This window comes from Aplidium turbinatum, chromosome 1, assembly GCF_918807975.1.
Source record: "Aplidium turbinatum chromosome 1, kaAplTurb1.1, whole genome shotgun sequence".
Classification (NCBI taxonomy): Eukaryota; Metazoa; Chordata; class Ascidiacea; order Aplousobranchia; family Polyclinidae; genus Aplidium; species Aplidium turbinatum.
The window spans coordinates 60749212-60821300 of record NC_137472.1 but is presented as its reverse complement, the minus strand read 5'-3'; the positions used below and the strand labels follow the sequence as shown (position 1 = coordinate 60821300).

Genomic DNA, 72089 nt, shown 5'->3' with positions numbered 1-72089 from the left:
GAGAAACATATAGTTGATTGAATGGTCTAAATGACTAGCATGGAAGCCACACCGCTATGGCCAGCAAACTGCAACAGCCCGCCGCACCAGTGAGCGCGCCGACAGCCGGGAAGAACACTCACCCCCACAATAGGGTGTACCTTAAAAAAAAAAAGTTTGATAATTTATGCTCTCACCCCCTACATTTGTGCCATTTGACCTAAAAACAATGTCTGTTAAATTTGAGACAGATCCATTGATATTTAGAGGTCAACCTGGGACTTTGAATTTTTATACTGGGTCATTCCATGCCAAGCGTCCTAGACCTATCAGTTTGACCCTCTTCGATTTTGCTTAAACTTGGTTAAAATGTTATTTGGCATGATTTAGCCATGCATTACAAATTTTAGCTCAGTATCTATTATAGTTTTGAAAATGTGATGCTTTAAAGTTTTAGGTACCCCCTAAACTTTTCCACATTCGGTTTTTTGGATCATTTTCAATTAACCATATCTTTTTCTCCGAAGGTTATATAAAGTTTAATTTTTGTAAAATGATTCACTTTTAGCAATATTACATGATGACATTGTCAAAATACAATTAATTTGCAGCATAATGGAGTAATCAAGCCTCAAAGTAGCTCTTTTCTTCACCAAAAACAAATTTTGTGCCATATTTGGAAGTCTGTAACTTTTTATGAAAAGTAGGATGGTTATTATATTTATCATGTATGCTCTTTCCCTACCAGGCAACAACTTCACCAAGTTTGATAAGTAACATTATATTTGTTAGAAGGTTACAATGCATCAAATTGTGCACCCCAAGCAATACATCAACTTTAAAAAATCTATATAATATCTTTGCTTCTGCGGAAAATCCGCAGCAAGCGCCTTTTTTACATGTTTAGTATCGGCCACAGTATCGGCCAAATTTTGCCGATACCAATACTCAAAAAATGGCCGATATCACTGATACCGATATATCGGTACATCTCTACGATAGATGCTGGTATCTTTAGAAGTATTCTTCAGATAAATAGTTAAACTTGGTCAAGTTTTTCGGGTCTGTGTTACATTGCTTTGCATAGGTGAGATCTTCTGCTTTGCAGGGCTGGTTCAATTGTAAAAATTGAAGCAGAAACAAGCAAATCACAACTAATTTACTAATATTCTTCGGATAAATAGTTAAACTTGGTCAAGTTTAACTCTTTTCTACGGAGATATGTGGTGTTTTTCAGGCCTGTGTTACATTGCTTTGCATAGGTGAGATCTTCTGCTTTGCAGGGCTGGTTCAATTGTAAAAATTGAAGCAGAAACAAGCAAATCACAACTAATTTACTAAAGGCGGACACTTGCATGCTTTTATCGTCATAGTTGACTGATTTCACCCCACTTTTCTACTATTTTTTTGGTGGATACCTCCTCCGTGACGTCATCACCTTTTTAACCAAAGGGGGAGCCTGTAAACCAGCTCCAATTTTTTTTGGTGGAAGTCTAGTGGGGTAAAAAAGATTTTTTTTCAGAAAGGTTGTCCTAGATTTTTTAGTTTATCAAGTATGACCACTAAAGTTGGTCACAATATACAGACCACGTATGTTTATCATCCCCCAATGAAAATTTTTTAAATCCATTAACTGGTTTGAAAATCATGCACAAAATACCTGATTTATTTTTTACCCCAGCTTTGGGGTGAAAAAATTTTTTAATGGGGTAAAAAAAACACCTGTTAGTACAGCAGCTTTTTCTTCTTTATTATTATAATATTAATTTCATATGTAGTGTAAATGATTCTCCACCAGAGGAAAGAAGCTTTGTGTAACTCATATATCAAGGACAGTGAGAGATGCTGAACCCATAGTTGAAACCGACCGGATGGGTCATGATGATGATGTAAACGATTTTGCCCACAAATTTTATATGCAATTTTTATTAAAATACACATTGTGAAATCGCAAAGTCTCATTTCTGTAATAAAAACAGGGCAGTGGCTATTTGACCGACGACGGTCTTTGAATCTGAAACACTATTTGACCGGTCATGATGTCACTATATAGGCACTTCCTTCTTTTTCTGTTTCAAAGCAAAAGACGAGAAGAGTGCCTATATAACTTCTAAATTCGACAATTATGTTCAACTGATTGGGTGGTGCGTAGGATACGTCTCGGACTGGTGTTCCAGAGGGAATGAGTTCGATACTTCGCGGAAGCGTTTTTTTTAATTTTTAACTAAATTTTGACCCGAAGTGACTCAATTATTATTTATTTGCGTCAGACAAAGTTGTCCATATCCAAAACAAAAACAACGAAATAATACACAAACTGTGTTTGCCGAACGACGCATTACATTTTTGCGTCGTTCGGCAAACATGGTCACATACTCTTATGACAAACATATAAAAGCAATCCTAGTGTGACGACATAATTATGTCATCCATCTGCGTGACATTTTGCTGAATTTACGTTGCTGCTGATGAAACACGCTTTCGCCCCCACAGCCAAAAAAATAGTTAGGCGCCTATGAGCTACAACATTAAGTTTCGCTGCGAAACGTTGTCGTATTTTATCTGAGAAAACTTTCTTCAACGTTCATCAGCGAAACTCAACCTTGCAACACCCGATTTGACTATATATTTTTCGGACATTTTGACCGAATTGACTATTTTTTTCGAACATTTTGCTAAAAAATTGGTCAATGACCGAAAAAAAAACAGTAATGACAGCACAATGGTGTAATTAAGGGAAAACAAACATGACTATGACATCACAAAGGAGTATTGAACCTCTTCATGGAAAATAAAAACATCAAAATGTTTCCATCTTTCACTACATGTAATGTGATTTGGACTAAAAGTTGGGGCTTCAGCACTACACTATTTTTGCCAAACTTTTCATCAATCTTTCCTCTACTTAATTAAAAAAAAGTTTTTAAAGTTACGCATCATGGTTTTATTGGTGCGTAACGACAAAAAGTCAATTTCTTTTTATCTCAAATAGTAGTAGCTAAAACTTGTTTTAGTGTTTTAGCCCACCCCAGAAAACATGGGGGTAGAGCTAAAATTTATCCAAATATGTTGAACGATTCTTGCCGTTTTTTTATTGCTCCTTATCTATGAAGCCACCTATTAGCTAAGGTTTTTTCACTTAGAACTCAAGAACCGCTTGTCTGATTTTCATCAAATTTGCACCATTCTTCTCAGAAAAGTGAGAAGCATGTTTTAAGTCAATAAAAAAAATTAGGTGGTGCCAAAATTTGAAAATTTTTTTTGTATTATAATGACATGACCCAGAAACAAAAAGTTGACAGTGAATGTCGAGCGTTTCAGAAAGAGTGGACTAGTAAATATTTCTTCACTGAGGTTATTTGCCAATAAAATATTGCAGTCTTGAAGAAATATTATTAATAATGTTAGACCAATAATTACATGCCATTTTAACAGCAAGCATCCCAATCGTGCAACCAATCAATTGAAGAAAGACTAGAAGAAGACCTAGACTAGACAGCGAAAAGACTATAGCAGCAAAATTATTTTTCCCTACAAATTACAAATCAAGGTATCGGTACGAAAGCAAGTTATCTATTAGCATTAGCAAAATCCAACAAGCCATTTTCTGAAGAACAATGTTTGAAAGAATGCATGGTTGAAACAGCAGATTTAGTATGTCCTGAGAGTAAAAGTAAATTTGAGCAAGTTAGCTTATCTCGCAGAACAGTGACTCGCTGTGTTAACATAATTGACAAACAGTTAGAAAGATATTTAAACAAAATATCAATTTTGTTTAATCTGCATTCTTCAGCATTGGACAAAAAGTTGAGCTTCAGAGAAGGGAGTGGGTGACACTGAACCGAATAAGAACGGTAGTTGGCCGCTTCAATGCTTGCTTGACACGCTGGGGCATAAGGGACTCTGCTGCTTGTCAGTGTGGTGCGACGGAGCAAACAGCTAACCACATCATCTTTGGGTGTCCCATCTATTCCCCTCCCAATGGAATAACAGGCCTCCGTACCTGGGTTTTTTTTTCGGTCATTTATCGGTCATTGTCATTGATTTTTAGCGAAATGTCCGAAAAAAATATAGTCAATTCGGTCAAAATGTCCAAAAAAATATATGTATAGTCAATTCGGTCAAAATGTGAGAAAAACTATGTACGCACGCACATCGATTTCAGCGATTGCAAAGAAGCTTCTTGCGCCACTCTACGATTTTTTGTCAATCGGAAATACAAGACGTAGACTTAGTGTTTGAACGTTGATCCAATGTCTTATTGTATGTGACAACGTAAATACAGAAGTAACATTTCCCAAACGTGACTGACGTGGTGCTTTCAAGTGTGACGCAATGTTCCGTTGCCTTGGAAAGGTCAAACCGCTTGGTAGAGATTGATCGGTCTGTTCTGTCAATCGGGACATTTTCTGAGCATGTTGCATATATTATCAATTTTTGAGCTGGTGGTCAACCCTTTCGAAATGTTATTGACCAGGCCTCGATAAACAACGAAGTATCCCTTTGTACGTTGATTCAATGTCTCATTGCTTGTGATAAATGCAAACATGAAAATAGCACACTCAAAGACTTAACTTTCTAGAAATGCCACTGTGTTTTCACATCTTTCTTTCAAGTCGTGGAAAAAAATGATCTGTCTGTCGGGAAATTATCCCAGCATATTGCATATGTTGTTAACTTTGGAGCTGGTGATAACCTCTGTGAAATGTTTGACTCCACATCGATAGATAATGATTTAGTGTGATGGTTTTTGCAACGTCGTACTCCATTGAGTAGACGCAAAAAGCCCTACAAAAATATAACTGGTTGTAACTTTTTAATGAGCAGGTGGGAAATCATTTCAATTTAGCTGGAATTTTTTCGTTTTCGGTAAGTATTGAGTAGCCTCAGGGGCGTATCCTCAAGGGAAGCCTCAAACCCTGTCAAAATTGAAAAAAGAGAAGATGATATTTTTCAGTAAAACGATTTCGTAATTTCTTAATCTGAATACGAATTAAAACAGCTTCCAACTCAGGCCTCGACACTGAAGGCGGCCATCACGAACATGGCCGCGATTAACCTACAAAAACCGACATTTGTCCGCCAGGTCTCGCACTTCCGTCGGCCGCATTTGTCCGCCATGAAGTTCCGAGAAAATTTTACGCAAGCGGTCTTGTGAACAAAGTACTTTGCCACTTATAATCACAAAGAATTAGAAAGCATTCAAAGCACCCGATAAATCACAATACACACTGTCTATGCTTGAATTGTTAACATTATTGATTGCGAACCAGGTGACAATTGGCGGAAAGTTTTAACAATAGCTACAAAGCGTGGCATAGATTGGCCAAGTTTGGCAGCTATTGCTAATGCTTTGCTGACTTTTAATGCAGAGAACGCAACCGTACAACGTGGATTCAGTTTGCTTTCTCGGTTGCGAACTCCAACAAGAAATCGCTTGCGTTGTTCAACTGCAGATACCAGTAAACTTATGTGTTTGAGGTTAAATGCTGCATCATACAAAACATTCAATTGTGACGTAGCATACGCGCAGTCGCGCATTGGCACAGTAACGCGAAGCCAGCACGCTACAACGTGAGCGGTGAAATTGTTGAGGAGTTAATTTACTTTGTAATTGCGAACCATTAGAGCGTAACGGGTTTTTTTTATTTGGTCATTCTTACTTGTTTTTATTCCTTTCCGTTGGACTGTATTTTTGTTTTGCGTTATTTTTGAACGTGTGTTAGTTTGCAATAAAATATGTCTGCGGCCGGGTGTTGCAAGCTTGAGTTTCGCTGATGAACGTTGAAAAAACGTTTGTCTGTTTTAAGTTTTCTCAGATAAAACACGACAACGTTTCTCAGCGAAACTTAATGTTGTAGCTAGTCAGGAAGTGCAATTTTTGTTTGTATTAGCTACTTGAAAGGAAGTATATTCATCAGAAAAAATGACCGAAATAAATAAAAAATGACCAAATTTTTCAAGTCATTTCGGACAAATGACCGAAAAGTCTCGGCGAAAAAAAAAACCCAGCTCCGTACACTAGATGACTTGACAAAAAGTTGGCTCCAAGTCCTTCCATTCGGCTGACCACAAACTTTTTGCTTCATATGAACGACGACGACGAGCATTGGACGAAACCAAAGACACAGCCCAGCCTCTACTAATTTTTATCAGAGCAATCACTGATAATTTTGAGATTAGTGAAGAATTTTTAGCAATACAGTCTTTGAAAGGAAATCCCAAGAAGACTTGTATGATGACGTATCGGCAGTGATGGAAAGACTCAAACTACCTTGGAGTAAACACGCCAATATCACTACAGATGGATCACCAAATTTAACATGAAAAAACGTTGGGTTCCTAAAAAGATTGCACGATGAAACAGGAAAACCCAGAATAGGATGTAATTATTTTGCATTGTATCATCCACCATGAGCTCTTTGTAAATTCGTATTACGACTTGACCCTGTTGACAAGCTAGTGGTTGAACTCATTAACATGATAAGAGTGAAAGGACATAACCATTATGAATTTATCAAATTTCTTGAAGAATTAGATGCTGATTGCCCAGTCGCTGTACTTTATCACTCTAATATTTGCTGGTTAAGTTTGGCAAAGTCATGTTAATGCTTGTGTGATCAAGAAGCGATTAGCTCTTTTTTGGTGGTTATTGACAAAATCAATGATTGTCCTGAGTTGAATAATGGAGATTACCTCTGTGAATTGCATTTGCTGTGGGCATACACAAATGAACGAGCTAAATATTACCTTACAAGGGAAAGATCGATTTGCACTCGAAATGAATACAAGTGTGAAAGCCTTCAAAATCAAACTAACCTTATTTTCAAGACAAATGTCTAGCAACTCTTTTCTTCATTTTCCCACATTGGCCACAATAAGAGAGGCCCCTCAACATTCAAAGAAATATAGCAAACAATTAGATAACTTGCACATAGAATTCTGTCATCGGTTTTCAGATTTTGAAAGAATTTAAGAATCCCTTGAGATTGTATCATGTCTTAGAAAAAGCTCCAGAAGACTTGCAAATGGAACTGATTGATCTTTAATATGACTCCGTTTTAAAAGATAAAATTAACTCACTCTAGCTACATGAATTCTATACTTCACTGAGTGCAGCCAAATTTTCAAAATTGCTGAAGATGGCACAGAGAATGCTTGTGTTGTTTGGTTCCATGTATAATATGTGTGAGCAGACATTTAGTTTGATAAACTTTAGTAGAGCTCACCACAGATCCCAGTTAACTGATCGACATCACAGAGCTATTCTAAGAATTGTCACAACCACAATAAAACCTAACTTTAATAAAATTGTAAAGAAAACTGCCCAACTGCACTGTTCACATGGAAAATAATATTAAATATCAAGTCACAGTGTACTTAATTTTTGGAACAAAGTATTGTTTGTTTAATTTTTGTGTCACCTTTTGTTTGGTGCTGTACTAAAAATTCATAAAATTTGCATTTATCTGGCACGTTTGCCAAATTAGAAACAATATTTGGCCCGCATCCTAAAAACTTTACCCACCCCTGTTTTTAGCCTTGCTTCTTTTTTCATTGAGGTTGACTGAAAGCGTTTTCTTGACTTCAACCTGGTCTGTACAGCAGTAGGCTATGTCTACAGAGAGCATGTTTTGGCTGTAAAATAGTTTGCCATACATTTATTTTACTTTTTTAAAATGGCATTATCATGTTGCTGTGAATACCAAAATTAATTATACAATTTTTTTAAGTACCAGTACATGTAAGAATTTTTGTTTTAGTGATAAAGAACTGTGCAACTGCATCTGATAATGTCAAATGATAAAAATAGACAGAGGAAATTAAGAGGTGTTTATGAACTCCTTGAAGGATTATGTGTTCCAAAAAAACCGACCTGGAAAGTTGATCCTGAAATTCCATCAACGGATATTATGCTTAAAGAGATCGTTGATTATAAGAATTTAAATCTTCAAAACACCCGAAACAATCAACAAAAATTAGATGAATTAAAAGAGAAATTTGTGCTCAGCAGCAATATTGGTGAAAATGAAGGAACGCAAACAATAGATTCTACAAGACTTGCCTTGAAAGAAAAAGATAGTGAGAATATTTCAAAGGAAGATCAAGTTTCAATAAATCTGATGGCAGCCTTAAATCACCTTGAAGAGCGAAACTGTGGAGAGGATAAAGGGTTGATAGATGTTGAAGAGTGTATTCAAGACACACATAAAACTTTGATGAAGAACTTGCTACCGAAAGATAAATATGGTGAGTTTTCAACAAATGTAAGAATGGCTGCTGATGATGGGCATGAATATCCTAAATTTGAAACAAAAGAAGAAGCTTACAATGCAGTTCAGAGAATATTAGATGATTACAATGCAACAGTTGATTATATAAAAAGTTCTGATATAAGTAGTCTTGAACGAAACTCAATGTATATACGTTGTGCTGCTTATATTTTGTACAACTTTGTAGACTTACATCCATTCTCAGATGGGAATGGTAGAATGTGCCGTTTACTTGCCAGTCGTTGCTTGTATTTAGTATTTCCGTTCCCTTGCCCAATCTACAACATTTATGCACCAACTAATAGAGATGATTACATTAATGCCATTAAAAAGGCGCGTCGCCATAATGGTAAACATCTTGGTGATTTAGTTGCTTTGCTAATTGAATCAGGTTGGCATACTGCCAAACATGTTATGGGTTCTGATTAAATTCAAAACATCCAAAAATCATGGTGATTCGATAAGATCCATATATCTCACGAAATTTAATTGAAGTGTATGAACTTTTTACTGCAACAAAGCAATCTGGCTCCGTACACCTCTCTGCTCAGATAGTAGAACCATTTTCAAGATATGGTTGGTAACAATTATAGGTAGTGTGGTTGGTAACAATCATAGGTAGTGTGGTTGGCAACAATTATTTCTTTGTAGTTATATTTGTGATTTAAGTTAAAAACCAAGACTTAAATTGTTCAATCAAGTTTATTTTAATGAACTTTCACGTTCTGTTTAATGTTGAAAATTAGAAAATGCAGCAGTAATTTTTTCATGCTGAAGCACCGAAAATAAACTATGTTGTTTGTCCGCTTAGTTGCTCCGCAATGTTTGATGCAATTTTATAGTATAGTGTTAATTTTAGTTTTATATTTTTTACAATGTTATATTTTATATATCATATATTTATAATTTTATTAATTATATAGTATATTATATAATGTATTATTATGATATCACTGTATATCTGATTACACTATGTAACAAAATTTGAATATTTTTTGTTTGGCTACATTTTTAAGTGTGTCTGTATGGTTTTCAAGCGGTGATTCCAAAAATGTTATCAGTTTTTTTATATCATCCATCGTTTTCAAGTTACACTGATTTCCATTTTTTGTGATTTTTTATACAATTATGATTGCTATGATCTGTGTCTGTCAGCATTATTATGTTGTAAATAAAACAAAACAAAAATAGCCAAACAAAAATTGTGTTACATGGTGTTATTGGGCAATTTTTCTGTGTGTTCATTTTGTCACCAATTGAAGTTATACCACTCAGCTATTTTGCAATTTACCAATGTAATGGATATTGTTAATTTTTGTTGCTATTATCCTCTCCTTTCTTGATTATGTTTTACGGATAATGATAAAAAAAAAGACTGTTGATTCGCGGTTAATAATCAACTTGCCGCAGTTTTTTGTTGAAATATTGAAAATAATAGAATTTTTGCATAATTGACACCTCTCCAAAAAAATCTCAGACCCGTTGGTGCGCATCCATAGAAAGGTAATTTAATATTAAATCCGAAGCATGCAAAATTTAAGTGGCACGTGTTGCGAATTATAGTTTATTTGTGATTTATTGGAGAGGTGTCCATTATGCAAAAATTGTATTATTGAATCATAAATGATTATTGTAAATATATCCTTCATCTTTGAACCGTTCTGTTGGGAGTTCCTTCCAAATTCCCACCTATATAGTGCACATCCCTGGAAAGGTAATTTAATACTAAATGCGATGCATTTAAAATTTAAGTAGGCACGTGTTGCGAATTATAGTTTTATTTGTGATTTATTGGAGAGGTGTCCATTATGCAAATATCATGGTATTGCATGATTATCGTAAATATATCCTTCATCTTTGAACCATTCTGTTGGGAGTTCCTTCCAAATGCCCACCTATTGGTGCACATCCCTGGAAAGGTAATTTAATACTTAATCCGATGCATGTAAAATTTAAGTGGCGCGTATTGCGTATTATATGTAGTTTTATTCGAGATTGTTTAAAGAAGTGTCCATTATGCAAAAATCGTATTATTGAATGATTATCATAAATATATCTTTTAATCTTGAACCGTTCTGCTGGTAGTTCCTTCATAATGCCCACGTATTGATGCACATCCCTGGAAAGGTAATTTAGTACCTACTAAATCCGATAGCCTACATGTAAAATTTAAGGCTAGGCACTTTAACGTATTTCATTATGCCAACGCAATCATGCGTAACATAGTCTACGATTCCTCACGAATCAGCAATCAGCATACACAAAATAAGCTTTTGAAGACCAACATTTGAATAAAAAGTTTGAATTTATTGAGCTGGTCCTAATAGTGTTTCTGCTGAGATATATCGAAACTTTTGAATTCTAGAGTAAAAATAATTTTGTAATCTCTCAAGCAACTGCAAAATTACCATTTTGATAAAGATTCAGTGCTGATGCAATATTTGTCAAAGCACAATAATTTAGATGCGCATGTTTTTCCACAAAAGCAGAGCAGTTTAGATAGCCGATGTCAAGTTCTTTTCAGTGTCCTTAAATCTTTCGTTTTTATAAAACATTTTAACAACATCCATAAATATTTATGTGAATATAAGTGTACCGGTACATGCAGAAGTTTATTTGCGGGTCAAGAACTCACTCCTTGTTGCTTTCCGACAAGAAATCAACAAAAACTTACCATACCAGTTTGTTTTAAGAGATAAACTGAGTTTTGTCAAGAATTTTCCATCCGCTTCTTGTTATAAATTAGAAACAAAATGTATTGGCCATAGAAAACAATGTAAAATGACATTTTTTTTCAGTATGGCTTATCGTATGCTCTCTGATAATTTCAAAGAAACTCAGATGTAATTAAAAAATTAATCAAAGCAAATCAAAACTCTAGTTTGCAAACAAAAGGCAGACTCATTACGGTTGAATGCTTTACAACAAACCAACTCATGAGATATCTGCGTCGCAGTTCCTTGCACAGCGGCTCTCAGTAATTCTATTAATCCGTATAATTTAAAAACAAAAGAACTAGCTAGAAGCAAGCAAAAATATCAGAGTATGTTATGAAAATCATGTCATATCTCTAAAACTATAGAGTAGACAATAGCAACGTCATTTAAAGGGGAATAAATACTTGAATAATTTTTAGGACAAATCGAAAAATTTCAAAGGTGTGGATCGCGTAGTTCTTTAGTGATATTGCTTTGGAAAGTACCAAGGCCCCACCGACCCCCCCTACCTGAAATAGGGTTAAACTGGTCCAACTTTTTTGATTTTCTTTCCATCGTTATTCGATACATATTATTAGAGAGATGAGGCTGGAAAGTAGAATCAACAAATATGTGTTAAAGTGAAAAAATATAACGATTGGAAACCATTGGCTTAAGTATCCTCTAAGCCAGTGTTTCCCAACCTTTTTCAGTTCGCGACCCATTTTTGAGGCAAGTTTTATTGTGCGACCCACAATAAAATATGACCATGGCTTACTTAATACAGGCCTTGCCATCGTGCGAGCTGGAGGCGAACAAAAACTCACGTCTATGACTTGCTAAACACACTTTTTAAGGCTTGTTTGCCCATTTTGTTGAATCCTGCTCGATTGATACCATATAAGTAGCCTAAATAATAATCAATTTTTTTTTAAATTTAATTGATAAGTTATATGCATTTCATGTTCGATTTACAATGAATGACACATTTAAATCAAGCACATAGTGGAATAAAAGGTGTTAAATGACACGGTACAAATGCACACAAGAAAACAATATTTCTTGTCAAGCATAATTTGCTATTATTAACGTTGGTTTAACGTCAGTAACGCAAATACAAGCTCAACACAAAAGCACAATGAAAGACAATATGTATGGGTCATTCTATTATAATAGGCTACAGTCGAAATTTTGTAACCCATCCTCTCAGAATTTCTTCATTTTTTAATATGTTAGAGCTATTGGGAAAAGATGAAAATTGGCATTGGCACTGTCAAAATCCATTAAGCGGTTTTCAAGATATCGGTGATTACATTTTTGCCACTAGAAGTGCTATTTTCATATCACAAAAACAAAAATAACTTAGAATTCTTATTTTTTATGATACAGAAATAATAAAAATATGTCTTCTTATAGTTTTTGGGGCAAGGAATTCAAATATGTTATTACATTTGTGAAAAAAGCAAAGGAAAACACTTTATTTTATTGTACAAAAGTTTTGGGGTACTCCATTTCAATGCCCCATATCTCAAATCTAAAAAAAGATTTTTTTTCCCCCAACTAATGCATGCTAAACTGTCAAGAAAAGCTACCTGCTTCATGTAGAAAAGTATGACAAACACGTTTTGTTAATGTTTTCAATCAATAGACTTGAAGTGTCATACAATTAAGGCACTAATGATGCTCTACAGTAGTAAAGCGAAATGCATATGCCATAAATATTAAATAGGGCACTGCTGATTATTGATTTTTTAATAAAAAATACATTATCACACAGCATATGCATCATGATGTCATAGTAAATGTTGAATTTGATTGGTGACAGATTTTGATTTAAAAGACTTTCATTAAGTGCATCAAGTGCACCTTCGTTATCTGTAATTGCAAATTCTGATCTGTCAGTTTCAGATGTACTTGAAGATTAGCATGCATCATCACACTCATCCGTGTCGGACGGGTTGCCCTTGGCTAGAATATCAAGCTCTTTTTTTGCTTGTCTTTGGCAAGTGATGCATAATTTCAGTCTGGGTGAATTGCATTGTAGGTTTTTATCAAACTTCTTGACACGGGTATTTAATGTAATTGATTGGCGTGCTTTGGGAAGCTTAACTCTATAATGGAGTTGTAAGAGATTGCAGCATCTCATTTTTCTCTTGTCAAATCGCGCAATATGTATACTTAATAAAGGCATATCTTTGCACTTGAGTCGTAAATGCAATCTTCCACTTTGACTCCCACTCTCCATTATGCAAGTTCTAGTTCATTTTGTTTCAACTGTGCAATGGGTAACAATTCTTGTCGTTTGGTATACCACGTTTTATAACATTCATCAGACTCCAGTCGGCAGCAGTGGCCGAGTGGTTAGCGCGTTGGGCTCGCAGTCGAGAGCCTGCATGTTCAACTCCAGCCACCCGCACTTGCTGTTGTTTCTCTGGGCAAGAAACTTTACGATAATTGCCTCTACCCAGTGATCGATTTCGAGTAATGGGTAGTACAAAATTTAAGTCATAAGTAGACAATCGGAAACAGACATTGCCGTCGGCTGCAGCGTGGGTCAGGTGTACGTCGGAAGGCGTACACCGATGCATAGCGCTCAAGTCCGCTTTCCCGCAATGCAGGATAAAAAAAAATAAATAAATTAAAAAAAAAAAAAAAAAAAACTGTGCAATGGGTAACAATTCTTGTCGTTTGGCATACCACGTTTTATAACATTCATCAAACTCCTTTAATTTTTCAATAAAGCACTTCTCCAGTTCCATAACTTTGACACGTAAATTGTAGCAATAATGTTGTTTATTGTACAGTATGTTCTACAATAAGTTATTTGCCTATTAAATTCCTAAACATCATGTAACACACAACACATTGAGCACTCTGAAAGCATTGATCACTATCATAGCAGTAGTAGTAGTAGTCAAAGTCTCATTAACGACCAGATTTAAAGCAAATAGCCTTGCTATTTTGTTGTTGATGATTTCGCTAGCTTTCTGTATTTCTTAATAGGAAGTGGCTATTTTTCCACACTTAATGCCATTGTTACAATCAGGTTTTGCCAGAGTTAGGATTAAAGTTAGGAAGGGTTTAGGTAGGGTTTAGATTAGTAAGGCATGAGATTAGGGTTTTGATCTTTGCCCAAGACTAAAAGAAATTTCCAAACTACAAGTTTTTGTTTTCAACAGTTTTAATCTTTTCTCAAATTAGGGCAGCATTCCTTATCTGGCAACACTATTGAGGCTATTATTATACTATATTAGTGTAAATATAACCACAACTTTCTTAATAACTGAATAACTATTGCTGGATTGATTTAACAAATTTAGGCAAGCTTCACAAGTCATTCCGTTCATTGTATGAAAAAACTGATAAATTCTTGCAATGAACAATAGACATTCATACCAAGTAACCAACTGCAAAAGTTTACAATACTACACATTTATCATATCTTTGGCAAGAAGCAAGTAATAATTGCAATTCATCACACAACATTTACGCCCCATTATGAATTAATTGTTATTAAGTTACCTAAATATAACATGCGAGTAGTTAATTATATGATTTGATTCAAGCATAGGCTTACCTTTTAGGTTCCTTATAGGCTGTTAACCTATTCCTGACCAGTAACATGTAAAAAAACTAAAGTTTTAATCTCTTGCTTTGACCTAGCCCTGCACAAAGATACTCTCTTGGTAAAATTCTCTGTCAAAAACAAACATGCATTAAGAGTAACTTCTACTCTGGAATTTGTTTATTAAAAATTTTGTCAAATCTTGATTGCTGAGCACCTGGCTGTACCCAGTGATGGGCATTATCGGCGATAATTTATCGGCGATAATTATCGGCGATAAATTTTTATCGCTTATCGTTATCGCTTAATTATTTTTTCAGTTATCGTTTATCGTTATCGCCAAAGGCAATATTTGATTATCGCCGATAATTAATCGCCGATAAATTTTATTTCGGATCAACACACAAGTGGAAAGAACATGAAAAGTAATATTTTTACTAGCCACCTAGTTCATGAAACTAAAATTAAAACCAGTTCTTCTTCAGTGCCTGAAGTGTGTGTGCACAAGTCGTTGTCATGGGAGGGGCACCCCCCTGCAGCGACGGCCCTGACAACACAATAATTTTTAGAGTTGCAAATTGCAATGCAATGAAATGCATGCAACAAGTCTCTTGTTGTTTTGCTGCAATCGGCAATCGCGAGTGAATTTTACAATTAAAATGTAAGCGCACAGGCGGTACAGATTCCTTTGAAGCGAAGCAAAAGAAATTGGCAAGTGGTTTATGAAAGTGTCGCAATACGAGGCCGCTTTTACATCGGAAACATGGTCTTTCGCGCCACCAACACTGAAACAAGTCATTGCAGAATATGATATTGCTTGAAGCATTTGACATGCAGACCGACATCACACTTTTTGCATCTTGTAGTAGTTTTTGCATGGCAATAGGCGCATCGAGTTGCGTGGTAAAATTATGCTAAATACAGTATTTGAAAAGCTCATTAATAACCTCATCAATAACCTTTCTCATTTACCTATGCTGCATAGCCGAGTGGTGAGAACGCTGGAACGGCAATCGAAAGGACAGGACACTGTCTTTCGCAGGACACTTAAAGACGTGCCTGAAGGTGGACATGAAGATTGGCTTCCTTGCCTTCCCGTCCACTTAATCTAAATCTTCAACCACCGGGCGTAAGCCTGGATACGACGACAATTTACCTATGTGACATAGACAACGCCCAATCAAATATTTTTATTCCCACTAATAATACAGTACAGTGCCTATATTGTAATTCTTATCTCAACAACCCAGCGTTCTGCCATTGCTTTAATGATGGTGTTCACAAAGAAAACAGAAAAATTTGTTTGAAATTATCAGTAAGTTACGATAATTATGTTATTGTTCTTGAATAAACACGACTAATTTGACAAGCTTGATGGATTTCACAGTATGCACATTTTTACTACCAATAACGCTTAAGATCACTGATAAATTTTCAAGCATTTTGCGTTTTTTGGAATTTTTTTAATTATTGCTGACTTTGCTGTAAACAGCCCGTAGAAAGCAAAATACAAAGTTTGGAATTTTTTATGGTATTTTCATTTGATTTAATTATTTTTCCTACTGCACGTAAGCGGCAGTGTAACTCAATTGATAAAAGCATCTAACTGGTATCTGAAGGTATAATTATAAGCACGGCGGTTACCTCAGTGGTTTGATTCTGGATCAAGAGGTTGAAGATTCGATACCTACTGCCGCTGTTGCGATTCTATTCATGCATAACTTACAAAAAGTTTTGACCCTTTACAGCACACTATGTTCGATTTTTCGTCATGTTGATAAAAACAGTTCGTGCTGCATGGGGTGGGGCAGCGCTAATCAAGAAAAAAAAATTATCGTTATCGGACATTATCGGCGATAATTTATCGTTTATCGTTATCGCTTAACTTTTTTTTGATTTATCGTTTATCGTTATCGCTTTAGGCATTTTTCGTTTATCGATTATCGTTATCGCTTAACTGAAAAATGAGTTATCGCGCCCAACACTGGCTGTACCTATAGGCTACCTATAGTAGGGAAGTGCTCTTTGATGTTTTGACTGTTCAAGGTTCAGCTATAATGAAAAAACTACACCTATATAGCAACTTAATGATTGTGAGAAATCTAATGTACAACAGTTAGTGACTATTCACCAGCTACAACATTAGCTTATAACATTACCAACATAACAACATAAATAACTTGTATTAGTAGACTATACTTTGCTGCTGTCAAAAATTCACATCTTCTTGCTTGCAGCATAGATTTCTGTTTTTCCAATCATTATCTTCACAAAGACCAATTCAACATGTCGGATAGTTGTTAATTACTCGAACAAATGGCTACTTTAATAAACGTTTGTACAAATTATGCTTCTAAAAGTTACACATACAATAATAAATAAAAAAATTGTTCAAAAAAAAAAAAAAATCAACACAAGGCTACATTGCTATTTCATAACTAAAATAAGAGAAACGCCCCTTTCGTATACTATTTTTCGCAACAGACAAAATAAAAGGTTTCTCTCTTCTCTCTCTCTCTTCTAGTTAGTTGGCTATTTTCGTAGAATATTTTCTGAATCAATCGTTGTGACGATACATGCGAGAAATACTACGAGATCGCGGAGGAGCAATTTGTTTCTTTCTCTTTATTATCTTATCGAATCTGAGAATGCAAACAGTGTAGAAGCAAGCTTCGCCTCCAGCTTGGACTCCAGCTCGCACGATGGCAAGGCCTGTATTACGTAAGCCATGGATATGACATCTTTATTATGGCATCTTTTCTACTGGCGTACGTAGTAAGTACTGAAATAGTTAATGCGACACAACACGTTTAATTGTTAGATATTTGTTACATTGTTGCATAATTGTTACGTAATGATAATGCAATAATCTCCCGATCTAATAGAAAACAGGGTGCACAATTCATGAAAAGTCCACAAATGAAGTGAAGATTATAGCAGTGACGATCGGTGAGGGAAAGCAAGGAAAGCAGTGCTTACCTGAGCGAAAACTATGCAAAATATAATGACTGAATTCTAGGTTTAACTTCTTATTATTTTTATCAAGTCTATTTTAACTTGAAAATTACTGTGTTCGTGACTAGAATTACTCGTAACGCTTGTGAGTAGTCTAAGTCCTTACCAAACCGCATTTCTTGCCTATAAATGCCAATTAACGCAAACGCTTTTGTCAGAAACCATCACTGAAGCTCCTGGGAAATCAACTTTCAAAATTGCTTACCCTACATTGAAAAACGCCTTCGTTTTATCCAATCCTCAATCGTTTTGCAAAACGACACCAGCTGCTTAGCCAATCAGATGTGTTATCTGGTGTTATAGTTAAAGTTGCTTTCCCAGTGACGTCAATGCGTATCTCATAGCGGCTGCTTTTGGTTTCAGGCGAAAGGAATACAGCCTCTACGCATGAGTGATTTTCGGGCTTGTAACTATAGGCTACTGAATACGCTGAAAATAAAACTGGTTCTCTTACCAAAAAAAACATAGATTCTACAATAAGACATGCAATTCCAAAGGGTACATTAACCAACCAGTAGCCTACTGAAACAGCACAAGTGTTTTTTAAATTCTTTGGGTCAATAAAAGTGTTTTTTAAATTCTTTGGGTCAATAGACTGACATCACAAGTTCAGAGCAAACATACTTGTGTTCTTCAAGAATGGACTAGCTTATTTTATAGGCTAATTATTTGCTCTTTACTAGTGCACCAGTCCAATGCATGTCGTAAATGCTTACAGATGACATTGACAATAAGTTTTTGTGCTCAGTCTAAAAAAGCAGCCAACATTCTAGACTAGTCCCAGTTTGATTGATTGATTGAATCTTTATCCTCGGACTGGGAAAGTCCGAAGATTTTGTTTTGGAAAAGCTCTCAGAGCGCACCAAATTGGAAGTGTTTTTCAAAATTTTCTGGGGGAGGCCCCCCAGACCCCCCGCTGGATCGACAAAAGTCCACTTCAGCCAAAAGTCCTTCAGACAAAGTCCTTCAGACAAAGTCCTTCAGACAAAATCCAAAAGTCCTTCAGACAAAAGTCCACCTCACCACCATTATATATAAAAATAAAACCGTTTCTGCTGTATATGATATCGCAAATCAAGAGCTTGTATGCATAGATCAATGGCTATCAACAAATCGATTGTCTCTAAATGTCACCAAAACCAAACATATATTATTTTCAAGTCAAGGAAGCAAGACACTATCAAGCCACCCACCCTTAAATATTCGAAAAAACAACATAGAACAAGTTGCCTCAATAAAGTTTCTGGGAATAATTGTAAACGAGCATTTGTCATGGAAATCTCATATGGAAATCTTGCTTCAAAAAATAAGATCAACACTCTGCGTGACAAAAAAAATTAAGCCTTTCCTAAACAAACAAGCACTTCTCTCCATTTACCATTCTCTAGTTGAGAGTCAGATATTATATTGTATCTCAACATGGTGTCATGAAAACAAAACTACATTGCAAAAGCTACAACGTACATGCAATAACTTTCTTCGTACTGTATTTAACATTGACCGCAGAGAAAGCGTAAAAGGTGTAATGGAACTCAAGAATTTGAAATCAATTAACCACATGAAAACTACAGAGATTGCAACTTTCATGTTTAAATATTCAAAAAGGCTACTTTCCACAACATTCAATGATATAATTATGTGTAAACAATCAAGTAGCCTAACAACAAGAAGTAATTCTCTTTATATTCCGATATATTGTAGAATTAACACTTGCAAACAATCAATACGGTACATGGGGCCAACAGTTTGGAACAAGCTTCCCCCTACTACAAGAAATGAATGCAAAACTGTAAAAGGCTTTAAATTAAAAATGAACAAGCTAAATCTTTCTTAAAATGATCCTATCTAAGTATTACATGCACCAAACATACTAATATTAGTTTTTTTGCCCAGAAATGATAGGCCAATGTGTATAGATTCATTAGCAAAATAGTAAGGTTGTAAGTACTCCTACTGGCCTTGTGGTTCTTGTGTTTTTTGTCCACAGAAGTTCTACAGAGTCTTCAGAAGTTTCTCCATCCTCTTCGACCAGTCGCCATCTTTCGGTGAAGCGGTGGCCATGTGCTCCAACCAGTTGTTTTTTATATCAATATCTTGGACTGGATCGTCATGCTATTGTCTAATTATTTATCTATTTTTCTAACATGCCAAATTGGATTTCTTTATCACTTTTGTTATGGTTTAACGTGTAAAACATATACACGGTAACCCAAATTTATCATATTACTGTGACATGCCACTACTACTTCCCAGCTAGCGATGCCTGTCGTTTTTGCATTAATTCAACGTTTGCTAACGTTGGATCAGTGTGGAAGTGACGAGTTTAGCTGACTGGGGTTTAAAATTATCGCTTTATCAACGCAACTTTTATCAAAGCACGCTTGATATCTTCAAGACATAACTTCCCTGGGTATAATTGAATTTCCGAAAGATGATGATGTTGTTTTTGCTAGTTTGTTTTATTTGTTTTCGTCATTGTTTTCAGTGTCGTCAAGTTATAGCCTATCTATTTTGTGGGTCGTGCAAGGCCTATGGTGCGTTGCGCTTGAAATGGCTTTGCCCGTGGTAGGATTTCTTTGTGGGGTTTTCTTTGCCTGCCTTGCTCTTCTTTGCTATGAGCTAAACGCATCAAGACGTGTTCTCCTTACGACCATCAGCACTCTTGATAACGCACCATGGCCGATCTTCATAGCAACTGTCCATACAAATCTTAAATATATCAGCTAAAGCTATGTGGGCTAATTAAGCTATAGCCTAAATATATGTTGTTTATTTGTTTGTTTTTTTTTGTAACATTTTCTTTTTTTATTTCCCCTTTATATCTTAAATTTTTCTGAAGGTGATGCGACCGTGCCAAATTTCTTTCAAATCAATAACTTACTTCGGTCTCAAGCACGTTTTAACGTTCGCGTTTTGTCGCTTCTACCCTTTTCTCGACCTTTGCTGTGTTGACGTGTATTGTTTTGATATGATGGTCAGAAATAAAAACAACTGAACTGAACTGAACTAACGTGGCAATGCCACGCTTCCTGCTATAATAATAGCTAGCCCAGAGGCGTATCCGCAATGAAAGCAAGGGAAGCATTGCTTCCCTTGTCAAAAGTGAAAAAGACATGATGATATTTTTCAGTAAAACAATTTCGTGTGTTTTTTTACCTGTATACGAATTAAAACAGCTTCTAACTCATGTCCTATGATTTCAGCTCGGTTTTAATTTTTAAAAAGTTGAAAGCTTAAGGAAGCAGAGATTCGTACCGCATCCTTGCTCTCGTTTTTGCTAGAGTTGACTTTGATGTTGAAAAAAAGCAATCAAGTAGCCTACAATTTACGATTGAAGATAGCTGGTCAAATAAATTTGCGATTGGAAAATATTCAAAACGGTGTTGGAAAATTAGAGAGTCTGGCAACTGTAGGAGTCTGGCAACAACCACGACCCATCAACCTATCAGAACCTAAGCTGTTCATGACGTAGCCCTAGTTAGTAGTTATTGTGATTCAATAGGGTTGTGCGACAGGATACCACGAAACCACTAGCGGCGGTACAACTGGGTCCTTCTCAAGGCGATCTCTATAACAGGCCTGGACACCACGCGCCCCCAGTCAAAAACTGGAGGCGGATGGTATAAATACACATTTCCTCAATAAGACTACATATTTTTGGAGTCAAGATATTTTCTGCTAACATGGGTCAATAGCAACTATTTGGGGGTGATGCAGGTTGTTTATGACATCATAATAATATCACAGAAGATTATAATATTTTGTTTAATTGATGCATTTATATACCTTGTAAATGAATGCGCCTTGCTTGTTGGCAGCACAAGAAAAACAGAGAATAACACAAAACCTTGAAACTACTGTAACTCAGTTTATTGCATTCCACATAGAACAGGAACAACCAAATTTTTAAGTACATAAGCACCTATTAATTAATGCAACAAACTTCGTACCTCAAACACCCAACATATATAATATATAACATTTCTTAATGCTTATTAAGACATATATACTTGTGGTCACAGCGGTAAACCATAATTTCTTCTTGGGAAAATTGTAACTTAAAGTTCCCGGATCCTTTCGTCTGCATATAATGACCGAAGAAACACACACTTGAACTTCTTTTCAAACAGTGTATTCCTGTAAAATTAGCCCGAGGCTACCGAAAACGAGGGGGTGCAACGCCTACACCACTTAAACTGTCACTACACAACAGATTACTTGGATAAAAGACGGAACTTTTGTCCAGCTAGCAAGCACTAAGCCAACAGTTAAAAGTGCGGCCAACTTTCAAACAATCATTTTACGAATGACCAGAATAGATATCAATATCTCAAATTCACGTAGAAAGTAACTGTGACGCAATAAATGAAAGACAATTATGAAGTCATTCCAACAGGTGTTTAAAGCTGATGTAATATTTCCTGTTTAAACAGGCCCAAACAGGTCCAAACAGGTCTTATGAACGATGGTGCAATTTTGGCACATTTTCTAACAACTTGCATGACGTAATATTCAGTAGACTTGAACGGTTTTATATGACGTTTGATTTGTACAGAGATTGGCCGTAACATAGCGACCCCTAGTTATGACAGTCTAACATGGCATAACTAAAAAAGAATTGAAGGACAGTCGTGAGCCAATGAATAAAACACACGATACACAAATTGTTTGAATCACTCACGTTTAAGTTAATACGCAAATACAAAGGGCATGCAAAGAATGAACAGCAATAAGAATAAACACGACGATACATGAAATTGGTACCATAGGTACACGCTAAAATGACGCTATATACAATAGTTGCGATAATAACCGACTGTTCCGGGCTCAGACAAGTATCGGCCACCGCAGACAAAACCAGGCTCAAACCCTAACACTTAGGTGACGAAACGTCGGAAATACAAAAGCTAGTTATCATCTTTAACATCAGGAGGTAACCTAGTAAATAGTCACCAGAAGAACGCAAATTACTTTTATTATAAAATGCCTGGTGAACAGTCTCTCTCTGTTTTTACTTAGGTGTTCTTTACGGGGGCGAGGCACGAAATATCCCTCAACACGTAGTCTACTTTCACTTTCCCCGTACTCTCATCATAGTTGCAGACGGCAACTTTGGCTCTACGAACCACAGGCTTCCCTTTCCTAATTTGTGGAACTACCTCATGCACCCTCCCAAGTTGATACTTCCCACGTTTACCAATGTCTTGGAGAGAACCTACCACTACAAGTTGACCAGGCTCCAAATTCTCGGCCATTTTTAGCCATTTTTTCCGGCCCTGAAGACCTGGCAAGTAAAAATCGATCCATTTATTCCAAAACTGCTGAGAAAGTGACAAATTGAACCGATAATCCCTTCTTAATTGGTCACGATCATGTGGTTGCCCAACAGCACAGTATGGGTCTAAGTATGGGGTCAAAAGTGAGGCAGGGGTGATGACAGTAAAATCCCTAGGGTCGTCACTCAAAGGTACCAAAGGGCGTTCGTTCACGATCCGAACGGCACTGCTGGAGTACGTAAGCAATTCAATGAAATTGGGCTTACGAATTGAAGAGTCCAAAATGTGAAAAAAGTACTTGGTCATATCGGCCACGAAACCAAATCTGCCAAGCCGAAATCTTGCCAAGACATCTACAAGAGGGTTTAACAAGTCAGGACCCGAAAACATTACATCATTAACACAAGTTCCTCGAAATTCAGACTTGCCATCGTAAACAATGCGTTTTTTTAATTGTGACGTCACAAAGTATGGTAAATACCATTCAAATCCCTTGACATTTCCTGCTTCACCAGTACGCTCAATATAGCCATTTGATTTAAGATCTTTCATGGTGTCAGTAAGGAAATCACGAAGTTCAGGTTGTTTTAAAGCTTTCTTTCTTAAAGCAGCAGCTCTATCTGACGCCAACACAAAATTGTTAGGTAGATCAATATCTTCCTTCAACGGAACAGGTATCTCAAATCGACCATCTTTCAACTCAATATTCGGTTCGACAAGTTCTCTAGCCAAAATATCATTGCGAGACAATTCACAGGTTTCATTTTGCAAAGTCAAATCCTGAATGACTTTATTCAGGTCTGCTATTTCCATATCGCGAGACTCAATTTTACGCTGAAAGCCAGAGATGACATCCGACTCTGAAGACGTCTGCACTCTGCACACTTTAGCAACGCTTTCAACTAAGGGTGACTTACCACCACAAGCCAACCAACCGAGAGGAGTGAGCAAAGCATGCGGTTCACTACGATTGTCACCAACACGCTCTTCTTTTGCACACATCAAATAAGCGTTGTCGTTGCCAATCAGTACATCTACAGTACTACAATCATTCAAATGAAACATATTCACGTCATGAAAATGACGGAAACCACTTAAATCTTGTTTATGGGGTAAAGTTTTAACATCGTCAGCCCAAGCTGGGTTAACCACCGAGGTTATATCACAAAACAGTTCATCTGTCTCTAACGACTGGATGTTGAGTTTAACAAGGTCAGCACAAGTAGGTTTCTGACCAGCCAGGGTATCCATTTTAAACGACGCTTTATCATACGGTTTAAGACCAAGTTCGCACACCAAGTCACTCGAAACAAAGGTCAACTGCGAACCAGGATCATGCTGACAATACACCAACTTCGATTTGCCAGTCATTGGATTCAAAACACGAGCAGCAGTAACGCGGTTAAAGGCTGCTTTAACATTTCCAATCTTAACATTACGCACAGGAACTCTGGCACCAGCCTCATCTTTACCGACCAAATCCAGAGAATCACGTGACGTCACATAAAAATCATGCAGAAGAAAATAGTGTTTCCTATCGTTGGTAGGTCCACACTTACGACAGTTATTTGCATGATTACAGTCTCTAACCATATGCTGGCGCAAACAATTCAAGCATTTGCCAGCTTTCACAATGACATCTCTCCGATCTTTAGGTGTCAAGCGCAAAAATTCTTTACAATTAGACAAAAAATGATATTCAACTTGACCACGTGACGAACAACAAAAACACGCCGGTATGTCACTATGTCTGGCCACACCGCCGCGCGGTGCGCCAACAGCAGTCGAGTACTGCGAACTCCCTGAAATCACATTATCATGGGGTTTTACCGACGTCTGCCTAACCGGACATGAAGGCAATTTTCCTTTGCCAAACTTTTTAAAATGCTGCGACTCACCAGAATCGCCCATTAGCATAATGCTAAAATCAGTCGACTTGCGCGTTTCCTCCCGTACTACAAAATCAAACAAACTCTGAAAAGTAGGTTCCTCAGTGCTACCATATTGATCACCTAAAAAGTCAAGATAACGCTGCTTAGCGTCAAACGGGAGTCGTTTAGCCAAATCCAAAACAAAACGTCCTTCTAATTTATCACGCTGACCATAAGCTTTCGCGTAAAGCAAACACTGCGACAATTCATTTTTAAACTCTTTCAAATCACTGGAAGAGATAGAAGTCAATTTGCTACCATAGCGATACTTTCTAATTTCTGGTTCTGCGAAAAGACCTCCACGAACTCCAAAACGTTGGGACAAGCGAGATAACGACATTTCTATCCTGTCTTCCTCTGACAAGCCAGGAGTGTCGGAAACCAAATTAGCAATCGTTTGTGCAGCTGTTCTAACACAAGCTGCTTGCAACAAAGTCAAACGAGTTCCCTTAAAGGGCAAAGCTGCCATCAAGGCCATAACACGATTTTTAAAGAAGACAAATGGCATATTATTACCATCGTAACCAATCAAGGCCGCCTTATCGAAAAACGTCCTACTATTTTGGTATTCAAAAAAGCAATCCTGCTGTTGAGAACTCGATTTAGCGGGAGAAGACAAGCTATATCCCTTAAGGGGCTGAGTGGGCTCAGTCACATGCACAGCCTGATCACGATCCTCAAACACGTTAAAATCAGGAGACACGATACGCCTCTCACAACCACCCAAATTACGTGTAGCTGGGCGATCAGCAACTAGCGGCGCAGAAAACTTTGAAGGGGGCAAAGCATTACTGCTAATGGCGGCCCCGTGACCTGTACGCTCTGGGGGAGGAGTTCGGTTGTAATTTGCAGACCTTGGCTCTACAGCCTTCGGAAGACCCTTAGCCGCGGCCCCGAGACCTCCTGAAACAGCTGGAAAACATGTAGATTGTACAGGTCCACTTACAGATTGAACAGGCGTCTGGAAAAGGTTAGGTAAATTAAACTGCGATTGATGTTCACTTCCGGAATGCCTAGATGAGCCCTTCCTAGAGCTACGCCGGGAGCCCAACTCAGAACGATATTCAGCTAAAGCTACCTCCTTACGTTGTTCAGCCCTCAACTGTGCGTCTTTGAGTGCGAACTCAGCAGCTCTCGCTTCGGCTTTCGCGGCAGCCTCAGCTCGTACGGCCTCAGCTCTCGCGGCGGCCTCAGCAGCTCTCGCTTCGGCCTCAACTCGTATGGTCTCAGCTCTCGCGGCGGCCTCAGCAGCTCTCGCTTCGGCCTCAGCAGCTCTTGCTTCGGCCTCGGCTTGGATCTGGAGCTCCTCTCGTCTTAGCTGTAGGTTAATTTGTGCAACTATCCGTGACGAGCTCTCAGACATCCTAGTGCTTACATTTGAGGCGCTATCCTCAGGATGTATGTCAGCATCTAACCTATCTGAGAAATCACTTTCTTTTTGTTCGAAGTTATTTTTTAACGAGTTAAATTCGGGATCTACCCTATCACGAAGTTCTGCCAAGATTGCAGAGTTAACAATTTTACTCAAAAGAGCATGGAAATGCCTTAATTCCTCTTCTAAAGTAGATAAGTTAGATCTAAAAATTAACAGTTCCTGCTTATCACTCAAAGAACCTAGGGCCACAGAAAGTTTCCCAATTTGAGTCAAAATATCCCGTCTAAGATGCCGGGCCTCTCGAACTGACTTAGCCTCATCGTTAATGGGTCCCTCCCCAGAATGGCCTGCCCGACCGCAAAGAACATCATCAGGCTTAAACTCAGTCGAGTCGACGGCGGTCGAGTCCCTGTCACCACCGAGTGTAGACATATTAAATGTTAGAGCTAAATTTAACAATTAAAAAATTAAGTTACACAAACACACAAATTACAGTAGTTATAAAAAACTTAACTGCAAAGACCGTAAAAATACAAAAAAGAATTTAAATGCACGATACCGTAGCTGTACGAGTATGTGAAGTCCAAACGTCCACAAAACTTGCTTGGATTCTTCCACTTGAATCTTCAAGCACAGATGGATTGCCTTTAATCTTCTTTCTTGCCAATGAATGTCAAAGTTATTTTTCTTCTGTACCAAACTGAGAAGAAATGTCTTTACTTTTTAGCTTAAAGTTCTTCAGTTGCCTACCGAGAAGAAATGTCTTTAATTTTCTTTGCTTCTTTAGACTACCAACCAATAAGATCTTCTTTTATTATTCCTTTGCTTCTAAGTGCTTCTGTGCCAAACACTAGACAGAGAACCGTCTTTTATTTTTTATGGTCACAGCGGTAAACCATAATTTCTTCTTGGGAAAATTGTAACTTAAAGTTCCCGGATCCTTTCGTCTGCATATAATGACCGAAGAAACACACACTTGAACTTCTTTTCAAACAGTGTATTCCTGTAAAATTAGCCCGAGGCTACCGAAAACGAGGGGGTGCAACGCCTACACCACTTAAACTGTCACTACACAACAGATTACTTGGATAAAAGACGGAACTTTTGTCCAGCTAGCAAGCACTAAGCCAACAGTTAAAAGTGCGGCCAACTTTCAAACAATCATTTTACGAATGACCAGAATAGATATCAATATCTCAAATTCACGTAGAAAGTAACTGTGACGCAATAAATGAAAGACAATTATGAAGTCATTCCAACAGGTGTTTAAAGCTGATGTAATATTTCCTGTTTAAACAGGCCCAAACAGGTCCAAACAGGTCTTATGAACGATGGTGCAATTTTGGCACATTTTCTAACAACTTGCATGACGTAATATTCAGTAGACTTGAACGGTTTTATATGACGTTTGATTTGTACAGAGATTGGCCGTAACAACTTGATATGCAGCTTCTGTCTTTTCAGGCCAAACTTGTACATTTGACATACAATTCTCAAGGGAATCACTTAAATACAGTAGGTTGTTGTGACAATATTGTTTAATGTTTATATATACATGTTGGCCCTGTTGGGTGTGATTGAGCAACGGTTTATGATATGCATTCAATTGGGTCCACACTTATTATGGGGTTGCTGTGTTACCAAATACGAGGCCAACATTAGATGTTTATGATTACTGCAACTTCAACAGTTACAACCAGAAATATACATTGCCGTCGGCTGCAGCGTGGGTCAGGTGTACGTCGGAAGGTGTACACCGATGCATAGTGCTCAAGTCCGCTTTCCCGCAATGCAGGATAAAGATGTGACAAACAATGTAACGAAGTCATATTCATAAAAATCAATTACATATATACTGAAAAATTGTGCTAAGTGACTTTTGGCAAACATTTAATTTTACAACCAAAAATAAGCTATAGGCCTAATAACAAAAACCACACTACTGACAATCTGACATTTTGCATCGTTTGGTATATTTAATCCTCCCCGATTCAAGTACTGGACATAAGAGCCAAACTTTTCATAGTAAAAAAAAGTGTTCCCTCAAACACTTCCACTTCTGATGAAACCATTCTGTATGAGCAATTGAGCATAGATTGCAAACATGCCCTGCTGGTGCACATACAGAAGAAATGTCAATTCCCTGATGCAACGCACACTTGGTCTTGCTTATTGACAGTTTTTCGGAGACCTGCTGAACATTTATAAAATATGATCCCCCACGACCTTGCCAAATAATTTCTCAAGAGGAACTGGTTGAAAACTCACTGAACATAACAAACTCATGATCTGCTGATAAAAGGCTTCGAGCAAGATCAAGATCAACGATAGACCTAAGCAGGTGTGATGAAAAGCTGAGCTGGTTAAACTGGACAACTGTTGTACTTGTTTCCTTTAAACTCTACCCATAGCCTACATTCAACTGAATTAGCCAACTGTGTTAAAGTCTTCAGCTAAATGTGATATTATCCTCTATCACTAGGCTCGACCGCAAAGGCAATCCGACTGTTGTCGAATTTAGATAGAAATGGTTTATTAAATTGGAGCGAAATTACAATCAATCAATCAATCAATGTTTTATTTGTCAGTAAGAGGAACATAGGTAGATGTTTGAAATATGCAATTAATGTACACAATGCAAAGTTACACAAGTTCCCATACCGACTGGGAGACAACGAAACGACCATACGGTCTACAAGTCAATTGCCACCCTACGGAAATGACGATTTTGCCATTTAAACTAAGCTTACAAGAGAGAGAGAGAGAAGAGAGAGAAACCTTTTCTTTTGTCTGTTGCGACAATTGCGACAATACGAATAAAATAGCTATCTAAATACCACAACAGACAGGAAGCAGCGAAAGACTATATCAGTCATCGAGTCAGCTGCTTCCCAATTCTTAATGTGACAAATGTCAAGCATCGGCAAATTACGTTGAAACAAGATAGGCTGATGTTGAGTAATATTAATGAAAGAAAAAAAAATCATGTGCTGCTGCGATCCTCAAGTGAAGTCCTGTGGTTTTTTATTCAAATATAAACTTTGTTCCGGGTGATTAAAAATAGGAAAAACTTTTAAAATCAATAAACTCTTGTAGCAAGGGCGTTTAAACTTCAGTGCAACAGAGAAAAGTTCAAGCCAATAAATAGTACAAGACTATAAGAGTAAAAGACTATACAATGATACTTGACGTTTTTGTCAACAGTCTCTCAAACCACAATCCCAAGTGAACACAACAGGAACAGTGAGAAGAGAAGTCGTTTTCTGAAATAACATAAAAGCACAAATCACGCATTTGCCTAAAACTACAAGGCATTGAAGGCAATAATGATTAATGTGAGTTTTTACATTGCTACATCCATCGTGAATATGCGTTGACCTTTAGCGCTTTACGGACAGATAGTGTGAATAACAATACATTAAATCAGCAATAAATTTCACATAATTAAAATGTCCATACCAATTTTTGCCAAGTAAGCCGGTGAATTTCGGCAACAGCTACAGTCTGAAATTCTTTACACAGGATTCCAATGCGGTTACAATTCAGCTATAACAAATAAAAATAACGCGTTACGATACGTAGATAATGCGCAATAAAACTGTGTCAGCAAGCCTTCTTTAAGTGAACACAGCGCGTGCCGTACAAGAATGATTGAAATGTCAGACGTTTTAACACAAAGCAACAGTCAAATTTACAAATAAGCAAACAATTTGTACTCACATTGAAGCAATCTCTTTAAAGCTGCTTGTCCGAATTCTACAAATCTCGACTTACTAAATAAGTCCGAACTGGCTGACAAAACAACCCAAGTTCACAGATGAACAGAACTTTTGCCCAACGCTGGCTACAAACTGTCTGATAATATTTCAGGCACAAGTGCGCCTATTTAAGATAAATTTTTACATGTTTTGAAATTCCCAAATTATAATAAAGAAGCAACAAATCGAACACAATATTTTCGATGAAATCATGGAATGTTGTTTCTGTAGGCAATCCCAAGGGGCGATGATTTCAATAAATCGTTACGTCACAATAAACTTGGAGCCACCGTGTTTTGCAAGGGCATATGAAATCACCAAAATGTTTTCCAAAATAAAGTGTTTTTTCTATATTGTTTTAAGCTAAGCAACTTTCCAGTACATCAATTGCGGTTGATCAATCGCCAGGAGAAAGCTACTATGCCGTCAAAAAGGGCATTTATCAATATATTATCACTCGTAAACACGTGAACTTCAAAACTTAGAAAGTGAAGAGAAAATATCTTACATAAATGTCATTGTCAGATCTCGCAACATCTCTGACTGGATCCTTAAAGCACAAATTAGCTCCTAACCCTTTCACATTGACAATCTTCCAAAACTGAAGAAACATTTTTATGAACTTATTTTTGTGTTTTGTCAACCAAGGTTTGTTTGAAATTGTTTCAAAATGTTTGAAAAAATACCTATTGACTTGGTTTCGATCACAGATTGTATCACCAATATGTGAACAGCACTGCAAGTTTATCGGTAATAATGATGATTTGATTATATTGAAAGTCTGCTGTTAAATGATGAACTGGTATCATTCTTAATAAAAATTCGGGACCGACAAAAAATATGGTACTTAACCATAACTGCTAGAACAACAGTGGTTGCTAATTGTTTAGAATTATATTAAGCTTTCCAAAAAATCTTTCTTCCGTGGTAAGACATACCAGGCTTGATATAGGCTTATATTTTGCTTATCAAAAGAAATACCGTACCGGTACTTGTTTCTGGCTACTTTGCAATGTATCTAAAATAGTTTTTAAGTTAAACCTTGCATATTATTAACTTTGGATGCAATTCTAGTAAGAACGCTCTCTCTCTCTTCACTATCCCTGGGTAAGTGATACATTAAAATTTGTTTATTTCCATTGTAACCAGATCTGCAATCTGCATCCAGTAACACAACACTTTCTGCCCATTATCACTTATCACATTAACGCTAGCGGTGTCTCCAAACTACGAAACATATTAAAATCACATAATTTAGACTAATTAGCTTGGATTCAATTTTAACTCATGTACGGTACTAAACATATCTAACACACTAGCCTGCTGGCTGGTGGCTTCTGCAGCTTTAATGCCAGGCTAATCTAGTTTCACACATAAAAACCTCAAATTTTCGGAAAAAACTGCATGGCCTAGTTAAAATTTATTGTTATTAAGCATATTTAGCTCCCTGAATAACAATGCACTCGCAAAAATCAAAAGCACTTTGTGTGATAGCTAAAAACCTCGCTTGAACCATCCGCCTCCAGTTTTCGACTGGAGGCGCGCGGTGTCCAGGCCTGTTATAGAGATCGTCTTGGTTCTTCTAGACGAGAACTAGCCTTGAGCAGCATATAGACGATGCGTTGTACAGCGCTTGGTTATGCAAAAGAATAACTTAAAATATGATTCGGATATGCATTGTAGTTATCAAAACATGTTTGTTTTTAGAAGGTTGGAACGCAGAGTGATACAAAGATAAGAAAAACATTTCATAAAGTTACAGAATTCTCATAAAGTTGCAAAAGTGCTTGTAATTAATTAAGTGTAGGCTACAGTAGGGAGGGCCGTTGGAAACAGATCGCTTAGCAACTCGAGTTTCTTAGGAGGTTTGTCGAGTAAATGGCGAAATCGAAAACCATTTTTTAATTGAACGCCAGGAAGACGGTGCACAACACGGACCTAATCGGTAAATCACCCCATTCCAGGGAAATTGCCAGGGTTGCCATACCGTCCTTATTTCTAAGATTTGTCCTTATTTTGAAGAACTCTATCTGTAGAAACCCTGTCTACAGAGACTATTTGAAATGAGCACTAGCAAACTTGTATGAAAATGCAGTTTATGAATGGGAGCTAGCAAATATGTGCAACAAAGGCAAAAACTTGGTCACCCAGGTCGTACATGGCCGAGAGGCATAAAGGAAAGAAAGTACACAAACAAAGATGAAAAACAAAAGGTTCAAACCTAAGCAAATACCAAATCACCAGGTAACACCAAACAGGAATCAGAGAACAATAGCCAACAATGGCGTTTATCACCAAATCCTGGTATAGCATGCCTTGCCAAATGCCACTTTTGTAAATTTATCCTACAATATTACTATATTTACTACAAGCTTGCATCTAACTGTAACTACCCCCTAATTATTATAAGCTATTATGTTCGTTCAGAGAATGGATTGACTTTTTGTAAGATTATTGTTTAGGTTGGTTGGAAAAGATACTTGAAACAACTCAGACACTACTACATCCTTCATCGGCACTACCAAAGAGTCTCCACCTCTCATTAGCGATACCAAAAACACTCCATCCCTCACTGATGCTATAAAAGATGATTCAACTCTTACTGGCAATACCAAAAACACGCTGCTATATATACCATCATGCTTCTTATGCTTTTACATGTGCAAGAAATTAATTTAAAAAACAAAGCTTTTTTAACTATTTTATCTTGATAATGAGCTGCCATATTGTGTATTTGTTCTGCAATCTATAGGCTACTTAATATCGTTGCTGCGAACACTTTATTTCTGTATAAAATCTGTAAATAATCCATGTTTTGATAGTCCATTACCTAATTACAATATGTGTGTGTTAGTTTGTTTTTGTGATGTTGTTAGGTTCAGTCGTGTTCTCATTGCTTTAAGAATTGGCGCTTCAATTGTTTCAGCAACGAGGAGGCGACTGATTCTTAACTAATTCATCTAGGCTATTTGTTTTACAGTATCAGGTTTGGTGGCCGTGCTTAACTATACTTATCGATGCAAATACCGCAATATTAGATCTTTTTATGCACGTCTTAAACCATTAAGGTTTTGCCACCTTTTCCTTTTGTTGGTTTTGTTACTGTATTTCTTTTTTACAATATCATTTCTTTTGCGTTCTGACAAAGAAAAATAAATTGAATTGAATTGAATTGAAATTATGACAAATTAATTGTGTCTTTCAGCAGGTGATCAAAAACTGATTTAAATTTAACAATGTTCCAGTGCTGAAACATAAAAACAATATTAAAAGATTAAAACACACATTTACTTACAGTACTCTTTCCATGGCGGACAAAAACCCAAAAACTAAATTTATTGAAATCTACAAGGCGTCAGGCGTGCCTTGCGGAAGGCAGTAGAGAGCACCAACAAAACAAAAAAAGGGAGCAAAGGAAACTGGCCGCTACACTATCTAAGAAAATATTACTGTCCTTATTGCTAGGAAATGTCCTTCTTTTTGATTTGAGTCCTTATTTTTTCTTATTTTCAACAATTAGTGAATAAACTTAGTAGAATGACAGCCAAATCCCTACTACAGTAAAACTAAACCCAGACCTGAGTTGTCGTGAGATGCACAAAGTATTTTTTACGAACAATGAGTTGCTGGAACACATTGTTTCTGGCAAACAATATGGCATGTGATATACAATGGCTCGTATAAATGCTGAGATTTGTTTAAAAACGTTTGTTTTATTTTGCATGAAAATTTAATTTTTCTGTTGTCCTTATTTTGGGGTCCATGTCGATGGCAACTCTGGGTATTGCAGTGGCGTATATTCAGAGTGTGTGCTCCGCACACCCATCAAACATGGTTGATTCATCAATCATCATACAGTTAAACATGCAAGTAGGCTACTTGGTAGCCTATATAAATGTTGAAGGCAGGGTATGCAAGTAGCCTAAGTAGGCTACTTGGTAGTGTATATTAAAGGTGATACAGGGTAGCCTATGCAAGTAAGTAGACTACTTGGTAGCCTATATAAAAGGCGAAGGCATGATATGCACGTAAGTCGGTTTCTTGGTAGCCTATATAAAAGGTGAAGGCACGGTATGTAAGTAAGTAGGCTACTTAGTAGCCTATAGGGCTTATAAAAAGTAAAGTCAGGGTATATGGACGACACAGGTACCGTATCAGATAAGTATTAGTGCTCAGTGAAGGCAGAACAGGTAGGGTGTTACCTTACTGACTGAAGCAAGTACCATAATTGGGTTCTGTTTCAGTGAAACATATAATCATATTAGGCCTAGTGAAGTGAAGGGATATTTAAAACACAATTCGCGATTTATTACAGGTATTCAGGACAGCAATTCGTAATAGTGGTAGTGGTAGCCTACCAGTCGTATTTTACGTTGATTGATTGAATGCAAATAATGACAACATACTAGTTGCTCCGGTGGAGTCACAGCAACGTTAAATCATAGATATCTTACATATAGATATGCAACTCAGTGGTGCGTAACGATGTTCGAAGGCTAACAGCGTAGCTGTGGCTGTATGCATTGACTTCAAACTTGGCACAGCAAAACAACTTTATTTTTAATATATTTTTTTGGTTTTTGTTTAAATAAAACTTTCTTCGTTTTCAAGTTGACGTATGGATTGCTTGTGATGACGTCACATTCTCGTTCCGCATGGACTGCTTTATGGAGATTCTGGCGATTGAAAACAAATCACAGTCACAGAGGGTACCTCTAAATACCCATTGTCAGGCATTGTCGGCTTTTTGGGGGGTTGTGGAACATTTTCAGGGGTTGTCGAACATTTTCAGGGGTTTCAGGCAGGGGTTCTATCCACTTTTAGAATTTGGGGGGGTGATTTTTGGACAGTGGGCTAAAATCGTCATAGTCATTACAACTTCTGGGGGGCTGCGCCCTCCAGACCCCCCACTGCAGCATCAGCTTCTTTCTGATCGAAGCACAGGGTTTCCAAGTCGTTTCACAAAGTATGTTTCGGAAAGGGCATTTTTGGGTAAGCAAACTGGTAGTCACTTAACAAGAAATAATTCTGGCACTGCAAATGACAACTCAAACCAATCATGAACTACGTTTTCCGTGACGTGAAAAAGGACGAAAAGAAGATGATACAAAGCAAATCAAGTGCTAGATTTTCTGTCAGCTGTTTGTTTATTTGTTTTTCATATTTTTATCCTGCATTGCGATAAAGCGGACTTGAGCGCTATGCATCGGTGTACGCCTTCTGACGTACACCTGACCCACGCTGCAGCCGACGACAATGTCTGTTTCCGGTTGTCTACTCAACTTATAACTTAAATTTGGTACTACCCATTACTCGAAATCGATCACTGGGTAGAGGCAATTATACTTATAGTGAAGTTTCTTCCCCAGAGAAACAACAGCAAGTGCGGGGGGTGGAGTCGAACATGCAGGCTCTCGACTGCGAGCCCAACGCGCTAACCACTCGGCCACTGCTGCCGACTAAGTTGGCAGCTGGTTGGCTTTTTAGGGGTTAGGGTTAGAAAGTAGTCATTTTATTGACGTGGGTTCGATTCTCACAACTGCTATTGCTCTTTTTTCTTCTGTAATTACCAAATAAAGTTCAAAACAAAGATTAACTCTCTGGCTAAGTGCGAGAAAGGTCACAATTGGACGGTAGCCTCTTATAACATGTTCTGATTGGTTGGCGGTGTCATTCTAGTCATTTGCAGTGGCAGAATTTTGTCTTGTTAAAGTGGCTACCAAGCAAACTAAGTTAAAACACAGTGTAAACGCCTGGCTCGTAGTTCAGGGTTGCCAAACCAAAAAATCATATTGAAATGAAATATATATTCATATTGATAAAAAATTCAAAATGTGCTAACAGCGAAAATATATTTTTCAAAATTTGATCAATAAAATATCATAAAACCTTTGCAAAGCCAAATGAGTGGGGGGTGATTTTGCATTGATCACCCCCCCACTCCAATTAGTGGGGGGGTGATCACCCCCCTCACCCCCCCTTGGATAGAGCCCATGGTTTCAGGTATTGTAGAGTAGGCTAACTACTTTCAGGCATTGTTGGGAATTTCTAGGCATTGTGTAGGATTTCCAGGCATTGTCGATCATTATCAGTGGTTGACAGGCTTATGAGGCATTGTCGAACATTTTCAGGCATTATCGAACATATTCAGGGGTTGTCGAGGATTTTCAGGAGTTGTCAGGCATTGTAGAGTAGCTACTTTCAGGCATTGTTGGGAATTTCCAGGCATTGTCTAGAGGATTTCCAGACATTGTCGATCAATATCAGTGTTTGACAGGTTTGGTTGGTGTAAAAGGTGTAATGGAACTCAAGAATTTGAAATCAATTAACCACATGAAAACTACAGAGATTGCAACTTTCATGTTTAAATATTCAAAAAGGCTACTTTCCACAACATTCAATGATATAATTATGTGTAAACAATCAAGTAGCCTAACAACAAGAAGTAATTCTCCTTATATTCCGATATATTGTAGAATTAACACTTGCAAACAATCAATACGGTACATGGGGCCAACAGTTTGGAACAAGCTTCATAAAATTGTTAACTTGTATTTTTTTTTCCTTAAAGAAACTTGTTTCTTTTCACCTGCATCATTTTAGCTTTTTGTGCTTTGCGATAAAATAAAATTGCTAACTTGTATTTTTTTTTTCCTTAAAGAAACTTGTTTCTTTTCACCTGCATCATTTTAGCTTTTTGTGCTTTGCGATAAAATAAAATTGCTAACTTGTATTTTTTTTTTTTTTTTTTATTGAACAAATTTCGAAAAGAAACTTGTTTCTTTTCACCTGCATCATTTTAGCTTTTCGTGCTTTGCGATAAAATAAAATTGACAACTCGTATTTATTTTTTTTTATTAGGCAACAACAGCAATATAATTTTAAGTGCAAAGGTAGAATTAAAATAAAAAAATAAAAAATGCATTGAAAGGTGAAGCAGGAAGATTTTTTTTTTCTAACTTTATGTTGAAAAAACAACAACATGAAATTGAGGTAAAAATGCAACAACTGTGTAATAGACACAAATACATAATAAAAAACAAAAAACTAAACAAATGTACAAATTAAATTCTTATTCTACAACGCCGGCGTACAAAGTCTTCAATAGCACGATCGTTTGCATTGAGATCAGAATGAAAATTTGAGACAATCGCCTTCATGGATACACCGCAACAGCGTTTTAATAGAAAATACATGCAATAGTGACCACAGACAAGCGACAAAGGTCCTTGAATTGTGGTGTGGTTCCAAATCCAATCGATCGAGTGGAGATGCATGAAATCGATAAATTCACGTTGGTAGGGTCGGATACCAAAAGAATCGAAAAATTCGCCTTGCTCGTGACCATTCAAATAAACAGCAGCCTAGTGTTCACCCGGTTGATCGCTTTCGTCGGTGTTGATGACAAAGGCAGCAGGGGGGGAGATACGTCTTGGGGCAACATGTCTCTCACGTAGGCTACACACCCTTCAAAACACGCTTTAGACAAGAGTCATTGAATAAAATCCTTGAAATCTGGTCCGAGTTCATGCCGAATAGTCGAATATGACACTTTTGTTGCGATCAATTTCTAGAAGATTGTCGTGCTCTGCATAGACGATGACGTTGATAGTTTGCTGTAAGGCTGTCGCAAAGTGAATTTCCAATCGCAAGTTTCCGTGCTTTATTAATTCGAAATGACTCGCCCCCGAACCAAGGTCCGGTGTCAAATCAAACGCAAACAGGGTATATCCGCCTGGATATTCCACTCTGGAGATATCGTTGCCTTCGTCTGCGTAATATTGATTTGTTCCTGTAAATAGGGAGAGGTAGCTGCGTATATATTTTCCATTTCCAAAGTCAGGTTGGTATGGTTTGGAAGGAATCTGCTTTCCGTCACGATACAAAGCCAAAAAATTTACAGAGTTGTGTTTGAAATCAAACGGGTTTCTGGCCGACAGACCGTTGAAAGAAGCATTGTCCACCATGCCGATCACCACCCTTCTTGGTAACTGACCGAGAAAGAGATTTTCTTTGGTGACGGTGAGATTGCCTCTTGGCACGGTAAAAGCTTTTGTTTCTACACGGCGGATTGGATACTTGGCTGTTCCAGACTGGAGCGCTTTGATGTGGGCGATTCTTACAGGGTCACTGGGTTTGACCTTTCTACAGAATAAAGCCACTTCTTGCAGCTTGACCTTTCCTGCCCCCATGAGACAAAACGCGTCGGAGGCTCTAGTCAATTTGAGCTTCATCTCGACTCCGTTGAGTAAATATCGATTCTGAAAAGTCATATCCAGATGCAATTTCCCTATCATGTCCACCGATCGACTTTCTTGCGTCAACGCCTTGCGTCGATTGAAGCCTGCATTTGCAACAGCGAGCGTATCAAACTTATCCTTAGAGTCCTTGTACCATAAGTTTGCAGAGAGCTGTGAAGATTTTGCAGGTCCTCCGAAACTGAGAAGAGTCTCCAAGTAAGCTCTGTAGGGATACGTGTGATTCGATTGAGATACCTGGGTGTTGTTTAGGCTTAGATTGATCTGTGACCACAGACTGTGCAACCAATTACAAACCGGAGCAACGGCATCGTTTTCGGCTAAATCTGTCCCGTCGTTTTTGACCACTTTAGCACGAACGTAGAGTAAGGTGTTGGCCAAATCGATGTAGTAGTCACCTTCCTCGACAATCAAAAACTCGACAGGACCGCTGTCGGTGAGAGTAGATTGCGGGCGATGTTCCACATAATGTCCACTTTCCAAACTGGTTTGGGTAGGTGGAACAGCAAACAAATCCAGCTCGGTTTTCAACCCTTCACAAGACTTTTCATGAATCAAGCTAGCCATCGAAAATGTCTTTTGATACGACCGCTTTCCGTCTACGTTTTTTCAAACTGTTGGATTTGTTGATTTTCTTTCGCCTTTTGACAGGCGGAGATGAGAAAAAGGTCTCGCGTGGTGGGATTTGATGGACCGGGGCCGCGACGCGTTTCAATAAATTGACACCAGCCTGCTTCGATCTTTGTAAAGCCGCTTCTTTCGCACTTTTTCCAGATAACACATCTGAAGCAAAATGTGCACCTGACCTGAGAACTTCTTTTCCAACCGTCTTTGCTCCTGACTTGATCAAAGGCAGGATCGCTTTTCCAAGGCTAGAAAATATACTCCCCAAACCATAACCGTTTTGATATTGGGCACCGGAAAAAAAACCTGGTGTACCGTGACCAACCTGGGAGACGTAGTAGTTTTCGTAGGCTCTTGCGTTGCAACAGAACTCGGGCTTGTGAGGCATTATAGTTGATGAAGACGTCTTTTCCGAAAGTGAAGCGTGACCACTACTTTTCCGGTCTCAAATTGAACTGGATTGCCCTGATCATCTCGCAGCGATATATGTACCGTGTCGAAGTTTTTCAGTTGAACAGGGTGATAATGCACTTTCTCATTTCTTCGGTAAATGTAATCACCATCTTTTCCTTCCACAGGAACTATACCCAGCAAAGGAGCTAAGGTGTCGCCAACCACCCTGGGTTCTACCACATCACAATACAAGTACATGGCATAAAAACCTTGATGTATGTCTACGTGACGTCTTGCTTCATATTCACCGCTTTTAAAACGCTTTCTATGAAACCCCAACAATTCAGCAAGTCCTTCACCCATCGTGATGTGGGCGCCGCTTTTGACCAACAAATTGATAAGCCTTGTGTAAGGATTGTAATACATGTGTAATAACAATTGCGTTCCAATTGTGCGCTTTAATTTCATTTCCAAGTATTGAAGGATTGCTTGAGGATTAGGGTAGTGACCAGAATCCAAGGCCACGACAGTGTCAATTACACCGTCTACATAGTGCAACCAATTATTGACTGAGTTGATAATGTTCCTCCAGGAGTGTGGATATTGGATTTCGGCGATACCAACCTCCCAATCTCCTTCCAAGTTGATCTCATTCGGTAGTCTGACCACATAATCCGTCAAGGTGTTGGAGGGGAAAAATTTCATGGAACTGTTACTCGGTAGGGTTAGGTAAAACATTTTTCTTTGGATATTTTATTTTGGGTTGGGGCATAACCAACCCTAAACAATTGGAAAGCAACACGATCCAAAGTTTGTGCGGGTCCTCTTCTAAACTCAGATTGTAGAGACTGAATGATATCACAATCAAAATGACAACCATTTGAAAAAAATAGACTATTTCACTTCTGGGAACGTTTTTTCCACACATTTTCCACTCAGCCATAACGCACAACACTCGCTTCGTCAATCCAGCAATTGAACTTGTCCGGGTAACCGAGCCACTTTACAAGGATCTGTTTCTTTCGATTCTTTTTTCTCCTCCCTAGAATCGCTTCTACCTTGTAGATGTCGTGATCAAATCTGTTTGAAATTGTTTTGCGATGCCACCGACCACCACACGACGACGTGGAAAGCGTATGCGAATCGGTTTATGGAGTGTGTAAGCGTCTTGAGAGCCGAGCCACGATTTTACAGGTTTGTTGATCACCCTACGTAGTCTTTCCTCTCCACCGAAGCTTCCAGGATTCCCGGCGTCATAGTAAATCAATCGTGCTGACGCCATGTTATCTTCTTTTTGAGACCAGGAAAAGGGTGAGTTTCACCCAACTCTTCTTGAAACTCTTTCAAACCGATCGGTTGAGAATTTTTGGATTTATGAACGACAGCCGAAATCAAATGTTTTATATTGGAGTTAGGAATCGCCTGTTCGTGAATCGTGAGTTCGCCTGATTTGTTCCAACCGAGAGAAGAATTGTTTTTGATAACGTCCACAAGACCACGACTTTTTCCGAGGTAGGTTTTTGCAACTCCTGCCAATATGTCATCCTCAGTAAAATGTTGTTTCTCTTCAAGAACAATCTTGGTTGGAGTGTTGACATACTTTTCACGATAAACAATGTACTGCTGCAAGATTTGATCGTAGAGTTTCACTTTTTCACTCGTGGTCAGATCAGAACGAGAAAGAATGTCATTCATTTTGGAGTCCAACTCACTCATCGCGTTCAGCAAAGGAGGTTTTTGCATGTTCTTTTCTCGCATCGACTCTAGAAGGCGTGGTTCCACAAGGCTCATCTTTTTGACACTCTTCATCTTGTTATTTTGAAGCCAAAGTGCCGATCAACCCAGCGATCGCAGGAACAACGGCGGATAGGAGAGCTCCCAGAAAACCTCCGTGTTGAATAATCTGTCGTTTTTTTGTAAGACTGGTCTTCTTTTTGGCCAGCTCACGCAAAGGTTTCTTGTATTTAAGCAGATTTGCCTTTTGCTTTGAAGAGATGGGGACGTTGCCCTTCAACACGTTGTAGCAACAATCACAAACACACTTAATCAATTCGTTATCTGCTGACTTTATAACCCCTTTAGCAACATTAGGATTCGCTTTGGAAAGAAGTTTGAGTGTGTCGATGTGTCGTTGTAAACGAGCGGTCATCATCGAGGATTGGGGACGTATACAAAATTGCTTTCTCCTGGAAAGATGTCAGTTCGCAATCGAAGTTTTTCTGGGGTGCTTTGTTTAAAATCCAACAGTAAATAACCGAAAGGTTTAGATGTTGCGTCTGCAAAGGCTTCTTGAAGAACACCCGTTTGCCTCGGATAAGCTTGCTTTGCCAAATGAAGTATCTGAGAGTTGTCTCTAGGGTTTTTAAACACCACCAAATAGTGTGCATTGAGACTGATCGTCCGGTGTTCTACTCTAATTTCTTTGTTTATTCTTTATACATTTGAATTTTAATTTCTTTGTTTATTCTTTATACATTTGAATTTTGACAGGTGAATTTACACAAAAGGTGGGACTTCTGGCAACCCTGGAGCTTGAACAACTTGACGTCATCATAGAAACAAACAACAGTTCATTGTCACACATGAGTGGTTCTTGTCACACTTGAACACTCATGTGGAACATGTTTACCATACATCTGGCAACCCTGGAGCGTCATCATAAAAACAAACAACAATTCATTGTCACACATGAGTGATTCTTGTCACACTTGAACACCCATATGGAATATGTTTACCATACATCTGGCAACCCTGGAGATTTATTTACTATACCTCTGGCAACCCTGCAGAACTCACATTTCTTTGTTTATTCTTTATACATTTGAATTTTTTTTGGCGGGTAAATTTATACAAAAAGTGATCTGGCAACCCTGGAGATTTATTTACCATACATCTGACAACCCTGCAGGAAACAAACAACAATTCATTGTCACACATGAGTGGTTCTTGTCACACTTGAACACTCATGTGGAACATGTTTACCATACATTTGGCAACCCTGAAGATTTATTTACCATACATCTGGCAACCCTGCAGAACTCACATTTCTTTGTTTATTCTTTATACATTTGAATTTTTTTTTGGCGGGTAAATTTACACAAAAAGTGATCTGGCAACCCTGGAGATTTATTTGCCACACATCTGGCAACCCTGCAGAACTCACATTTCTTTGTTTATTCTTTATACATTTGAATTTTTTTCTGGCGGGTTAATTTACACAAAAAGTGATCTGGCAACCCTGGAGATTTATTTACCACACATCTGGCAACCCTGCAGAACTCACATTCCTTTGTTTATTCTTTATACATTTGAATTTTGGCGGGTGAATTTATGAGTGTTTTTTTTGGTTTGTTTCTGCGGTGACGTCACAGCATGGCATATGGGGGTCCGAGATGGGGTACTACTTACTACTAACTTATTTTTGTGTTTTGTCAACCAAGGTTTGTTTGAAATTGTTTCAAAATGTTTGAAAAAATACCTATTGACTTGGTTTCGATCACAGATTGTATCACCAATATGTGAACAGCACTGCAAGTTTATCGGTAATAATGATGATTTGATTATATTGAAAGTCTGCTGTTAAATGATGAACTGGTATCATTCTTAATAAAAATTCGGGACCGACAAAAAATATGGTACTTAACCATAACTGCTAGAACAACAGTGGTTGCTAATTGTTTAGAATTATATTAAGCTTTCCAAAAAATCTTTCTTCCGTGGTAAGACATACCAGGCTTGATATAGGCTTATATTTTGCTTATCAAAAGAAATACCGTACCGGTACTTGTTTCTGGCTACTTTGCAATGTATCTAAAATAGTTTTTAAGTTAAACCTTGCATATTATTAACTTTGGATGCAATTCTAGTAAGAACGCTCTCTCTCTCTTCACTATCCATGGGTAAGTGATACATTAAAATTTGTTTATTTCCATTGTAACCAGATCTGCAATCTGCATCCAGTAACACAACACTTTCTGCCCATTATCACTTATCACATTAACGCTAGCGGTGTCTCCAAACTACGAAACATATTAAAATCACATAATTTAGACTAATTAGCTTGGATTCAATTTTAACTCATGTACGGTACTAAACATATCTAACACACTAGCCTGCTGGCTGGTGGCCTCTGCAGCTTTAATGCCAGGCTAATCTAGTTTCACACATAAAAACCTCAAATTTTCGGAAAAAACTGCATGGCCTAGTTAAAATTTATTGTTATTAAGCATATTTAGCTCCCTGAATAACAATGCACTCGCAAAAATCAAAAGCACTTTGTGTGATAGCTAAAAACCTCGCTTGAACCATCCGCCTCCAGTTTTCGACTGGAGGCGCGCGGTGTCCAGGCCTGTTATAGAGATCGTCTTGGTTCTTCTAGACGAGAACTAGCCTTGAGCAGCATATAGACGATGCGTTGTACAGCGCTTGGTTATGCAAAAGAATAACTTAAAATATGATTCGGATATGCATTGTAGTTATCAAAACATGTTTGTTTTTAGAAGGTTGGAACGCAGAGTGATACAAAGATAAGAAAAACATTTCATAAAGTTACAGAATTCTCATAAAGTTGCAAAAGTGCTTGTAATTAATTAAGTGTAGGCTACAGTAGGGAGGGCCGTTGGAAACAGATCGCTTAGCAACTCGAGTTTCTTAGGAGGTTTGTCGAGTAAATGGCGAAATCGAAAACCATTTTTTAATTGAACGCCAGGAAGACGGTGCACAACACGGACCTAATCGGTAAATCACCCCATTCCAGGGAAATTGCCAGGGTTACCATACCGTCCTTATTTCTAAGATTTGTCCTTATTTTGAAGAACTCTATCTAAGAAAATATTACTGTCCTTATTGCTAGGAAATGTCCTTCTTTTTGATTTGAGTCCTTATTTTTTCTTATTTTCAACAATTAGTGAATAAACTTAGTAGAATGACAGCCAAATCCCTACTACAGTAAAACTAAACCCAGACCTGAGTTGTCGTGAGATGCACAAAGTATTTTTTACGAACAATGAGTTGCTGGAACACATTGTTTCTGGCAAACAATATGGCCTGTGAAATACAATGTGTTACATCGTATCAGGGCACTACGTAATACGTAAGGTTTTGTGACGTCATAATTATGTTCTGGCTGGCTGCAGTTATTTTAGCGGGCTTTCTGCCTTTCTTGCGGCATTCTTTGCAGCTGCAGCAGTCGTTCTGTGCTACTGTTTTTTAGTCTTGGTTGTCTGTAGTACATTACAGAAACTAACTGAATTCTGTTCATTTTTTCATATTGCTGTGGATTAAGTAATAAGTTGTAATGTATACTTACTCTGTTACTGTAAGTTAAGATCATATAATGTTGGGTACCAGAACCGCCTGTCTATCAATCAATCACTGGTTTATTTTTTTTTCTCAAATTATCACGACAAATGCATTGGTACATTACATAGAAGAGAGAGAGGAAGGAAGCGAAAGACCTTATGAGGTCACCAAGTCAGCTTCCACCCCGGCGGCAGTACCGTATTTTACATAAAAATACTACCAATGAAAATTATACTGAAAACACTTAGAGAAAATAATGAAACGTTGAATAAGGTTACAATCGCAATGTGGGGGTTAGTAAATGCAAGCCAAAACATGAGAAGATTGTATATGAACATAACAAAACAAAACAAAAACAGAGAAATCAAACAAAACACAAATTAGATCCCAAAAGTTGTCAGACACGTCAGATCAATTTCACTGAAAAATACACAACAGAGTTACATTGAGCAAGAGTAACAACCGACCAAGTGCGTTTGATATTGCTTTTTGAATGAAAAGGGAGACAAACATTTAATTTCTGAAGGAACCTTACCCCATGCTTGGGGTCCCAAGTACTGTAGCATTTTTTGCCCGGAGTTATTATTAATTCTTGGTAAGAAATATTGGGATTTTATCTTGTGGCGAGTATTATGTTGATGGATATTATTTAAATCATTAAAATAAGCACTAAAACAATCAGGTAGAAGTCCATTTTTATATTTGTGCATGAAACTGGCATACTCAATTTCAATTAAGTCATTAAGCTTGGGAACATCAAATTTAACATATAATAAATTTACAGAGGCATGTCTAGGGTAAAATAAACATGCTCTGAGAGCTTTATTTTGAATAACTTCTATGGGATGTAAAATAGATTTATCAGCCCTACCCCAATTTATTAATGAATATTGTAAATGAGATTGAAAAAGAGCAAAATAAACAACACGCAATGTACTAAGTGGTACAAAATGTCTGAGCTTATATAAAATTCCACAAGTTTTATTTAGTTTTGTGCGAAGACAAGTTAAATGTGATTTCCATGATAGCTTGTTGTCAAGGGTAACACCAAGATATTTAATTGAATCTACTTGTTGAATAGGATTTCCATTAATACTTAATTGAAAGGATTTGGCTTTGAAAGGATTTTTACATATTATCATGTATGCAGTTTTTGAATAGTTAATTGACAGCTTATTTTGTCTCATCCAAATATCGACAAATTTCATTTCTTTATTTACTCTTTTTTGAAGGCAAGTTAAGTCTTTATCTGTCATATGTAAATTGGTGTCATCAGCAAATAATGTTGTTTTAAAATTTGTTGCATTTGGTGAGTCATTCACATATAACAGAAAGAGTAATGGCCCTAAAACAGAGCCTTGAGGGACACCACAAGGCTCTGTCTGTTGAAGCTGTGGTAAAATTATTCGGTAAGTTTGTGCTAATTTTCTAGTTGATATTGTGTGCAAGCTAATCGGCTATGTATGTCGGAGATTCGTCGGTAGGCTATAACTGTACGAGTGCTCGGCCTATAGTCTTATATGATACGTGCTGCTTATTACGTCTGTTTTTATATATGACTTAGAGTCGTGTAGGCATAGCTTTGTAGCCTACTACAGCAGTACTATACTGTATTAGTTTTGTGTAATTTTTTACGTTTTTCTTACGCTGTGATTTTCGTTTCAGAAAACCATAGCCTGCGAGTTCTATACTCAATAAAAGGTGTGCGTTTTGAATACCAACTTTCCCGTGTTTTGATCCGCGTTGTCAGCTTGCGTTTCGTGATCTAACATAAAGTTTTCGAATAATCTTTTTCGGATTGCTGGAGTTGAACTGGATTATTTTCCCGCTCCAGAATACCCTTGGATTATTCTCCGAAATACTCGGACTTGGATTATTTTTCTGAAATATTCAGAATTGGATTACTGAATCCTCAAGTACTCCAACATTGCAACAAACGATCGTAAGTTACGTTATTCTTGATAAGATAGCAAGTTTTTTATCCTCATAACTGACATTAACATGTCTTATGTTAATGAAGATAACTCGACTGAAGTAGTTGATGGGAAAAAAACAAATACTCTACTTACGCCTGAAGATGTTTCTGTAACTTTACAAACCAACCATGAGTTATCCCTGGATCCCACCTCCAAACGGATAGGTAAATTTACAGAAAAGGGCCTCAATTATAAAACAGAGGAAACAAAACGCCGATTTTGGCGTAGTTGTGCCGGCGTGAAATCAGCTAAACAAGTTCTAACAAGACTAACTGTCACGACCAAAGAGCCTGACAATATACGACAGGCCTCTACCAATCTGTATAAAGCTTTCGATGCAATGTCAAATTGTTTTGGCGATCTCGAACAATTAGTTGGTCGAGAATCCTTAGGGGAGTTTGAACAAGTTCTCAACCGCACTGAGGCAGAGGTAGAAAAGGTCGCTGAATTGGCACAAACGGCGATTCAGTGCCTTTCGTTTGAATCAGCAAGAAGCGAATCGTCTTCTGCTTCCCGCCACTCAAAATCTAAATCCGCTTTCGGTCTGAAATCTACTGCGACCAATGCATCAAATTTTTCTGTGCAACAAGAGCGCGTTCTGAATATGCAAAAGTCAGCCTCTCTAAAGGCACAGTTGCCATTCATAGATGAGCAAAATAAGTTGGACTCCCAAGCTAAACTTCTTAGCGTCAGACGGGAAATAGCTGGGCTAGATGCCGGGATAAAAGCTTCACGAAAAGCGGAACAGACTCTAAATAACAATCTTAGTTTGGATGATGCACTTTTAAATTTACCCATCGAATCTAATTTTGACAAGCAACAGAGGTTTTTTGGCTCTACTGAGAACGAAACCTCTCCTGTTAAAAACGAACCAGCCTGTCTTCCCAAGGCTATTGTGAAATCTAAAGTTAATCACAGTCCCAGTCAACCCGTAGAACCCGTTGCTGATTTAGAAGCTATCACTAGCAAACCCCAAGCTAAGACCAGCGCTGCTACCGTCCGCTGTGACGTAGATGCAATTGACCCTTACTTTACTTCTCAAACCCCCAAGCCCGCTCAACAAACTCCTTTCCCTAAGAGGATCAGCGTGTCACATACTGATTCTTTGTATGACCATGACTTGAGCCATGCTCCCGTAGGTAATCAGGACACTAAAATGTTAACTACCATAGCTAGCATAGTGAGCGAGGTAATGAGTGCTCCCAAATTGGAATGTTTGAAATTTTCGGGAGACCCCCTTCGGTATATTCCATTTAAGCAAAGTTTTTCTGAGAGTGTGGACAAGCGACAATTCTCGCCTCTGCAAAAGTTGAGTTTTCTTCTGCAATTTACTGAAGGAAAGGCAAGGAGGGCCATTGACCATTGTTCCAATGTAACACCCCCAGACGAGGGATATGAACTCGCACTCAAAACACTGTACGAGCGGTATGGCCGACCTCAGGTGATAATCTCTGCCTTCAAGCACAAACTTTTTAGTCACCCCTCGATCCGTAACAACGATAGAGAGGCCTTGCTTGATTACGCTTCTACACTGAGAAAGTGTTTGGAAACGTTACAGAGTGTCGGCAACGTTACGGAGCTTAACAATAGTCTCGCCGCTTTTGCCGAAAAGTTGCCTTTCCGAATCCAGGAGTCATGGAATCGGCACTTTGCAAAGATATCTTACAGAGATCAAAGAGCTCCCGAATTTTCGGATTTGGTTGAGTTTGTGGAAGGGGAAGCTAATTTGCTGAATGCCTACCCTGAACCACTACCTATCATTCGTCATGCCGACAAACAGCGGCAAGGTACGAAAACTATCCCAAGAAAGGCTACTTGTTCCAACGTCGCAGTTAACGAAGTTTCGCAACTAAAATGCTACTACTGCGAGCAGCGACATGTTATTACAAAATGTGAAGCTTTTCAGGCACTCACACTGAAGGAGCGAAGGGACATCCTAAATAGGAAAAGCCGGTGCTTTAACTGCTTCCATGCGACCCGAGAGTGCCGCAGGACACATTCGTGCACAGTAACCGATTGCAAAGGGCGGCATCATACTCTGATGCACAATTTCAATCCTCGGAAGCCTAGCAATGACAAACCGAAGGAATCCCAGGTGGAGTCATCTAACAGTGCTGAAGCACATTCAACAAGTTGCACTGCGAATGCTCACGGTGGAAGATGTTACTTCAATGTAATTCCAGTGAAGGTTCGAGCAAACGAAAGAGAGATCTGCTGCTATGCATTTCTGGACTTGGGTTCAGACACTACCTTCTGCCACAAGAGGTTAATCAAAAGGTTGAGTTTAACGGGTGAACCCAAACGCCTTGCTTTGAGCACATTAGTACAACACCAAGATATCTACAAGGGCATGAGTGTGAATTTCGCCATTACATCTTTAGATGACAGGGTCACATTCGATATATCAAACGCAATGACTATTGACAACCTTCCTGTTCATCCCAATTCAATTTTGTCCGAAGAAGACAGGAAGTCATTTCCTCATTTGAAAGGCTTGGATTTCCCTTCCCTAGATGGTGCTACCGTAGATGTCCTGATCGGAAATGATGTTATGAAGGCTCATAAAATCTTGGACGAAAGAGAAGGCAATGGCAGCCAACCTCATGCCATCAGAACTCCACTCGGTTGGTCACTCATTGGACCCGCTGCTGCCCTTGGTCGAGCATGTAACGCTTCAGTTCATTTCATAAGGACTGATGAAGCGTTCGACCAGGACATTCAACGATCCTGGTACAAGGATTTCGAGCCGGATGAATTAAACTTTCCTACTTCTGTTGAAGATCGAAAGGTGCTTACTCTCCTGGAGAAAAACGTCACAAAGGCCGATGGACACTTCTATGCTCCTTTACCCTGGCGCGATGGAGTTGTTCTGCCTAAAAACAGTCAAATCATGGCGGAACGACGGCTATCTTCCACCAAAAGAAGACTTGAAAACGATGGTGCTCTGAAGGAGAAGTATGTATCTCAGATGAATCAATACATACGTCGGGGCTACGCTGAGGAGGTACCACCTGGTGAACATGATAATAAATTATGTTGGTATCTGCCACATCACCCTGTATGCAACCCACACAAACCGGACAAGGTTCGCATAGTGTTCGATGGCGCGGCCAAGCACCATGGCACAAGTCTGAATGACGCTCTTATGCAAGGACCTGATCTGGTCAACAGCATTATTTCCGTCCTTACCCGCTTTCGTAGGGAGCGTGTGGCCTTGGCGGCTGACGTGGAAAGCATGTTCCATCAAGTACGACTCAAACCAGATGACCTCGATTGCTTCCGATTCTTGTGGTGGCCCCATGGCAATCTATCCTCTCCTCCTACTATTCACCGTATGCTGGTGCACATTTTTGGTGCAACTTCCTCTCCGTGCTGCGCTACTTTCTGCATGAGACAAAATGCAGTTTGGCATGGATCGTCCTTCAATCCCCTGATTTCCGAGATTATAAATCGCGACTTCTATGTTGACAATTGTTTGACGTCAGCTGATTCTGAAGAAGGTGCCGTGGCGTTAATGCAAGGGTTGCGAGAGTTGCTGTCTTTGGGCGGATTTCGGCTCACAAAATGGATATCTTCAAGTCAAAGGGTCATCCAGTCCATTCCACAGGAGGAGAGAGCAAAATCGATTACTAACGTTGATCTGGAAGGTAACATGGAGGAACGAGTGTTAGGAGTTCACTGGAACGTGTCTTCTGACGAGTTTGGCATCAACATATCTGACAATTTGGAGAGAAAAGTGTTTACTCGCCGTTCAGTTTTGTCTACGGTTAATTCTCTCTACGATCCCTTGGGCTTCGTGGCTCCAGTCATATTGATCGCTAGAATTCTTCAGCAAAGAGTGATTGAACAACAACTTGATTGGGATGACGAATTGCCAGAATGTGATGTAAGTGAGTGGAACGGCTGGCTGCGAGAACTATCTAAGCTTCGCGATGTAAGTTTGCGTCGATGCCTTAAGCCAAAAGGTTTTAAGAAAGTAATAAGCTATCAGATCCATCATTTCTGTGATGCCTCAACTCGAGGATATGGCTTCGTATCTTATTTGCGGCTGATCGATGAAGACAGTGTTATTCACTGTTCGTTCCTGTATGGGAAGGCGAAGGTTACCCCTCCACGCTCGGAAAGCATTCCCAGGCTGGAATTGGTTGCAGCCGTACTTGCAGTAAAAGCAGATCATTGGATTTGCAAGCAGTTGGAATTTCCTAACTGCCGTTCCATATTTTGGACGGATTCCAGTGCTGTCAGGCACAGCATTTCCAACAAAACCAAACGTTTTCGTACGTTCGTTGCTAATCGTTTAGCTAAAATTCACCGCCACACAGATCCCACACAGTGGAGACATGTGAACACTCGTGACAACCCAGCAGATCATGCATCAAGAGGATTGTCGGTTTCTCAGCTACTGAAGTCTAATTGGTTAAAAGGACCCCAATTTCTGTGGCAAGCTGAAGACAAATGGCCAGAACTTCCTGAGGTTAAAGCACTTGATCCAGAGACGTTGCCAATTGATTTTCAACCTCTCAAAGTTTCACATGTTGCTTCTAGCCAGCCACTAACCAGCTTGGATGATGTAATTTCCCGCTATTCCTCGTGGAATAAGCTAAAGATCGCAGTATCGTGGCTAATTCGTGTTTTTGGTTCCAAAAGAGATAAATCAAAGGTTTCGAAGACTCGTATTACTGTTCAAGAGATGCAGTCAGCTGAACAAAGGATTGTCTCGTATGTTCAGCGCACTACCTTTCCTCTCATTCATGAGATGCTTGCTCAACCCAATTTTTCACACAAGGAGCTGAAGCAACGAGCTAAAGACTCACCTGAACTCCGAATGCTGTCAAAAATTGATCCTTGGATCGATGAACATGGCGTACTTAGAGTTGGTGGTAGACTGGAACTAGCCCCGGTTTCATATGATTCTAAACATCCGGTTATTTTGCCTTACTCTCATCATTTAACTACGCTAATTATCCGTCACTATCATCAATTAGTTGGGCACTCTGGGTTGTCCCATACCTGGACTGCTATCCGTGAGAAATTTTGGATCTTGAAAGGAGGTGCCGCTGTTAGGAATGAGCTCAGCCGATGTACTCTGTGTCGCATGAGACATGCTCCTAGAAGTCGACAGATCATGTCTGTTCTGCTTGCTGCGCGACTCAAGCCAGATGAACCACCATTTTCATATGTTGGCATCGACTATTTTGGGCCGTTTCTCACCAAGAGAGGCAGAAGTCTCGAAAAACGCTTTGGTTGCGTTTTTTCATGCCTCACGATGAGAGCTGTGCACATTGAAATGTCATTTGATTTAAGCACGGATTCTTTCCTTAACTCGTTTCGCCGTTTTATTGGCCGAAGAGGAAAACCGAAAGAAGTCTTTTCGGACAATGGTACCAACTTTGTTGGCGCAGAGCGAGTGCTTCGTTCCGCTCTGCAGGAGTTCAATCAATCCCAGATTGATGGTTATTTTCGGCAACATCAAATAGTCTGGAAGTTCAACCCGCCTTCTGCCAGTCATATGGGGGGAGCGTGGGAGAGGACTATCCGATCGATTCGCCGGATTCTATCTGCATTGACCAATAAGAATCAAACATTGACTGACGATACCCTTCAAACCCTTTTTACTGAAGTGGAAAAGATCTTAAATTTCCGTCCACTAGTGCCAATCGTGATGGACTCTTCAGCAAAAGAGCCTTTAACGCCTAATCACTTATTGTTGGCCCGCTCTGATGACAATTTGCCTCCTGGTTTGTTCGATGCAAAAGATGCTTATGCTCGCCGCCGCTGGAAGCAAGTCCAGCATTTAACTAACCTTTTCTGGAAGAGGTGGCGTCGAGAATACTTGCCAACTATCGCTTTACGCTCAAAATGGCCAGACCGTGTACGCAATTTGCAGCAAGATGACATTGTGCTAGTCGTAGATGACAATGCTCCCAGAGGAAAATGGCGAATTGGCCGTGTTGTTACAACGTTTCCTGATCATCGTGATGATGTGCGAGTCGTCGAAGTGCGAACCCAGATGGGTATCATCAAAAGGCCAATTCAAAAATTGTGCCTGATCAGTGAATCTGATCCAAGATGAACTGGTGTACATCTCTGTTGTCGTAATAGGACGTCGACCCCTAGCGCGGCAGAGATGGCACTACAATGTACATAACAACAGGATAAAGTCCAAACTGCAGCAGTTGCTAGCAGATGAACTGTGAACGTTTCCCACATGAGCTGTGTCTTGAATTTTAAGCTTGCTTTACATAACATTAGTATAGCTAAATCGCCCATCTCTGATGCCACGAAGAAGTCATTACACCTGTAGATAAGATTGATACTCTTGCACGTCATAACACCATACACGCGTCGCACACAAGACGCTACGTAGTGCAGCGTCGTAATTGTTTTTGTGTTTTGTCGATGTTTGCTTTCTTGGTTTGTAAAAAATGTATTTTGGTTACCATTTTTTAGGGGGGAGTATGTTACATCGTATCAGGGCACTACGTAATACGTAAGGTTTTGTGACGTCATAATTATGTTCTGGCTGGCTGCAGTTATTTTCGCGGGCTTTCTGCCTTTCTTGCGGCATTCTTTGCACCTGCAGCAGTCGTTCTGTGCTACTGTTTTTTAGTCTTGGTTGTCTGTAGTACATTACAGAAACTAACTGAATTCTGTTCATTTTTTCATATTGCTGTGGATTAAGTAATAAGTTGTAATGTATACTTACTCTGTTACTGTAAGTTAAGATCATATAATGTTGGGTACCAGAACCGCCTGTCTGTTGAAGCTGTGGTAAAATTATTCGGTAAGTTTGTGCTAATTTTCTAGTTGATATTGTGTGCAAGCTAATCGGCTATGTATGTCGGAGATTCGTCGGTAGGCTATAACTGTACGAGTGCTCGGCCTATAGTCTTATATGATACGTGCTGCTTATTACGTCTGTTTTTATATATGACTTAGATTCGTGTAGGCATAGCTTTGTAGCCTACTACAGCAGTACTATACTGTATTAGTTTTGTGTAATTTTTTACGTTTTTCTTACGCTGTGATTTTCGTTTCAGAAAACCATAGCCTGCGAGTTCTATACTCAATAAAAGGTGTGCGTTTTGAATACCAACTTTCCCGTGTTTTGATCCGCGTTGTCAGCTTGCGTTTCGTGATCTAACACAATGGCTCGTATAAATGCTGAGATTTGTTTAAAAACGTTTGTTTTATTTTGCATGAAAATTTAATTTTTCTGTTGTCCTTATTTTAGGGTCCATGTCGATGGCAACTCTGGGTATTGCAGTGGCGTATATTCAGAGTGTGTGCTCCGCACACCCATCAAACATGGTTGATTCATCAATCATCATACAGTTAAACATGCAAGTAGGCTACTTGGTAGCCTATATAAATGTTGAAGGCAGGGTATGCAAGTAGCCTAAGTAGGCTACTTGGTAGTGTATATTAAAGGTGATACAGGGTAGCCTATGCAAGTAAGTAGACTACTTGGTAGCCTATATAAAAGGCGAAGGCATGATATGCACGTAAGTCGGTTTCTTGGTAGCCTATATAAAAGGTGAAGGCACGGTATGTAAGTAAGTAGGCTACTTAGTAGCCTATAGGGCCTATAAAAAGTAAAGTCAGGGTATATGGACGACACAGGTCCCATATCAGATAAGTAGGGGAAAGGTGTGTATTTTGAACCCCTTAAAGAAAAATAAGCACAACTCAGCCAACTTCCGGTCAATGTGTATTATTTTTCACCCAGATACAGTCTAGGTACTTGCAAACCAGTGTAGAAAATATAAACCATATACAATAAAAAAATACAGAATAATTAAGCAATAAAAAATGTTCAAAAATGGTCCAAATTACACATATGGTGTGTATTTTGGACCATTGGGGTGTGTATTTTGGACCATTGGAGTATGTAATTTCAACTGAAGTTGCTTGAGGTCTTCGAAATAAAATTTCTGGATGACGGTTCAAGAATCCCTTAAGCCAATCTTTTTCAGCCAGACCCTTTTCACTGTTGAAGCGGGTATTGATATTATTGGCAGACGCAATGTCATATGCAAGCTTTCTTAAATCTATGGCCCCTAAACCATAAAATCTTCACTCCATTTCCAAAACATGTTTGACCAGTTGATCTTCAATATTTTCGGGAAGATCAAGTTGTCGACCAATGGTTTTTGACACTTGTGTAGCATGTTTATTGGTAGCCTGTTATGGACATGTTTTAACACTACAGCTTTTGGAATTTTGAACTGACGCGATGCTGCATAGGTGAGATGACTGGTCCAAATTACACACTGCATGCACTGTTAAAAATTACCAACTATGACTTCCACACTTGGTTACAAGTCTTGTAATTGAGCACAACATCTTCTTATAGGTTAAAGATAATACCAACATCATATCAGACTCAAACGTCATGCCAATAACGTCTCAGCGCTTAGCAATCAACTCCCCAAAATAACATCAGCATACCCAAAACCACAAATTCCAATCTCCCGTCCACGTTTCTAAACCTAATGAGCTGAGTTTTTCACATCCGGGCTATTATTATTTTTTCTTTCAAGCTGTTCAAAAATACTGACAAAACGATTTTTATTTTTTGAGTTAGGGGACTGGTCCAAATTACACACTGGTCCACGTTACACCACTTTCCCCTATTAGTGCTCAGTGAAGGCAGAACAGGTAGGGTGTTACCTTACTGACTGAAGCAAGTACCATAATTGGGTTCTGTTTCAGTGAAACATATAATCATAATAGTGAAGTGAAGGGATATTTAAAACACAATTCGCGATTTATTACAGGTATTCAGGACAGCAATTCGTAATAGTGGTAGTGGTAGCCTACCAGTCGTATTTTACGTTGATTGATTGAATGCAAATAATGACAACATACTAGTTGCTCCGGTGGAGTCACAGCAACGTTAAATCATAGATATCTTACATATAGATATTAGAGATGCAGCGAACCCAAAATTTTTATCCGCACACCGCACCGCCACTGACTCATCTATCCGCGCACCGCACCGCACACCGCAATTTATCTGGAACTTTGACACTGCACCGCACCGCACACCGCAAATTACAAAATTAAAAAAAAATATTTTAACGAGTTATTGTTTAGAAAGTCAATTGTAGGAAAAAGCATCCATGGCATATAACTGGTAACCTAGTACCAATACAGTTGTGCACTAATTGGCCAGGCTAACCAGATCATATTCTCTTATCAGCAATGCATCTAAGTTCTAAGACATAATACAAACTAAGACAAATAGAATGTTCCTGGATCCAGTATCAGGACTTTTGAACACTTTTTGTAAGCAATAATGCAATTATAATGCCAGTGGCTATATGAACTACACACACAAGAGTAAAACTTATAGCCTGAACTCACTGGGCTAACTGATATAGTAAATAATGCGGTAGTTGCGCTAGGCCTATAGCCTGGTAACTGAGCTTATCAGCTAGGCTACTAACCAAAAACATTCGTACAGCTTCCCTGACAAGCAAGCCCTAAAACCCTGTCAACTGCAAGCCATTTGCAATTTGCATTTGCATAGCTTTCCATCTTAGGGTTTCCGAAGGGAAAAATAACTGATCCGTGTTTCCAATTTAAATTTGAAGTTTCATAGCTGATTCTTGAAAAGTTGAAAGTTTACGTTTACGAAAGTTTAATTTCTTGAAAGTTTACGTTTACGAAAAATTAATTTCTTGAAAGTTTACGCGGCAAGCGGCGCGGCGCGGCTTTGTCATTTCAACCTTCCACGCGGCGCGGCGCGGCACGCGGCGAAAAAGTCAAAAGCGGCCGCGTACGCGGCGCGGCGCGGCGCGGCTTGCATCACTAATAGATATGCAACTCAGTGGTGCGTAACGATGTTTGAAGGCTAACAGCGTAGCTGTGGCTGTATGCATTGACTTCAAACTTGGCACAGCAAAACAACTTTATTTTTAATATATTTTTTTGGTTTTTGTTTAAATAAAACTTTCTTCGTTTTCAAGTTGACGTATGGATTGCTTGTGATGACGTCACATTCTCGTTCCGCATGGACTGCTTTATGGAGATTCTGGCGATTGAAAACAAATCACAGTCACAGAGGGTACCTCTAAATACCCATTGTCAGGCATTGTCGGCTTTTTGGGGGGTTGTGGAACATTTTCAGGGGTTGTCGAACATTTTCAGGGGTTTCAGGCAGGGGTTCTATCCACTTTTAGAATTTGGGGGGGTGATTTTTGGACAGTGGGCTAAAATCGTCATAGTCATTACAACTTCTGGGGGGCTGCGCCCTCCAGACCCCCCACTGCAGCATCAGCTTCTTTCTGATCGAAGCACAGGGTTTCCAAGTCGTTTCACAAAGTATGTTTCGGAAAGGGCATTTTTGGGTAAGCAAACTGATAGTCACTTAACAAGAAATAATTCTGGCACTGCAAATGACAACTCGAACCAATCATGAACTACGTTTTCCGTGACGTGAAAAAGGACGAAAAGAAGATGATACAAAGCAAATCAAGTGCTAGATTTTCTGTCAGCTGTTTGTTTATTTGTTTTTCATATTTTTATCCTGCATTGCGAGAAAGCGGACTTGAGCGCTATGCATCGGTGTACGCCTTCTGACGTACACCTGACCCACGCTGCAGCCGACGACAATGTCTGTTTCCGGTTGTCTACTCAACTTATAACTTAAATTTGGTACTACCCATTACTCGAAATCGATCACTGGGTAGAGGCAATTATACTTATAGTGAAGTTTCTTCCCCAGAGAAACAACAGCAAGTGTGGGGGGTGGAGTCGAACATGCAGGCTCTCGACTGCGAGCCCAACGCGCTAACCACTCGGCCACTGCTGCCGACTAAGTTGGCAGCTGGTTGGCTTTTCAGGGGTTAGGGTTAGAAAGTAGTCATTTTATTGACGTGGGTTCGATTCTCACAACTGCTATTGCTCTTTTTTCTTCTGTAATTACCAAATAAAGTTCAAAACAAAGATTAACTCTCTGGCTAAGTGCGAGAAAGGTCACAATTGGACGGTAGCCTCTTATAACATGTTCTGATTGGTTGGCGGTGTCATTCTAGTCATTTGCAGTGGCAGAATTTTGTCTTGTTAAAGTGGCTACCAAGCAAACTAAGTTAAAACACAGTGTAAACGCCTGGCTCGTAGTTCAGGGTTGCCAAACCAAAAAATCATATTGAAATGAAATATATATTCATATTGATAAAAAATTTAAAATGTGCTAACAGCGAAAATATATTTTTCAAAATTTGATCAATAAAATATCATAAAACCTTTGCAAAGCCAAATGAGTGGGGGGTGATTTTGCATTGATCCCCCCCCCCACTCCAATTAGTGGGGGGGTGATCACCCCCCTTGGATAGAGCCCATGGTTTCAGGTATTGTAGAGTAGGCTAACTACTTTCAGGCATTGTTGGGAATTTCTAGGCATTGTGTAGGATTTCCAGGCATTGTCGATCATTATCAGTGGTTGACAAGCTTATGAGGCATTGTCGAACATTTTCAGGCATTATCGAACATATTCAGGGGTTGTCGAGGATTTTCAGGGGTTGTCAGGCATTGTAGAGTAGCTACTTTCAGGCATTGTTGGGAATTTCCAGGCATTGTCTAGAGGATTTCCAGACATTGTCGATCAATATCAGTGTTTGACAGGTTTGGTAGTCATTATGGAACAGTTTCAGGCATTGTGGAACATTTTCAGGGATTGTCAATCATTTTCAGGGGTTGTCAGGCATTGTAGAGTAGCTACTTTCAGGCATTGTCGATAATGTCTAGGCATTGTCGATCAATATCTGTGTTTGATAGGTTCGGTAGTCATTATGGAACATTTTCAGGGATTGTCGAGCATTTTCAGGGGTTGTCAGGCATTGTAGAGTAGCTGCTTTCAGACATTTGTTGGGAATTTCCAGGCATTGTCTAGGATTTCTAGGCATTGTCGATCAATATCAGTGTTTGACAGGTTTGGTAGTCATTATGGAACATTTTCAGGGATTGTCGAGCATTTTCAGGGGTCGTCAAGCATTTTCAGGGGTTGTCAGGCATTGTAGAGTAGCTACTTTCAGGCATTGTTGGGAATTTCTAGGCATTATCTAGGATTTCTAGGCATTGTCGATCAATATCAGTGTTTGACAGGTTTGGTAGTCATTATGGAACATTTTCAGGGATTGTCGAACATTTTCAGGGGTTGTCAGGCATTGTAGAGTAGCTGCTTTCAGACATTTGTTGTGAATTTCCAGGCATTGTCTAGGATTTCTAGGCATTGTCGATCAATATCAGTGTTTGACAGGTTTGGTAGTCATTATGGAACATTTTCAGGGATTGTCGAGCATTTTCAGGAGTTGTTGAGCATTTTCAGGGGTTGTCAGGCATTGTAGAGTAGCTACTTTCAGGCATTGTTGGGAATTTCTAGGCATTATCTAGGATTTCCAGGCATTGTCGATCAATATCAGTGTTTGACAGGTTTGGTAGTCATTATGGAACATTTTCAGGGATTGTCGAACATTTTCAGGGGTTGTCAGGCATTGTAGAGTAGCTGCTTTCAGACATTTGTTGGGAATTTCCAGGCATTGTCTAGAGCAGTGGTTCCCAACCGGGGAGGAATTCCTCCCTAGGGAGGAATTTCATGAGTTCAGGGGAGGAATTTCAGTTATTGCCCGTTCGTGTGCAAGAGCTACCTTTAATAAGTTAATAGCTGTTTATTTGCTAATAAATTTCATACAAATATTACCCTAAAAGTGTTTCCAGAAAGCGCTATAATCCATTATTTTAGTGTAATTTTGCAAAAAATTTCCGGGGGAGCATGCTCCCGGACCCCCCTAGAATACGCGTGCCTTTGGCACGCTCTAACCCCCCACCAGTTTTATTGCTTTCCTTGCTCAACCCACCAGGATACGCCACTACACATGAGGTAGCGATGTCTTTAATCAAACACTTTGTCGTTCTCTTCGATCCATCAAATATTTGGCCCCCCCAAAAAAACATTTCTAGCTACGCCACTAAAAAGCCTTCACATACCTTGGGTTCCGCTTGCGCAGAATGAATATGATCGACACGATGGTTTTGAGAAGCCAAACCAAAAACTGGCTTATCCGGTAATTTTTATAGACCGCCGGCTGTGCGGTCCCTGATCCCGTTTTTACTTCCGATCGGAATGAGGAAAGAGTCTTAGAACCCTAACATAATGGTGTCTATTACAATCTGGGGGAATTGTAGAGAAACCATTTTAGTTAAAATTCTAGGGTTTCTAAAATTTAGGACTCCCTTTTTTGTTTTTAGTAATATGGGGAGGAATGAATAGTTCCAAAATAGGCAAAGGGAGGAACGCAACAAAAAAGGTTGGGAACCACTGGTCTAGAGGATTTCCAGACATTGTCGATCAATATCAGTGTTTGACAGGTTTGGTAGTCATTATGGAACAGTTTCAGGCATTGTGGAACATTTTCAGGGATTGTCAATCATTTTCAGGGGTTGTCAGGCATTGTAGAGTAGCTACTTTCAGGCATTGTCGATAATTTCTAGGCATTATCTAAGATTTCCAGGCATTGTCGATCAATATCAGTGTTTGATAGGTTCGGTAGTCATTATGGAACATTTTCAGGGATTGTCGAGCATTTTCAGGGGTTGTCAGGCATTGTAGAGTAGCTGCTTTCAGACATTTGTTGGGAATTTCCAGGCATTGTCCAGGATTTCCAGGCATTGTCGATCAATATCAGTGTTTGACAGGTTTGGTAGTCATTATGGAACATTTTCAGGGATTGTCGAGCATTTTCAGGGGTCTTCAAGCATTTTCAGGGGTTGTCAGGCATTGTAGAGTAGCTACTTTCAGGCATTGTTGGGAATTTCTAGGCATTATCTAGGATTTCCAGGCATTGTCGATCAATATCAGTGTTTGACAGGTTTGGTAGTCATTATGGAACATTTTCAGGGATTGTCGAACATTTTCAGGGGTTGTCAGGCATTGTAGAGTAGCTGCTTTCAGACATTTGTTGGGAATTTCCAGGCATTGTCTAGGATTTCCAGGCATTGTCGATCAATATCAGTGTTTGACAGGTTTGGTAGTCATTATGGAACGTTTTCAGGGATTGTCGAGCATTTTCAGGGGTTGTTGAGCATTTTCAGGGGTTGTCAGGCATTGTAGAGTAGCTACTTTCAGGCATTGTTGGGAATTTCTAGGCATTATCTAGGATTTCCAGGCATTGTCGATCAATATCAGTGTTTGACAGGTTTGGTAGTCATTATGGAACATTTTCAGGGATTGTCGAACATTTTCAGGGGTTGTCAGGCATTGTAGAGTAGCTGCTTTCAGATATTTGTTGGGAATTTCCAGGCATTGTCTAGGATTTCTAGGCATTGTCGATCAATATCAGTGTTTGACAGGTTTGGTAGTCATTATGGAACATTTTCAGGGATTGTCGAGCATTTTCAGGGGTTGTCGAGCATTTTCAGGGGTTGTCAGGCATTGTAGAGTAGCTACTTTCAGGCATTGTTGGGAATTTCTAGGCATTATCTAGGATTTCCAGGCATTGTCGATCAATATCAGCGTTTGACAGGTTTGGTAGTTATTATGGAACATTTTCAGGGATTGTCGAACATTTTCAGGGGTTGTCAGGCATTGTAGAGTAGCTACTTTCAGACATTCGTTGGGAATTTCCAGGCATTGTCTAGGATTTCTAGGCATTGTCGATCAATATCAGTGTTTGACAGGTCTGGTAGTTATTATGGAACATTTTGAGGGGTTGTCAGGCATTGTAAAGTAGCTACTTTCAGGCATTGTTGGGAATTTCCAGGCATTGTCTAGGATTTCCAGGCATTGTTGATCATTATCAGTGGTTGACGGGTTTGTCAGGCATTGTCGAACATTTTCAGGGGTTGTCTGTCATCGACAATGCCTAGAAATCCTAGACAATGCCTTGAAATTATCGACAATGCCCGACAACCCCTGAAAATGTTCGACAATCCCTGAAAATGTTCGACAATGCCTAAAATGTTCCATAATGACTACCAAACCTGTCAACCACTGATATTGATCGACAATGCCTGGAAATTCCCAACAATGCCTGAAAGTACCGGTAGCTACTCTACAATGCCTGACAACCCATGAAAATCCTTGACAACCCCTGAAAATGTTTGGCAATGCCTGAAAATGTTCTATAATGCCTAACAACCCCGTCAACCACTGATAATGATCGACAATGCCTGGAAATTCTAGACAATGCCTGAAAGTAGCTACTCTACAATGCCTGACAACCCCTGAAAATGCTTGAAAATTTCCGACAATGCCTAACAACAAGCCTGTCAACCATCGATAAGTAGGTAAAGACCTTTTTTGGAGTTGTAGTTCCAGGACAAGCTGAAGTTTTATTCAGTTAATCTACTGAGTGTTACCAAAATGAAAGTTACTGCTGGCTACCGAAAGCTGTGTTATAGCATTTGGTAACCTAGTTACGGTGTGTACCAAACATTAAAATTGTCTTGGTTTGGCGGTTGGATTCATGATGCTAATGAAGCTGTCTCAGCAGGGGGAGGATGCCCCTGCCCTCAAATTTTCTCTGGATGGGGGGGCAATGGTGCCCTTTTAAGGTCATGTAAGCTACTGCAAATTTTGCAATATAGGCTAACAACTTCTGCTATTCGCTTTTAGCCAAATTATAGGGCCTATAGCCTACAGTAGGCCCACACAAATTATCCCGTGGACACATTTTATACTTTGCAGCAGATTGTGATGCTATGAATGTGAAATTTACCTTTCGTTTCTTGTTCAAGCTATTGCAATTATTCATCTGTTTCACATTTCGACTTTCATGGCTAATAGCGGGAAAACGAACGAGTTGCTCAGCATTATCGCTATATCTCATCCTAAAACTCTCGTCCTAAAATTGTTCCGGCGCCCCTCTATCTCAGGTTTGTAAACTGCCTACAACAAGCTTTAATGAGTCACTGGAAATAAGCTTAAATGATAGTTCCAACCAGTGGCGTAGCCAAGGGGAGGGGGGGGGGTTTGGGGGTTACAACCCCCCCTTTGGCACGCGTGTGACGTCACGATATTGAGAATGATGCTTTCAGTCTAAAAAAGTTGCCTAATTTTAAACAAAATTGCATTAAAAGAGCGAGTTTTGCCAATACCAAACATTCAAACATCTCAGCCAGGAATTAGCAACAAGAAAACACAGAGACTTAGCTTTAATTCCGAAAAATGCCGAAGAAAACATGATCTCATCCTTTTGCTATGCTACCGGACAGCACCATTTTACAGGAATATTTTTTGTAACCACATTTTTGTTGAAAATGCTCTCAGAATGCACCAAATTCAAAGTAATTTTTCAAAATTTTCTGGGGGAGACCCCCCACTGCTGGGTGTCGCCATAAGCGAAACACGCCGTCAAACCCCCCACCCCCTTTCAAAATTCCTGGCTACGCCACTGCTGGTGGTCTTATTATGCTAGTTTTTCACTGTTATTATACACCACATACATTATATTTGGGCAATTTCTATAAAAGCGTGCACATTTGGGCAAATTTACGTTCTGCCCCCCCAAAATGGTTTGGTCTCGTACGGCTATGTACGTGACTATTCCAGCAGCGTAAGTTACTCTACCATCTACTTTGAAATTTCCATACCGTATGAGAAAGCCATGCGATCAGCTGCTGTTTTGCGGGCAAGAGCAATGTAGGCTATTTTTCCCTTTCGGCATTCTTTAAGTCCGATTAAATGATCTAATTCTCTTTCGCGAAGTGTTTTATCTTTGAAACACCACTTGTAATAACCATTTTTGTTGCCCCTCAACCATACATTTACGGGGGATGCCGGCCCCCCCGGAAGTCGGCGCGTATGGTGTTGATTATGACGCGCTGACCCAATTCTGCGTCACTCTTTGATACTACATATTTTCGACAATTAATCCCCGATCATTCTATTGCTAGGGCCAAACTTGGTCGACTGAGGAGGTAGCACCAGCGGTCATTCAAGCCGCCGGCTGCTTTAAGGCTTGGTATTCAACAAGAACAATAACTTTTAGTACAAATTAATCAAATGTGGTGGCATTCATGCATTGCGTCATTCAGACCGTGGCATAAAGCCGTGTATCCTTAGTTCTGAATTGGGATATCTCTGAATCAGAGTCTCCGAATAGTCCCAGACCGAGTAGTAGATGTTTGTAGGGTCAGGCATACTTGAGACCCAGCAGATCGCTTAAACAAAAGGGAAAGGCTCTGAACGCGTCCCAACCGAAGTCCATCTTGATCTTGGGATGCAGCACCTTGGATACTTTTTGAATAAACCTAATTTTCCTCTAGCTATCCAGAATCATCCGAAAAGTCGCTTGCGCTTCCGAAGATTGCTTCCTCTTGGCGCTTCTCTTCCTCCTCATCAGAACTAGATTGTTCCTGAGCTTCATCCTGTTCCGCTTCTTCCTCCGACTCTTCTGCTTGATCAATTGTGCCCTCTTCCTCTTCTTCTTGTTCACTGTCTGCTGTGGTCGGACCTGCATCTGCATCATCATCTGAAATGCCACAAACGTGAATAAAAAAACAATCCGTATACAAAATGTGTCACGCTCCATTAAGTTGGTTACTCCAACTACAAACTTTCATCGTCAACCTCAGCCGACTTCAAGGCTTATAATGAGCGTAACAAACTTCATCAATTTCAATGCGAGAATATATATCCCCATCTCCGCTTGTAGCAGGTTGCAGCATCAACATGGGTTATCTGTTTTTATGAGTCAAGGACTTAGCTAGTTCGCCCAGGGTGGTCAAATTGAGTTCGGTCTATGCCTGGATGTTGTCATGCCATCGCCTTGGTGGTCTGCCTCGTTTTCTCTTTCCGTTAACTTAACCTTCCATTTTGATCTTTTAGTACGGTATAGCTAAAAAGTAATGATATTAATCGACATATTATTCAATCAATACTTGATATTACAAACCTGAACTATCATCTTGCACGGCATCAACTGTTTCCCCCTCTTCCCCGCTATTCTCGTCACCAGATGGCACCGGACCTTCAGCGTCATCATCAGCCTGTTTCAAGTAGTCATGATGAGACACGTATGAAATGCTCCGCTTTAATGAAAAGTGCGCAAGCATTTCTTTTCAAACTATTTGCTTGTACTGCATTATTCTTCAATATGTTCAACAATCCTCGAAATTGTGCAGTGTATGAAAATTCGAAGAAACGCAAAATCAAAAAATTCAAAATCATTAAATTCATCATTCAAAATCATCGGATCAGAATCTTATGAGATTTAACCAGGGCTGTAGAATCGGGAGAAAAATATACGATTCTTCAGTTTTTAACTGGTCGTCCCCGACTCCGACACGCCAAAATCCTTCCGACTCCACAGTCCTAGGTTTTAACTCACTTGCATTGATCACTACCAAAATCAAAAAATTAACAAGATCTTTACTTCAACAGGTTCTTCTTGTGCTACCTCCTCCTCCTCCCCTTCATCTTGCTCCAATGGTTCCAGTTGGGATCGTCGCATCTCTTGAGCCGCAATCTCCTGCTCTGTGAGATCACAATGTCTGACCGCGAGCACAGCGTTGGTGGCGGGCTGCACTCCTCCACCTCCCTTCGCTCTCCTCTTGCTCAGCCGGACGCTGCAACATCATGTTAACATGGATGACGTACAAAGGTATGACGACATTCCGCCATAACGACAAGCCATCCGTTTTACTATTCGACCATGAGACCAAAGGTTGTCTTGGTGATTACGCTATCGAGGGTGACAAAAAGTAGAGACCCTCGATTATTGGACTAGCTAGCGAAGAAAGATCAAACAATCAAAGGTGTGGCAAACAAACAGTGACATGTGGCCACCTATGAGCCAGTTGTCAAGGCAGCCGGGGTAGCACTGGACTTTCAACTGGGGACACAAAAAATGACCGGCCGGAACCCACCGAGTCTCCAGCTCATTGTAGAAGACTCCATCCTCCCTAAAGACGAAGTAGTAATTCTCCTCGTAGCCCTTCGATGCTTTGTTCTTGACATTCCAATTGTATTCCCTGGCAAGTCTGCAAGGAAGGAAGCTATTTCAACACAACGGTTTGGTTGAAACTTTGTCTATTTCAAGTTAGACTAGATAAAGCAACCACAGATATTTCCATATGTTGCACCCTGGTCGGTGTAAGATGGAACATAAGACTCATCACATCTCATAAATCTTGAAACAATACTCAATACTTGAAACCATTCTGATCTCTCAAAAAGCAGCACATGCCGGTCAAAGTTATAAAAATAGATGAACAATGAACATTGGACATGTACTCTTAAGACTCCAATCTTCCTACAAATACATCACTTCTGGAATCAAGCTAAAACTCTAGAATTGATGATAATCTTCGCCACTGACTTGTAATCATAAGTCTCCTCTGGATTGTAATCAAGGTCCTCCTCAGCATCCCTCTTCCTCTTTCTTCTAGTCTCTGGAGTCGGGAGGAAGTAAGCTACGAATTGATCTCCCTCCTCATCCACCATACCTCTGGATGTCGAAAGAGTTAAAAATGAATTTCAACTCCATTGCTTGCATTATAAATGTCACTAGTACACCGAGAAAGCATCATTGAAAGAAACTATAACTAGTTACATCAGTCTGCGTCTCATGTCAATAGATGCATCATCAGGCTATCTCAAATTCGTAGGCGAGCTGCGAATTGCGTGAAACATGTATTATTGTATTTATCTTTGTCAATTTGTGCTAAGTGTCGAAAAACATTAGTTGTCAATTGTTGCAACCAGATCCGTTCTTTTTCAAAAAAATTATTTTCTGTTACTTGAAGCAGTAATGTTGGTAGTTCAAGATCTCGATACAGCCAAGCATGCCGAAATAGCAAATTTGAAACACAAAAAGAAATCTTTGTGTAGCATTTGGTATCAGCCTTGGTAGATCTGCGCAACAAGCAGAGGGAAACAATTGAACAGCTTCTAGTTGTCTAATGAACAGCTTCACAAGCTGTGTACAAAGACCAGGTACCTGATCATGGCTTGAGACATCTCTTCCATCTGTTCGTTGTGTGGCTTGCCCGGGACAGCGGGGTCCGTGTCGAAGATCACCTGAGCACTGGGATGCTGCCACATCTGAAGAGGAGAAGAGCAAAGTGAGCACATAACAAGACCACAAATCTTTAACAAAACTGCCTACTGTAGGTTTGGCGCTTTCTCATAATTACGACACAAGCATCCCGGTACTCAAAGTCGGGTGCAAGAACTTTACATCATTAGCTTAGTCATATTTTTTGATGGTACAGAAAGTTGTGAAACTGGTAACAGTGAAACAATTACGTTGTTATGAGCTCTATTTAAGAAGTTATAAAATATTTAGTTTTAGGCCATAAAATATGACTTTTATTTTTTACTTCAAAATGCAAAGATTGAACCCGAGTAACTTTGTAGATGTAAGTTCAAGCAACCCTTGCAGACATTGAAATTTAATAATGTGAGAACATAATGAACATGGGCATTTTGCAAAAAAAAATACCACTTTCAGCGAAACTGTTGACAAGTAATTGCTACTTATTAGGCCAGCCCCAGTTGACTATGAAACCATGATTGATCGTGTGTGCTTCCACAACCAACCTTCATATCAGGATACACAGGCAGCACATCCACAGCGTAGACGTTTGGTTTACTGTAGTGCTTTGTAATTTCAATCTTTGCATCTTCGAATGTCTGATGTATGGCAGCAATCTGGCCATCTCTGTCCTTGTAAGAGTCTTCCTCCTTAAACATGTCCTTAGCACCGGCGCCGATCCTATAGTTCACATCTTATTGAAAATAATGATCCGTAGGATGAGAGCAACACAGTACGTTCTATTGCATTTTAAACAATGAACAAAGAAAGACATCAACAATTTCAGGGTTTGTTACTGCACAGAACTGGTGTGGTATGTAATCTTTAATCATCAAACCCAACACTACTGCAAAGAAAAGTTTTGAGAGTAGTATTAGTAACATTAATTTAAAAAAATGACTTAGTACCATTAAACATAAGCGGCCGTTGATAACATGCATAGTTGCATACTGCATAGGTAAAATGCATACTGCATAGGTACCACAGCTAGATAGATAAAATAGCTAGATAAAAAAATCACCTTGTCTCTATGTTGACAGCTTTAACACCGTATCTGTTAAACTCTTGAGAGATGTATTCGCTTCTACGTAGCCATGACACATTCAAACTGTGCTGCTTCGACCTAAACAAGAAATATGTCATTGCGTCAAACATGAACTTGTAGTCATAATCAACTCAATGCGAGTCCATTCATATAAATTGGGTTTGATTAAACCTGACGAATGCATATGTAAGGTGTATGGCCGTTATAGTAAATCCGGATATACAACAAATTCATGTTGTGTATGAATTGGAATTAAAAGCGAATTGAAGTTCATCTGGTCCTTTGTCTCCATTCATAGAATTTGAGCATACGCTGACGACGACGAGTCATGTAGTAATTTTTCATTGACTTTATCTATAAGCTCACACTTTGTCTCTGGATTATATGCAACTGTCAAAAACTGCTGCCATTGTGTGTAGCGTCACTCAAGGCTATCAAAGAACATTTTACGCTACGTTCAGGGAACTTGTTTTTCTAAGTTCCCCTATCCCATTCTAGCAGACTTGACACCATCATCAAATTGTCTTTTTGTTTTGTTTGCTGAATTGGGTTTAAAAACAGATTTTCACACCACCAAATTATTGAACATAAAGTCACCACAATCTGGATGGCAGCTATTGCACTAAAAAAAAAAAAAAAACTAAAGTGTGTTGCCTTTCTGCGGGTAAGCACTGGAAGTCTTATTTGTTAGAGCTCCCTGAATGCAGCAAGTGTGTTTCGACAGTCTTGAGGGAAGCTCCATCGTGTAAGTTTCAAACTTTAGTTTCATTCTTATTTGTATTGTTATGTTAAGTTTTGAGATTTGTGTTAGATATATAATATAAAGTTGAAAACGCACAAAAAATGAAACACACCCTAAATTGTATGATATATTCCATTCAAACAAAAAATAAAGTACCTATACCCAAAAAAAAGCACCCACTTCCCATGATCAGCAAACGTTTTCAAAAATGTTTTTTTAAATATGAGTTTATTAAGCCTGTCCATTATCCACGCTAAATTTTGGGCTTTTATAATATGGTTAGATTAACAAGACGTTCCAACCATTTTGCTCCTAAAATTGTATTCACATGTTTAAAAATCAGCAGTTCTAGAATAGAAAAACTGATCACCTCTTCGTGTCTTGGGGAGCAGGAAGATCTTCTTCAAGAAGAGCCTCATCTGCAGGATCTAGAGGTTCTTTTAAGACACTTGACTCTGGAACCTTAAGTAAAACAGTTAGACTATGTAATAGAAATATATCTCAGTGTCTCACCATAATTTTTATAAATCAAGACTGAAAATTTTCAATATCATATATAACATAAAATATTCAACCCAGCCACAAAATAAAATAGGTTGAAAAAATAGAAAATTAGATATAAAATATTACATATAGGCCTAGGGTATAACAATAATTGATGACGTCATACCGCTTTGTACAAACTGAACAGTTGAAACCAATGTAGAACAGACCTTATAAATATCAGGATTGATCAAATCAATGACGACACCCAGGTCATGGTCGGTATGCAGTTCTGTTTTGTGAAGTTTCTCCAGTGAGGTTGGTTTGTATTCAACGAATCTACTCAAATGGTGGACAATGTTTTCAGAAGTTTACAACACATACTGCAAGACATATCAGGCAAAAAATAACAAACCATTCTAAGTTATAATATCACAGTGATTACAAAAAAAACATTTTATAGAAAAAACAAATCACCAATTGACTAGTAATGCAAGAAAAATTCCAAACCTGTTTGCATCAAAAGGGTATCGAATAAACTTGGGATCAAATGGAATATCAGGAAGGGTGTTGCAATATTTAATTCTGGTTACAAGACCACTGGTCTTTTCAACACCTCGTGATCTGCAACGAAGTATTGCACATCAATCAGCAAATACATCAAAGAAATATGAGCAAGACCGGTCGGTCAGAGATAGAGAACATTATAATTAACAACACCAAAAGGACAGGACATGCCAATTGATGCATTTTCAACATTTTTGCATCCATAGGTTCAATGAGTTGCGCCGCAGCACAGCATACAACTTGGATAGCGTGGTGTCCCTACTACATAGTTTTAAAAAAACTGCCAAACAGTGGCTGCTAAACAAAAACGTACAAAAACATCAATGTAAAACAAGATTTCTATTCCAATATTAGCATAGTATCAATTGACGGATTTTGTCTTTTTAAATATTATACTTGGCAATTCCTATCCTTTTAGTGTTAATTTACAATACGATTAAATTCATACTTTTAAAAGTTTTAACAATAATATTGAATAGCCTACAAACAATTGTTGCTTGAAGAATGCATACCTTAAAAAAAGGCAGAGGCTATATTTACCATACATCATATTGTGAACATAGGCACCGACTTTCATTTTTGCACGGGGTGGCGGATAGCACAATATGACAACCTAAAAACTTTCAAACTGCATGTTTTTGTTTGATTTTTACTAAGCGTGTTTTGTAGATGCAATTGTCTTATCACACCTGATTTGTAGCTCAATAATTTACAAAGCAACTTTAAAACAAAGCGCAGGAGGTATGTCGTGAATTTTATTGTTACGTTGCTGCTCTAACACTTAACATTTGGCAAAAGTATTTTTGCGAACAGCAGCTCTGTCAATCTAACTGTTAATCAACTGGTCAAGTTGTAACCGTGAAGCTTCAGCTTCTTCTTCTTTCGTTTGAGACTAGATCAAATTTCAGGGCAGGTGGTAGAGAGCCAGGTGAGTGTAGCTTCGTCCAGCGTTGCAATACCATGCGTTCCATTTGGTGCCTTGTAGATGGGACATTTGAGAACGACATGGTCAGCAGTTTGTTCCTCCATGCTGCATTCGCAGGCCGATGAGGGAGCCAGACCCCACTTGTGCATGTTGGAATGGAAGCGACCGACTCCGGTTTGACTTCAGCTTGATAAACATTTAAAATTAGGACGTGGCTCAATCGTTGTAGATCGCAAGTAGGTTTTTATGCGCCTGAGTGCACTAAACGATCGCTCCGCCTTGCAGGTGGTGGAAGGCAACGATAAGTATATTGTTAAAACTTTGTTTTCAAAAGTATAGCTTTTCTCGCATAGAATCATGTAAACGTGTAAATTTGCAGAACGTTAAAACTGCTACTTTACCAAGTGCACTTTTTAAATAAAACTTTAAAAGTTTCGAAAATTGCATTTTTTTAATAAATTTTGACAATAGATATTCATTTAGTGGGTGGAGCTATCACTCATCGAGATAATTTTATTTCCAAGTATTTTATAGCTGTCATAATTTATAGCGATAATATGAGCAGTTTAAAATTTTTCAAAAAAGACTTTTGAGGGAGGCAATGGAAAGATCGTATTTTAGTGATTCATAAATCTTATTGTAAACCTAACAAATGTAAGAATGACTTATAACAAATACAACAATCGCAACAACAACAAGGAAAAAAATCGTAGCCACGTGTTGCATAATCTTCATGTAGCTTGCTTGATGTTACGCGAGTATCATGCTTGTGACAAAAACAATCATTTGCTTTGCAATACCGGTACTGTATATATTGGTTCACCTCTTGCTTTACGTTGATTTGAAGCGAAAACCAATCATCAAAAAAAGATTTTAACGTCCGTACAAATTACATTTATTTGCAGTAAGTAATGTAACCTAAACGAGGTGGCTGCCACCCAGCCACAGCGGTTACGGGGTGGCGTGGCCATCCCGTAACCCCGCGCCAGTGATTGTGAATACAGCCTCTGAGGCTATATTTCTTTTTATTGCTTAAGCAAGACGATGACCAGAATATGCACTCAGGCGTGTTGTTACATAGGCTCCATATTTTTCAAGCAACCATAGCACCAAGTGCAAAATGTAAAGTCGTGGTACTTTGATAAACGTATCAAGGCGTCAGCACTTGAAGAAATGGCAAAATTAAAACCCTTAAACAATACATGTGATAAAAAAACTATTTTGTTAGAATAAGTATAATATCGTTAACTTTGCAGCGACCAAACTTACTCATTGACAGAAAAATAGAGTATATAAAATAAGTCATTTTTGTGAACATGGCTAGCCAATAACATGAAAAGAAATTTGAGTCAATCTCATTTAATTAAAGCTTCTGAATGTTGTTGAGCTCATCATAACTTTATGTATTTCCAAACCATACCTGTGTTTATCATCTTTACGTTGGCCTTTGTTTTGAACTGTGGGAGCCATCTCAAACTACTCCGAGTCGAGTTGATCCGCACAAAAAATAACAGATAATTTAAAAAAAAAGCTATTGTATGATACTTATCACTTTGCACTATTAAGCTCACTGTAACAAAAACTGACCAACTCCAAATGTATGCAGAATTATGTCATTTGGTCAACTAGACATTATAGCCTAGAAAAAGCAACACTAGGTACGGTACCGTCAATTCCAGTTTTGAAAACTGCCAGTCCACTCAAAAAAATCAATTAATTTTTACATTTATCATGAATCTGCAAACATTCAAAAACGAATGATTTGTAGGCTGGATGGCAGGTTTAATCGTGATATTTTTGACTTAGTCTTAAAACACAGAGCTTTTATTAGGCTTTGTTTTAAATAAAACAAAAAAAACAGAGCT

At 38.8% G+C, this 72089-nt stretch overlaps 3 protein-coding genes across 4 annotated transcripts; 1 reads left to right on the top strand and 2 right to left on the bottom strand.

Moving 5' to 3' along the window:
- Nucleotides 1–37394: 37394 nt before the first annotated feature.
- Nucleotides 37395–39138, bottom strand: LOC145768166 (uncharacterized protein F54H12.2-like). Its single transcript, XM_082579643.1, has 2 exons — nt 38742–39138; nt 37395–38659 (listed from the first exon to the last, which is right to left on the bottom strand). Exons 1-2 carry the CDS (start codon nt 39136–39138, stop codon nt 37395–37397), a joined length of 1662 nt encoding a protein of 553 aa, XP_082435769.1.
- A 7307-nt stretch (nt 39139–46445) lies between these two features.
- Nucleotides 46446–52493, top strand: LOC145768158 (uncharacterized). The gene has a single exon (XM_082579632.1). The coding sequence runs from the start codon at nt 46446–46448 to the stop codon at nt 52491–52493; it is 6048 nt and encodes a 2015-aa protein (XP_082435758.1).
- A 10110-nt stretch (nt 52494–62603) lies between these two features.
- On the bottom strand, nt 62604–71790 carry LOC145773377 (RNA polymerase II-associated factor 1 homolog). 2 transcript variants are annotated; one of them, XM_082584799.1, is made up of 12 exons: nt 71645–71790; nt 69243–69356; nt 68963–69071; nt 68620–68711; nt 67484–67585; nt 66969–67143; nt 66367–66470; nt 65746–65874; nt 65294–65407; nt 64801–64993; nt 64321–64414; nt 62604–63897 (listed from the first exon to the last, which is right to left on the bottom strand). In XM_082584799.1, exons 1-12 carry the CDS (start codon nt 71692–71694, stop codon nt 63692–63694), a joined length of 1482 nt encoding a protein of 493 aa, XP_082440925.1. In that variant the 5' UTR covers nt 71695–71790; the 3' UTR covers nt 62604–63691. The 2 variants fall into 2 exon arrangements, with proteins under 2 accessions (XP_082440925.1, XP_082440926.1); XM_082584800.1 differs by having other exon boundaries at nt 64825–64993.
- Between the last annotated feature and the right edge of the window lie 299 nt (nt 71791–72089).

Excerpts from the sequence above, each read along its gene's own strand:
- LOC145768158 (XM_082579632.1), top strand. The coding sequence starts at position 46,446 with ATGTCTTATGTTAATGAAGATAACTCGACTGAAGTAGTTGATGGGAAA.
- LOC145773377 (XM_082584799.1), bottom strand. The coding sequence starts at position 71,694 with ATGGCTCCCACAGTTCAAAACAAAGGCCAACGTAAAGATGATAAACAC. Across the intron at positions 69,357-71,644 it reads CGTAAAGATGATAAACACAG|ATCACGAGGTGTTGAAAAGA; the intron begins GTATGGTTTGGA and ends ACTTCGTTGCAG. Across the intron at positions 69,072-69,242 it reads TACCCTTTTGATGCAAACAG|ATTCGTTGAATACAAACCAA; the intron begins GTTTGGAATTTT and ends CCATTTGAGTAG.
- LOC145768166 (XM_082579643.1), bottom strand. The coding sequence starts at position 39,138 with ATGCCTCACAAGCCCGAGTTCTGTTGCAACGCAAGAGCCTACGAAAAC. Across the intron at positions 38,660-38,741 it reads GAAAATCAACAAATCCAACA|GGTTGAAAACCGAGCTGGAT; the intron begins GTTTGAAAAAAC and ends AGTCTTGTGAAG.